Raw genomic sequence first — 60,948 nt, forward strand, 5'->3', positions numbered from 1 at the left:
TGTTGAATATTTCAACTGAGAGTGGGTCATACTGATCCAAACATTATATTTTGGGTACCTGCATTGTGCATGGGCTTAATCTAGGAATATATATATATATATATATATATATTGTTTTTTTTTTTTGCTAAAATGCACTCAAATCTGTCAGGACCAGAACGGAGAAAGGACCCACTTGCGTGCATTTCTCAGTTTTATTGGGAAGAAGGGAAAGGATAGTACACACGATCCGTAGATCGCTGGTCGCGGGGAGCAGGTTGCTCAGATGCGGAAGTGGTATTTGCGTGGTGAGCGATGGCGGTGTCGAGAGCGAAAAAAAACATATCAGCAGCCGGGACGGGGGAGCAAAAATCGTGGTCGAGAACAGAAAAGGAGTCGGAGCCGGGAAACAGACGAGAATCAGAACACGAGAGAGTCAGGGTCGAAAGGCTTGCCTAGTGTAAGCAGAGGTTTGCCAACGGACTGAGAACCGGTGACAGGAAGACGAGGGTATAAAAAGTGACAGGGAGCCAATCAGCCTCCGAGGAAGTTGGCGCCAAAGGACCAAACTCAGGTGCCTCGCATCAGTAATCATGACAAAATCTTGGAAATAATTAATTTAACAATTTAAATAATACGGTGGTACGACTTAAAGATTTTTGCATAGAATGACAGAACTGGGGATGTGAATATCCTAAAATTATTTTTTGAAAAAAAAAAACATGTTTTTAAAAAAGCTACACGTATTAGCACTGGCGGTGTAACATGATTTTGAATCTTAATATAAATCATGATTATCAAGACAAACTAATAAATGTTTAGTTTATATTTCCGATTCAAAGTTTGTCTAAAACCAGGGGTGGCGAACACATGGCTCTAGAGCCGCATGCCAATAGGAATGCGGCTCTTTGCCTCATCATATATACTGTGGCTCTTTGCCTTGTTTCATGTTTAGTTTTTTTTTTCTTGTGTCTTGAGGGTGAACACTTAAAACCTTAATTTGAGCATAGAAAATCTGATCTGAGAGTGGGAAATGCCAAATATTAAACTTATGGTCCTTGCATTGTAATCATATTATTTTCACGGATGTGAGAGGACCATGGTTGCGTATTATTATTGAACGTGATGGTCAAGTCAAGTCAAGTCAAATTTATTTATATAGCCCTTAATCACAAAAATGTCTCAAAGGACTGCACAGGATTACAGTTACAAAATTACACAATTACCTGATCTTAAACCAGCATGCGGGCAAGGAAAACTCAAAAACCTCAGTGTGAGGAGAAAAGAGAAACCTTGAGAAAGGACCTCACATGTGGTAATCCCCCTTCCAGGATTGACCAGGGTGAATTACAATTAGCATTACTGTACACATAATAGTAAACATAAGGTAAGATGTTGAAAATGTCCGTAAAGTGCATGACATCAACGACGCCCCCAGCCTGCAAACCAGTCCAGAAAGTCTATGACGGCCACAACGCTGCCTCCCGTCTCTGCCAGCTGGTAAATGCAGGGGTTGACATGCTGCAGGTCAGACGCCGGTCCGCTGACCCATCCCAAATCATCCTTCTCCTTCGTATCAGCCAGGCAGGCGTCGGAAAAAGACAGGACAAAACAGAATATGAGGTGGGCATCAATCATATGCTTTGGAATAGAAGTGCGTCTTAAGCCTCGATTTAAAAACTTCCGTTGAGGTTGCAGATCTTATCTCCAGAGGCAGGGCGTTCCATAACACCGGGGCCCGGATGGAGAACGCTCTCGAGCCCGCAGACTTCTTGGCTCTCGGAGTCACAAGTAGACCGGCATTTTCCGAGCGCAGACTCTGTGCAGGAACATAGGGGGAAATCAAATCGGAGATATAAGAGGGTGCAAACCCATGCAAACATTTATATGTTAATAAGAGAACCTTAAAGTCACATCTTAAGTGGACTGGGAGCCAGTGCAAGTTGGCCAATACAGGAGTAATATGCTCAAACTTTTTGGTCTTAGTCAAAAGTCTAGCTGCCGCATTCTGAACCAGCTGCAAACTTTTAATGCTAGACATCGGGAGACCAGAAAGCAATACATTACAGTAATCAAGCCGAGAAGTAATAAACGCATGAATGAATGAAATGATGGCTGCAAGACAACTTTGGTGAGCTTTATATGTTTCAGGTCTCTTGTGTCAAACTGATTGTAATGTTTCTGTGATGGGTATATTTTTAAATGGTCACGATAACTTAAAACCCAAGAGTTTAAGCTTTTCAATGACGGCATGACGTATTTCAGTGCCTAGAGTCATCAAACAGAGATTGTGTCTGTACGTGTCTGAGACACGTATTTGCCTGTGAACAGTCTGACGTGTTGGAACATTAGGGGTTGATAAATTTTGAATGACCTATCTGACTGCTTTGTTGACATTCCTACTGGAGCGCCCTATAGTCCAGTGCACCTTACGTATGGACAATATATGACAAAAGACTATTTTTTGGGGTTGTGCCTTATAATCTGGTGCATCTTTTAGTGCAGAAAAGACAGTATATTAAGAGAGTATTATTATAGAGAGGGATGTTAAAAAAATCCCATTAGTAAACACTTCAATAATTCATTAAAGTGTTCACCCTGTGTTTATTCAATTGATATTTAGGTATGGAAGCCATTCAAAGGGTCCCAAAACTGGCCTCAGTAGATAATCTTTTCGTATTCAAGATGAATGCAACAGCCCATCATTTCCTTTCCCTGAATGATGATGTTGCCGTGCACACCCAGATTACTTTCATCAGCTCTTCATTACTTCTGCCCTAATCACACATAATAGCGTCTGATGCACCTGGGAGTGAAAGCGACTTAATATGGTCGCTGGCAGAGATGAGCTCTCCAGCTGTTTGCAACCCTACAAAACTGTCAGCCCTCATTTCAGCCAATTGCCCTGCGGAACTCCGTAATCAAACCTGTAATAACAGCACACACCGTTCAGAGTGTCTGGCCACGCACACACACTCACACTATCTCTCTGGCCAACTTCGGCATCATCCAGACCGGTGTGTAAAATGGAAAAGCGGACACCATTTTTTCACGCCCACTTGCTTGAACTTGTAAACGTGTCAACCCGAGGAAAGGTTTTCCAGGTTGCAGCACATGACTGGACATGGGAGTCTGTCCATTTTTAAACTGCAAAGCTGGAGGATTGGGTACGAAAACGAAGTCACTGTATGCATTATATGCATATACAATACCCGCTGAATAGTAACCTGCATTGGTTGTTCAGTGGCAGAATTCTCACTTGCCATGTGGAAGGCCCGGGTTCGATTCCCGGCCAATGCATATACTATTCAGCCTTTAACGAGTTTAACGATTATTACATCAAACTATTTAAAGTAGTTTGTAATCATTTGGATTGGGGGCGGCTCAGGAGGTAGAGCGCTCGTCTTGGGATCGAGGGATCCCGGTTCAAATCCCGGCTCGTCCATGTTAGATGTCGAAGTGTCCTTGGGTAAGACACTGAACCCCTAATATCCCCAATAAGCAGGTTAGCGTCTTACATGGCTGCAATACAAGGCTGGGAAAATGTGGAGCACATTGGGAAGTCATTGACTTGAAAAGCGCTATATAAATGCAGATCATTTAACCCCCCCACCCCTTTTTAATCAGATTGCTATATTTCAGGTTTCATATGAAAGCTAAAAAATGTTTTTTCGAAACAAGAACCATGAGTAAACAACTGTGAATTAGAACCAATTTCTTTCTACATTTTACATTATACAGTGCCATAAAATGTATTTGCCCCTTTCCTGATTTCTTTAGCATATTTATCACTCACAAAGGCTATTAGAGGGCTTTCTAGCAGAAAATGCCCGTTTAATGTCACACCCCAGCATCTCAATCGAATTTAAATCTGGACTTTTACTTGCCTACTCCAAAACCTTTATTTCTTCATTTTTACTCATGAAGGGGTGGAATTGCTGGTCAAGTCAAGTCAATTCATTTTTATTTGTATAGCCCTTAATCACAAAGAGTCTCAAAGGGCTTCACAGGTTATTACACAGACGATTTTTTTCAGACTATTATTACACCGTCCCCTGATCTGGAACCAACATGAGGGCAAGGAAAAACTCAAAAAACCTCAACATGAGGAAAATGTAGAAACCTTGAGAAGGGATCACACATTTGGCATCCCCCTTTCAGGATTACCAGACAGCAAAGGATGTTGCAATCCCAAATAATACAGAGATATTGTCCAGGAAAAGTATAGGTTATTCATATGCTATAGAGTAGAAGTGTGTTTTAAGCTTAGATTTAAACATTTCCACTGAGGTTGCAGATCGGATCTCAGGGGGAAGAGCATTCCACAGCACTGGTGCTCGGATTGAGAGCGCTCTCGAACCAGCGGAACACTTCTTGGCTCTTGGGATCACCTGAAGACCAGCGCTCTCAGAACGAAGGCTTCAGACCGAAACAGAGGGAAATCAGATCTGAAAGATATGAGGGAGCAAGTCCATGTATGATTTTGTATAATACTAAGAGAGCCTTGAAATCACATCTTAGGCTAACAGGGAGCCAATGCAGGTTAGCCAAAATCGACGTGATGTGATCGGACTTTTTTGTCTTAGTTAAAAGCCTCGCTGCAGCATTTTGTACCAGCTGAAGACTCTTGATTCTGGACTTCGGGAGACCGGAGAGTAGTGCATTACAGTAATCGAGACGGGAGGTAACAAACGCGTGAATTATAATCTCCGCATCCGACTGAGACAGTATAGGACGAATTTTAGCAATGTTGCGAAGATGGAAGAACGCTGTTCTAAAAATTCTGGTGTGTTGTGTTTGGGTCATTGTTCTGCAGCTTGATCCAAGAACGCTTTAGTTTGAGGGCACAGACTGATGGACCGAACTCCTTCAGGTAAACACCAGAATTCAGTATTTTATCAACCACAGCAAGTTGTCCTGGTCCTGTGACAGCAAAGCAGCTTCAGACCCTCACACAGCCGCCACCGTGCTTCGCTGTTTACGTCATGTTCTTTTTGTCAAATGCTGTGCCATTTTTACACCACCTCCTGCTCACCTTCCAAACTGTCCAATTTCTTTACGCATCAGTTCACAGAACTTTCGTAGGGGCATGTCCACTGTGAGAGGGGTAAACTAAAAAGAAAAATCCAGAAATCACCATGCATGATTTTTTAATTATTCATGTGATAAAGCTAGAAATAACTCCTGAGAAAATGAAAATTAATATTTGGTACAGTAGCCTCTGTTTGCTATTACAGAGATCAAACATTTCCTGTAGTCTTTCACCAGGTTTGCACACATTGCAGTAGTGATCTTGGCCCACTCCTCCACACAGATCTTCTCTAAGTCAGTCAGGTTTCTGGGCTGTCGCTGAGAAACACAGGGTTTGAGCTCCCTCCAAAGATTAACCTTGCAAACAGTGGTCCCAGCTCTTTTCCAGTCATTGACCAACTCCTGTCGTGTAGTTCCGGGCTGGTTTCTCACCTTTCTTAGAATAATTAAGACCCCACGAGGTGATATCTTGCATGGTGCTTCACTACGATTTAGATTGACCGTCATGTTTAGCAGCTTCCATTTTCTAATGATTGCTCCAACAGTGGACCTTTTTTCACCAAGCTGCTTGGCAATTTCTCCGTAGACCTTTCCAGCATTGTGGAGGAGGTGTACACTTTTGTCTCTGGTGTTTTAGGACCGCTCTTTGGTCTTCACCGTGTTACAAGTTATAGTCTCACTTATTGTATGGGGTGGACAGGTGTCTTTATGCAGCTAACAACCTCAAACAGGTGCATCTGATTCAGTATGATACATGGAGTGCAGGTGGACTTCTAGTGAGTGGACTAACAGGTCTTTCAGGGTCAGAATTCTAGATGATTCACAGGTGTTCACATACCTATTTGCAGCTGTATCACTCAAATAAATTGTTAAAAAATCATGCATCATGATTTCTACATTTTTCTTTTTAGTTTATCTCTCTCACAGTGGACATGCACCTACGATGAAAATTTTAGACCCCTTCATGATTTCTAAGTAGGAGAAAGAGCAAAATAGCAGGTTTAAATACTCATTTTCTTTACTGTATTTGTGCAGTCGTTTAAGAGTTCTTATTGTTATGAGTTATTGTGAATGAAAAAGTACTTTGTGTGACCTTATGTATCAAAAGCAAAGTTCTGCAAGCCAAAAGAAATCTTCTAAATAATCCATCCAAATCATAACTCCAAAGTAAACCTTTAGACTACGGAGTCCAATTAAAAAGAAAAGTACACACTTTGGTATTTTTTTGGTTTAAAATAAAGCTGGAGTTGGAAATGCCTCTGAAGACAAAGAAATGCATAATTTACAACCCATTTAAAATATTTCCTTGGAAGCATCGGAAAAAAAAAGTTCTTTAACCAGTGCCTTGAAATTGCCAGCTAATGAGAAACCTAACAGACGACACCGTCCACCGAAGCACTAACCCAAAGGATAACTTTCCGGCAAATAAATATGAGCAAGAGGTAAAAAACAAGAGATGCGAAGGAGAAATTGATCATCTGTGCTTTGCAATTACAAAACCCTGAACAGAATGTTCCGTGAGTGAAGTGCTTGTTGAAGTTTTTATCAAACAGGAAGTGGACATCTTTGGAATAAATCAAACAGCTGAAGTTTGCTGTTCATCTTTAAGTCAGGCGGTAAGTACCAATCATTTATCTTAGACACCCTTCTGATTTTGTTGTATTTTATGTTTTTTTTTGCTAAAATATTTTCACAGATTTTCACCTAAAATACTTGTATTCCTGAGGTGCAGAAATCCCTGCACTTGAACATGCCGTACCTCTAAAATAGGACTTGAAGGGGTCGCTTCTGTTTCTTTAGACATGCGATATTCATTTAAAATAAGTTGTGTTTCTCTACTGTGATGATTGTCCTGCTCTTAAACATGCTGTGCCTTTAAGAGACAAGTTAATGAGGTCACTGTTGTTCCTTTAGACATGCGTATTGTTTCTTGACCAGTTCACCCTTGCAGATATTGACATGGGTAAATGAATCTCATTTTTCCTGTATATGTATATTAATTTATAATGTAGTTTCATCATTTATACAAATATGACCTATAAGACGTACTCCCTCTATACTATTTTCTTATTCTAAATTTCTTATTTGGGGTACTGGGGGTTCAGAAAGCATTAGGAAATTACCATAGGTTTCTATCTCTCGCTTTACAGTAATTTCACTTTACGACCTCCGTCTCAGAACAGACTAAAGACGTATCCCAATCTTCATTATTCATTTGAACAAAAACAGTATTAGTAGCAGTGTTCTCGTTTGCTCGCGTCCCTGCGTCCTGGACGCATCATTTTTGCTGGGGACGCATAGTCTCAAATCAACGTGCGTCCCCGGGACGCAACTTTTTGGACACAAAATTGTCATTATTACCCGATTACATCGTTTTTAAACAAAGATTTACCGCACTCCAAACTTTTTGTCAGGCAGATCCAGCAGATGTTGTTTTGGTCTCGCGGTTCGAGTTTTCATCTGCACGCCGATCTCGAGTTGTGTGGTGAAAAGTCTGTCTCTTTTTAGAGAACCGGCTTTTTCGGCTCAACTCATTCAAGAGAGCCGGCTCTCAAACGGCTCAGTGGCTTTGATGCATTATATTACCAATTATGATGTTGTATAAAGAAGTTAAGAAAAAAAGGAAGTATAAAAGGAGAAAATGAAAAAAAGACAGGTTTGTGGTTATCCCTTTAATCGGTATATTACCAACAATAATTTGATGCAAAAATGAATTAATAATTCGATGATTAAAACTGAATGAATTTATAGATTTTTATTATATATTTGTCGCCGATTTACAATTTCAACCTCGATAACACCAAATTTTAGGGACCCATAGATCTCTGTTGGGACCCATAGATTTTGGAGCATGCGAGTCCCCGGGACTCATCACTTTACACAGGTAAAATGAACACTGTAGTAGTAATCAAATCAATACAAAATGTAAATATAGCATTTAATACCAGTTTCATAGGCCTGACATACAGGTTTTAAATGTTTCCTGATTTTGGTGGAAAGGTCTTTCAAAATGCCAAATGGACATTGCTAATCAGTTTTGGACAATTGAGGTCTCTCCGTCACTTATTTAGTCCAATCTAATGCACTCCATGATCCTTCATATAGTTGACTTTATTCATTTATCTTTTGATCATATGACTTAAAATATTATTTCAATTGTTGTTTTTGGTTTGCATTTTGAAGTAAGCTTTGCGGTTTATCAGTACAATCCAAAAAGGTTCAGCAAAGAAAGGAGGAAGTTTGGGGTTTTTAATAGAGGAGCTGGCTGATTGTCAAATTGCAAACACCCGGGAAGGGGAAAATTAAAGATGATTGGAAAATGTGGCAATGCTGCCATCTGTTGGAGAAGAACCACCAGCGACAAACATGACATTGGATCTGATTTCTGCATTTTTTGCAGGATGCTGTTCGTGGATTTGTTCCACATTTTAGCCAGTGTTTGTATTTTTTGTTTTTTAGTCATGGGTAATAGAACAGCAACCTCCCATGATGCACCTGTCCTTTTGGTAGCTACACGAGGGACCAATGACGCTTCAGATGACATTCATTTTTCAGCAGACTTCTCATCTCATCAGCCGTACCGCTTATCCTCATTAGGGTCACGGGGGGGCTGGAGCCCATCCCAGCCATCTCCGGGCAGTGGGCAGGGGACACCCTGAACTGGTTGCCAGCCAATCGCAGGACACACAGAGACAGACAATTTATTCACACTTAGAGACAATTAACCTGACATACATGTTTTCGGAATGTGGGAGGAAACCGGAGTGCCCGGAAGGAAAACCCACGCAGGTGTAACAGAGTTTAAATTTGATTGGTTAGAGTTTTTTTGAATTCTCACAAAATCTGTGTTTTTGTTGCATGACTGTTAAAATTCTGGAACCGCATTCATTTGTCAAGCCATGGGCGTGTGCGACTGTCTTTATCATTTGGTACTTTATGGGCTTCTGCGCTTGCCGTACCTTCAGCTCTATCACCTCGTGCTGAAGATGATTGCAGTCGTGCACAGGCGCCCTGACTTTTGTATTGTTTTGTTAACAGAATGCAGGCAAAAAAACGAGTGACTGTGAACCCTTGTGTTGCGCGTGATTGAGGGTCGTTACACAAGCACGGGGAGAACAAGCAAACTCCGCAGAAGAAGGTTTGATCTCACGACCTCAGAACTGTGCCGCACACGCGCTAACTACTGCGACAACATGGCGTCAATGTCAAGCGTCTGCAAACAGCTCACCAAAAATTCGGACAGTTTTCAAACACTGAAAACCCAAGGTCAAAATTCAATTACCGTAAATTCCGGACTATAAGCCGCTACTTGTTTCCCAAACGTTCAACCCTGCGGCTTATTCAGTGATGCGGCCAATTTGTGTGATTTTTCTAACAGCCGCCAGCGACACTCGAGTTCAAGGCACATGACGCAGCTTACAAGCTAAACGCAACTGAACAGTCCGATAATGGAGGAAACAGAGCTACTGCACGCAAATTTTACCTTGCAAGCGTGTTGCTAGCGTGTTTTTGAATAAGGGAGCATGGGACGACGTGTATATGACAAAGTCTCTTTCCCACACTGGGGAAGACGACTTTGATAACGTCAATCATAAGTAGGAAGATGAGGACGGTTTACCGTGGTTTCTACAAGTGCGGTATGATTTTTTTAACAGACACTTCAACCGCATTGCAAGCGTGTTGTTAGTAGCGTTTTGCTACCCTTCACAGGCACGGTTTGGGATGAAAGTTATAATATTATTATTAAAGCTTTGAAAACTCTCTCGGTGTACCGTCTTTCTTTGTAAATATGTGTAACCATGTATAATATGTATTTGCAACTGTATATTTTTGTAATGTATTTATTTGTATTTATTTTGGACACTTATTCTGACAGGTCTTGCACTGACCAATTAAAAAGAAGGAGCGTAACAGACACGGCAGACAAAGGTCGATATATATTTTCCCACCCTTACCTTTGCAAATATACACTTTTTTTTCCTTTGATTTTTTTTAACGAGACCCGGACTGTGCAGGTCTGCATCAAATATTAAGTACCGATATCATTTTCTGTTCACTTTGCCGGCTGTGGTTTTAAACTGTGTACTTTATGTTCAGTTAAAATCACGGGACTCAAACTAGGGTTTGGGTTAATTTTGTGATTGTGTTACATGTTTTAATGTGAGCCCATGCGGCTTATATACAGGTGCGGCATGTGTAAGTATAAAAGCGGTTATCCTCTTAAAATGTGGTGGGTGCGGCTTATAATCAGGTGCGCTCTATAGTCCGGATTTTACAGTATTTTCAAGGATTCCAAGCACCGTAGGAACCCTGAATTTGAACATTCGACCACCACCTGCAATATGTTGCTCAGTCCAACATAAAAGAGCTCCTGGAAGTTTCGGGATGCCTCCCCTTTCTTCTCCTAACAAGGAGAGTACTGTAATCCATCGGACTCGGAAGCTTTCAGATGCTCTTTAGTCTCCATGGTGGGATATTGCATTGAGACATCTCGAGAGAAAAAACTCCGCAGAGTCTGTCGCCGTGCGAAGGATCAAAGCCGTTTGGTAAGAATGCACTCACATCAAACGCTTCTGTGCCCGTGTTACCTAGCAACTCCAGACCAGGTGTTGTTAGGAACAGGGAATATTAAAGCCCATATTCTCCCTTCCTCTTTTGAGCAAATACACATTTTAAAAGGAAAGCGATATGGCCGCCAATGTGTCCTGTGTTGCCGAGGAGTTATTTTGAGGGGGGAGGGAGAGGGATGGGCGCCACCAGGCTGTACTTGCCCAAGACACACCACAGGATATGGTGCCCCTACAACCCGAGTGCTTAAGGGATCCACCTACCCATCGTAAAGATTTGCACATTAGCGTGCCTTGTACAGTGCTGTTCAAAATAATAGCAGTGCAATATGACTAACTACCGTAAAATCTGGACTATAGAGCGGACCTGATTATAAGCCGCACGCACCACATTTTGCGGACGTTATTGGTTTTGTCCTTACTCAAGCCGCACCTGTATATAAGCCGCATGCGTCAACATTTAAACATGTACCACAGTCATAAGTTTATCCCAAACATGACTTTAGGTGCCGCGATTGTAATTGCAAACATAGTACTCAATCCATCCACCACAATCGGTATCATGAACGGAAAATGATACCGGTAGTTAGAATTAATGCAAACGTTTAAAGTCCAGGTCACGTTGAAAGTAATCCAACGAAAAAAATATATATTTCCAAAGTTAAGGGTGGAAAAAATATATATCCACTATTGTCCGCTGCAACAACAAAGAGATTTAACTCAGCTTTACCCCACTTCCCGTCAGCCCGCGTTTGCTCCGCCCCATCTTTTTGATTTGCTCATAGAAAACATATCACAATTAGTCTCTAAAATAAATACATTACAAAAATATACAGTTGCAAATACATATTATACATGGTTACACATATTTACAGGGAAAGACGGTACACCGAGAGAGTTTTCAAAGCTTTAATAATAATAATATTACTTTCATCCCAAACCGTGCCTGTGAAAGGTACCATCACGCTACTCCTAACACGCTCGCAACGCATAAAGCATAGCTGTTAAGAAAAGCCGTACCGCAATTGCGAAATTCACGGTAAACCGTCCTCGTCTTTCTCCTCATAATTTTCGCCATTAAGGGCGTCTTCCTCATAATCGGAACGAACCTCTGTCCTCTGTCATACGGACAATTCAAGCATAAACTGAAAGGATGCAGTCTACCTCGGCGCACAATTCCACCGGTCTAAATTTTACCTTTTGTACTCGAGTGCCCTTGGTGGCCGTTAGAGAAATTACATAAATTGGCCGCTTCACTGAATAAGCCGCAGGGCTGAACATTTGGGAAAAAAGTAGCGGCTTATAGTCCGTAATTACAGTAGAATATTCCTTTTTTTAGTATATTTTTATTGTTACATGCCAAACAAATTACCAGTAGGTGCAGTAGATTCTCAGAAAACAAACAAGGCCCAGTATTCATAATAGGCACGCTCCGAAGGCTGTGCAATTAGGAAAATAGTTCAAAGGGGTGTGTTCAGAATAATAGCAGTCTCTGCTGTTGACTGTACAAACTCAAAACTATTTTGAATTTCCCAAAAAATGGTAGGATTTAGAAATCGTAATATTTAGTTGCGTGACCACAGTTTTGTATAACTGCTTCACATCTGTGTGGCATAGGGTCAACCAACTTGTGGCACCTTTCAGTTGTTAATTAACTCCACGATTGCTTAACATTCCACAATTCATTTGGTGTTGCTTCACAAACAACATTTTTGATATTATTCCCACAAGTTCTCAATTGGATTGAGATCTGGGGATTGGGCGGACGACTCCAAAACATGAATTTTATTGGTTTGGAACCAAAACTTTGCTCGTCTGCTGGTGTTTGGGTGTATTGTCTTGTTGAAACAGGACCCAGTTGCGTAACGTTTACCACAAGTTTTATTGAAAGAAAGAGGAAGGGCTGCGCCCACGATCCGGTGTTCGCTGGACGCGGGAAGCAAGTGTTTCTTGCACTCGGATTGTGATCCGAACACAGAGGTGGATCTTCCGTAGTGAGCGATGGCGGTGTCAGGGGCGGAAAAACTGGTCGGTAGCCGGGACTGGGAGGGCAAAGCGTGGTCGGGGTCGGAAACGTGTTGATAGCCAGGACGGGAGAGTAGACGTAGTCTGGATCCAAAATCGGTAGTAATCTGGGACAGGAGGGCAGACGTGGTCGGGATCAAAACAGGTCATAGCCGGAGACAAACGTGAGCAAAAACGGCACAGACAATGTTCATGCATAAGTCTAGTGTTCTTGCAATAAAATTGTATTTTGCAAGCAAAGTGTCTTTGTGTTAAAAAAAAAGCACTGAAGGGAAAGTTCTGCTTGAAATACATACTTTCACGAGTATCTTCAAAAATTCTTCAAAATGATAAGAGCTAGAAACATACCTTTTGTTTTCAAATGAAAGTTGAAGCTGCTTTTTTATATGTGTCATGACCAGAACAGAGACAGGACCCACTTGCGTTGCGTTTCTCACAAGTTTTATTAGAAGAGAGGGAAAGGGTTGCGCCCACGATCTGGTGATTGCTGGATGCGGAACTTCCGTGGCAAGCGATGGTGGTGTCGGGAACGGAAAACGGGTCAGTAGCCGGGCCAGGAGAGCAAAAACGTGGTCTGGGTTCTCAAGCGAGTCGTAAGACAGGAAAGGAGAGTAGAAGTGGTCAGGGACTAAAAGAGGTCGAAAACTGGGACGGGAGAGTAGACGTGGTCAGGATCAAAAATGGGTCGAAGCCGGGGGACAGACGGAAGCAAAAAACAGGGTGGGTGTCAGGGTCGGAAAAGGCTTGTCTAGTGTTAACTGAGGTTTGCAGACGGACAACAGGTGACAGAAAGGAGTGGGTTTAAATAGGGACAGGGAGCCAATCAGAGTCCAAGGCAGTTGGTGCCAAAGGAGCGGGCACAGGTGCATCACATTGGTAATCATGACAATATGTCCAAGACCTCTATAGCTACGGAACTTTATTTTGTGTAGGCCTTCAAGAATCAGTCAAAATGGCTGATGTTTGAGAGAAACATCTGGCATTGAATGAGTTAAAGGAAGTGCAGTGGAACCTCGGTTTTCGAACGCCTCTCAGTTCGAACAAATCGGAGTCCAACCAAAAATGTCCAGAAATTCTTGCTTCGCTGTTCGGTCAAAAAATCGGAGTTCGAACGCCGGTAATGCGTGAGTGCGTACGCTCGGGTGCGATGCTGAGCAGCGTACGGGTGTTTTAGCCCCTTATTATGCCTTCGAAGAATGTTAGTGTAAGCAGCAAAGTTGCTACAGGTGAAAAAAGAAAAGTAGTGCGTACAACTATTGCATTCAAGAAAGAAATAATAGCAAAATATGAAGGAGGTGTGCGAGCGCCTTCTGCTGACCACCACAAAGGTAAGAAATCCTATGCATAATTCTTTTCATAATCCTTTTTTTTATTTTTACACGTTCCTGTTAGCGCAATCTTTCGTACGGAAGATACGATAACGCGGATGTACGATTAGCCTGGGTTAGCTTTATGTTTACGTTGAACATTCAAGGTAAACATTCAGGGTGTTGGAACGGATTAAAACGATTTACATTATTTTTAATGGGAAAAATGATTTCGGTAATCCAACAAATCGGTTTTCGAACAGGGTTCTGGAACGGATTATGGTCGAGAACCGAAGTTCCACTGTAAATGTAACTCGTTCATTTTTTCAGTAATGTGCCTGCAACTACACACAACCCAGCAGGGATGCTAGAAGAAAGGCGAGATGTTGAAATGACTCATACGCTCTCATCATCGGAATAATGTGACACGTGAACGGCCATTTTAAACACGAATTGATTGGGGGGGGTGCGCGAGTGGCCGTGGCGCAGTGCAGCTCTCCGATAAAACATGTTGCGCGGCGGAGACCAAGGTAAAGCTGCCGGCGGCTCTTTATCACGCTAACAACACCGCTGTCATATTAGAAGGAAATTAAGCGGCGCCATCCTTCGCTTTAACAAGGCTGAGCAGCTGGCTGCAACAACTCCATCAAATCCCTGGCAAAGTGCGAGGTCAGACCTCCCGCAGTGAAGGCGAGCATACGTTCGGCGCCTTAATGTTGTTTGACATGCGCCGCCGCCTCGGAGATGCGGGAAAATTGGTGATTGAAGACCGCTGGTGTATTTAATAGCGGTGGGCCGGCAGGGCCTGCTAGGGCTTCTCTTCTGGCCTGAGAAAAACATCTGATTCATGTGATCCTTATGATATTTTGTCCATAAATTCAATTCAAATTGTGTGTCAGAAGGACCAGAACAGAACAGGAAACCTCAGAGCGTTCGTTCCAGTTCTTTATTTAGGGAAGCGTACAGGGCTAGCGAGAGACGCAATGGCTGTCGGACGTCAGCAGCGGAGCCGGAAGGTAGTTTCGGAACACGTAGCCAATCGGAGTGCGGAAGTCTAGGCTGGAGAGAAGATCGTAGCGTGGGACGGAAGCAGGTCGGATCGGAGGCAGGCAGAATCAGGTAAACAGATCAAGACGGAACAGGTAATCAGGAGAGTCATACAGGGTACAAACGTAATCCTCAGACGAAGAGGTCTGGGCGTAGCGTGCTTAAGAAGGGAAAAGTTAGCCAATCGGAGGGCGTCCACGTGATTGCTCCAGGTGACTCGAGTTAGCAATCACGACATTTTTTTTCCCTGGTTGCTCTACTTCCAGATGTGAGAATGAATATTTAACTAAGTCAGTGCCGTAATGAATAAATACTTTTTCAGAAGCATTGTACCTGAGTGCCAAAACTTAAAAATATATTTTGGGGGCTGGTTTTAAAAGACTACAGACTGTCATGTCCTGCACAGTTGTCATGGCGCCCAGCTGGCCCCGCCCCTTGACACCGGCTGACCTGCATTTCCTGATTACTCCTATGGGTACTGAAACGTACCTTTTGGAACTGCCCTTGGCCAGATCGTTGTTTACCCTTGTTACATACTTGTTGATACCTGTTTATTCTTGTTTTGCTTGTTGGACTTTGTTGCACTCCGGTGTAACATTCTGAGAGATTCCCGCAAGTTCTGTTTGATTCTGAGAAATGCCTGGATTGTAATTTTGCCTGCATTTGAGCCTGCTTTGTTTTGTTTTTGGTCCGTTTGTGTGTTGGACAACTTATCTGTCTCAATTAAAGTGAGAGATCGTCTACACAAATGAGTTCTAACTTCCTGCTTCCCGACCCGCTTCGTGACACAGACGTTCCTCAACTTGGGAACAATTGTTCGTAAGTTGAATTTGTTTGTAAGTTGCTTCAGTGCTGTATATTGTGTGGAATTTAGGTTTTAAGGTTTATATAAATAAGTTTAAGGCTTGTATAAGTAACCTATATTGTTTTGTACTAAAAAAATAAACATTTAATAAAATAATATGCTCGATAAAGATAAATAAAGTTATTTTAACTTACTTTTGGAAGATGAGCTTCAAGAGTTAGGCGACTTCCTCCTCTGTGATAAAAAGTGGCCGAAAAAAGCAATCCAACCATTTTCTCGACCGCATCAAGCTTCCTTATTCCATTTTCTATTAAAATAAAATGGCGGCAACCAGCACTGTCACACCTAGAAAACAGGGCACTCTTCTCCTCCCAAGTCCTCAAATATGAAATAATAATAATAATACAGTGTACTTCGGAGCGCCTTTCAGGACACCCAATGTCGCTGTACATATAGTAGGACACAACAATAAAGCAAGAGTAAAACAAGCAAATAATAAATAGCCATTAAACACATTACAGTTAAAAGTGGCGGTATGTGAGGCAGTTGGTCAAGAAAAGCCAAGTCTGAAGGGATGAGTTTTGAGTCCGGATTTCAAAGTGGACAGGGTCGCAGAATTTTAGAGGTCAGGCGGCAATGAGTTCCAGAGCTCAGGGGCTGAGCGGCTGAAAGCTCTGCTCCCCATGGAGAGCAGGCAGAGCATATAGTGAGAAATATGAAATTTCAGGATTGCTTTGGATTTGGTCCTGCAAATCAAGGCAATTGGTCGGGCTGGGGATGGGTCAGGGTTTAATACCTTGGGTGGTTTGGATCTTACCTCTACGACAGAGTAATTTAAATTGTCTTGAGGAAAAAAAGATGGATTTTTGGTAGTAAAACATGGCTATATTCCTAAATAACGGTGCCATTTCTTGAGGTTATTATTGATGCTTTTTATATGTGTCACAGCTGTAGCAGCAGTAAATGATTTACAGACAAAAAAAGGTTAGTGAGGGTTGGATTGATTCAGACGTATCCCTACTAAAGGCCTAGGTGTGAATCCTGCTGCTTGCCACTGTATTTAACAATGGTGTCCTCATTTGCACACTCGCTTTATTTACCTGGAATGGAGGGGAAGTCCTGGCAGGGGGCTAATGCGGTGGCAATGGATGCCTGCGGGCCCCACAGGAAAACTAGCTGTGATCGTGCAGCTCTCGGTGGCCAATCCCGTCGTGTCTATCTTGGCCAGCGGTGGCAGGTGTAAGCTGTGAAAGTGTTTGATGAATGTTCTATTTAGTGCCGTTGACTGACTGCCCTTATTCAAGCAGCAGACAGCTCCTCTGGCTAAGTACTGTGCAACAGACACTGTACATGTCACTGTGAGTGAACCCTTGTTTATTACTTTGCATTCCAAAAGAGTAAAGAACGTTTTAGTGACTGTTATTAAAACATGAAAAGGTTTTAAAGAAACTTGAAATCCCGAGATAATTTGCCTGTACGAAACCTGACGATTTCCCTCAAAATGTTGCTACCGAACTGGGCAAGATTAGCCAAGATGGCCGCTTATCTCACTCGACCACACGTTAGGCTGATTTTCTTTGTTTGGTGTATTCGGGTTCAGACTATCATTTGAATCACGGTTCACGGATTCCCTTAACCCAGGGGTCAGGAACCTTTTTGACTGAGAGAGCCATAAAAGAACAATTTTTGGAAATTTGTTTCAGTGAGAGCCATATAATATATTTTAAGACTGAATTCAATTTAATGTGAGCGTAACAAGCGTCTTAATTTATTATTTTAAATAATGTTGTTAATAATACTCACCATTAATGCGACTTCTGGTGCTGCATGGATTTGCTGATGGTTTTGTAGTTTGGTTGGGACATGGTGAGTTTAAGCTTCATGCAGGCATTGAGGCATTCATCCGTTAACCGTGATGATAGGTTGGGCTTGGTGTATTTGAGGTGTGAAAATGACTGCTCAAATGAATACGTCGATCCAAACATTGTCAATACACCAATACTCACACGCCTCAGTGTGTGGTATGTGACTGGTAGCGCGTTCCAAGTTTTGAGGACCAACTCGTCTTCGGGTTGAAGTTTGTTCATTTCTGTCCACATGTGCTTGCTCGCCAACTCCGCTTTCTGTCGTGCAATTCTTTCCAACTCTTCATTCAGTGATTTGGACTTGTTCATCCACATCTTCAATGCAAAGGCAGCATGGCGTGTGTCGAAGTGCCGCTTTACATTCAACCGTTTCATCGATACAATTTTGTCATTGCAAATTAGGCATACCACTCCGTTTCGCCATCTTCTCTGTCGAAGGGTTAGCTTTGAGCTAATGACCAACAGCCAAGTGCCAAGGGACTCAAAAGGGGGCGTGTACCTGTGCCCCCAGCAACGGCCCAGTATTGGCCAACGTAGGGTATTATCATCCAATTAAAATAATAGACAATCGCTCATGCAACCGGAACTCTGCACAAGACACAAGCAGTAGAAAATCGATGGATGGATTTAAACAAAAGATAAAAAAATTTAAACCCCAACCTCAGATTTGCGAGCCATATATTATCATCAAAAGAGCCACATCTGGCTCGCGAGCCATAGGTTCCCGACCCCTGCCTTAACCGCTAGGTTAGTAGGGGCACCACTTCCTGTGGTGTGTCTTGGGAAAATACAGGCACCCATCGCTTTCTAAGCTGTTTTTTGGGATAGGGGTTTACTCCCCAACATAAAACAAATAGTACTGGTTTATGTAGATTCTGAGAGCAGGAGAAGTCCCCTGATCTGACCCAGTATTTAAAATTTGGTATACTGGTAAAAAAAAACTAAAAATATAACATTTTAAAACCACTTACTGTACCTTCAAGCAGCGATTCAATAGCAGACACAATTATCATATTTCGCAATTGTCTGTTTCTTTGGCTCAGTCGTTGATGTCACTGTTTTCCACTTTTCCCTTCGTTTGTCACGAAATTTCTTTTGGCCCATTTTTTTATGATCAGAAAAGGAAAATAAAACCGACAAAATCACAATAAAATGAGATGTGGTCCCTTTTAAATGTGGGGATGGACTGGGGGGACCATGCAGGGCATTATAGCCATGTACTGTTGAAAGGACAGTGTGTATAGTATTTAGCGCCTTCAAGTGCTACAAGAGAACTTTCATTCAGTTAAAAAAAACATTGATTCTGTCATGAACCGGAACAGGATCAGGACCCAAATGCGTGACGTTTCTCACACAAGCCTTATATTTTACGGGAAATCGGGAGTCATGCACATTAGGCAGCGGTCTGGCGTGAAATAATAGGAAGCCAGAGGTCGACAAGATCGATACGAATTGCCCGAGCAGATATCGGAAAAATGGGGTCGATACCGGACAGGACGGGACAGATATGAAAACAGATATCGAAAATAAACAGGACAAACTAGACGGGAACGAAACAGGAAACCGATATTAAACAGGAAAAACTAAACGGGAACAATACTGAACAGGAAATACCAACAGGAAACAGGACAGAGTCAAAACCCACGTCTTAAGGTGCAGAGGTTTGTTGACGGATTGACGAAGGAAGAGTGAGAGCATTGAGCTTAAATAGATGGGAAGCCAATCAGTTAACGAGCTGCAGCTGGCGCCACACGGGCGGGACCAATTGGGCGCCATGGCAACCGTGACAGATTTGAATATTAGGCCGTAAATACATTATCATACCAATGTTCATTCTAAAAAAAAATAATAGAAATTTGTATTTTTTTTACATAGTGGAATCCATACCAAGATGTCTGCAAATGTTTGAATCGCGTCTTTCTGCTTGAGGTGGGTTTCGTTTTTGTTTGCATTAGAAAACAGTGGCATGTAGTGATTAAATATTATACACCAGGGCTTTAAGGAGTGTAATTGATCAATTTTTTTCTTCTTGACATTATTTTGCAGAAGAAAAGGTTCAGGACCCACTGGAAACGACCCCCTTTTGGCTCCCGAACCATCAGTCTAGAAACCCTCGGAATATGATAACCAGTATAACTCAATATCAATAACAATATATGACTCTACTGTGCTTCTGTTGTGCAGTGGTTAGCACATTCGCCTAACACGCGAAAGGTCTCCAGTTCGAGACTGGGTGGAAACATTTATTATTCCAGAGAGGGATGGGCTGCTCAAGATACACCACGGGAAATGGTGCCCCTACGACCCTAGTGTTTAAGGGATACAACCACCCATCCCACCCCACTGTCGTTTATAAATGGTGCATTACGTTTATTAATGCCGATCGTGTATTACACTGCCCTTTAATCTATCACATTGTCATATACAACCCTCGATCCACCAGAAACATGATTAGAAGGGTAGGCGTGTTTATATTTACATACAAAGTACAACTGAATACAGCTACGGTGGCTCCCACTCAAGCACAGAGTATGAGGATGCTGATTTTTTTCACCATAGAGATATTCTAGGCATGTTAAACATTCATATGGATCCAAAAATCCTACTTCTGATCCCTATCGGACTATTTCCTTCATGTTACAGGCGCTGCCCTACCTACAAACGAGACGATCGTTCGTAAGTTGAATTTGTTCGTAAGTTGCTTCAGTGCTATATTTTGTAAGTTTAAGGTTTATCAAAGTATGTTAAAGCCTTGTATAAGTAGCCTATATTGTTTTGTACTAAAAAATAAACATTTCATAAAATAATATGCTATAACGTTACAAAGCAGGCTGAATGATAAAATATAGTACTGAAAGACAAAGCTACACCTTAGGTGTTGATATTTTGTGGTCTGTGAAGCTCTTTGAGACTTCTTGTGATCAAAGGCTCTACAAATAAACATGACCTGACTTGACAAAATCAGGGTAATGTGATCAAACTTTCTTGTCTTAGTTGAAAGCCTCGCTGCAGCATTTTGTACCAGCTGAAGGCTCTTGTTTTTGGACTTCAGGAGACCGGAGAGCAGTGCATTACAGTAATCGAGACGGGAAGTAACAAACGCGTGAATTATAATCCCCGCATCTGACTGAGACAGCATAGGACAAATTTTAGCAATGTTGCAAAGATGGAAGAAAGCTGTTCTAGTAATATTCTTCACGTGTGTTTGAAAGGACATATCGGGGTTAAATATGACACCTACATTTTTAACTGAGTCACTCTTGGTGATATTACATTTGTCAATGTCCAGAGCAGTTTTTGAGAACAAGTCACGGCATTTAGATGGACCAATTACCAACATTTCGGTCTTTTCAGAGTTAAGGCGCAAGAAGTTGAGTGACATCCACTCTTTTCAGTGAGGCAGGCCTCCAAATGTCCACAATTTAGTGTGGCAGATTCCTCGATCGAAAGATATAGTTGAGTGTCATCTGCGTAGCAATGGAAACTGAAATTATACTTGCGAAAAAGATCACCTAATAGAAGCATGTAAATGGTGAAAAGAAGGGGGCCAAGTACTGAACCCTGCGGAACACCACAGGTAACACTAAAGGGCTCAGATGTCATTTCACCATATTTAACACAGTGCGTCCTATCTGAGAGGTAGGATCTGAACCATAAGAGGACAGTTCCTGAGAGACCAATCCATTTTTTCAACCGTTCTAGTAAGATATTATGGTCCACAGTGTCAAAAGCAGCACCAAAGTCCAGCAGCAGCAAGAGTGATGAAGCGCCGGAGTCCACTGCCAGTAGAAGTTGAGTTTAACTTACTTTTAGGAACGTTAGGCGACTTCCTCCTCCATGGTAAAAAGTGGACAAATAAAAGCGATCGAACCATTTTCTCAACCGCATCAACCTTTTTTATTCCAATTCAATTTCAAAAGAAACGGCTCGCCTCTTCTTTACAATTTGCACCATTTATATCGAATGGATGCACGAGATATTGAACAATAAAAACGTAATGAAAAATAAAAAAGTTCTAAGCGCGCTAGAGATACAGTGCAGTGTGTATACACACGAACTAAGAAGTAGAAGCCGGATTTCCGGGTGACCTCTCACAGCGCCACGTGGCGAAAAGAAGCACTACAGGACTGTGCTCTATTCACCAAAGTTGACCATAAATTGAGTTTACCTTCTCCCCTGACACGGTTAATAAAGAACATAAGAACCTATAGCAAACGAACATGCTAACTAACATGAGTGTTTGTGTGTACGCGTCTGTATAAATAAATATGTCATATTTATCCAACTATTTTGACATTGATTTGTTCTAACAGGCCACAGGGACACGGCAACTCGATCACGACGCACAAGTACATTAAAAAAGGATTAAAGAGGATGTAGAAAAGATGACACGCAGCCCTCTTTTCATTTCCTATGAATAGAGTCGGAAACAAAAGGACAGGCGTGGATGGAAAGGGCTGCGTGATGGAGACAGACTGTTCCCCTCTGGGCTGAAGGGATGACTGACGGACTAACGGCCTAGCAATCTGACTCCCCCATCCCCGACAAAGGAAATTAAGGGTCACATTTAAATACAGAGATTGTGGGAAAAAAAACAGCTTTCATCTCTCTGGGCGCAAAAGTCAACGCTAGCGAAAAACATGCATTGGCGTAGACACCCAAGGCACAGGACAACACATCAGCATGCACCTGCTTTTAAAGATGTGCATCCTTTATTACTTTTTAGGTTATTGCTTTTTTTTTGTCTTGGCTGGCCTCTGCCTCCAGTTCTCCCTTCTGTTTCCTTTTGATCTCTTTTATGCTGAATGCAATTATACGAAATGGAAACGCTCAAAGAGAAAGTGCTCTGCTGTTTTCCCATGTGCAATAACCGCCAGGGCTCATTCCTCAAAGGATATTGATGAATAGATCAGTGTGAAGTGATGACGGAATGTTCTTCACAGTTGTGCTTGGTGTGTCACGGTCTGGAGAATGTCATGGCTGGTGGCCTAATATAACCTCTGCGTCGACGCCCTGCCAGATTTCCCAAAGAAACCAATTACCCTCATGTCTGAAGCTTCTCCCATGCTCTGTGCACAAACTTTAATCCTTTGGTCCAGGACAACAGTTATTCACTTTTTAACTAAGGCTTGCGTTCCCTGGTTGTTTTGGTATGGGGAGCTTTGGCCCAACATTGAAAGAGTTTGGAATGTATATGTATAGAGTACAAGTATGAACTATATGCAGTAATACCTTACTGTATTGCAGTTATTTTATCATGGTTTCGATACTGTTGGAATTATTACTTTATCAATACACACTTACATTAGTCATCTGACTCCAATTTCTGATCTTAACCAAACGCCACTCATCCAACAATACGCGCGTTCGTTCTGCAATAGAAAGGTATCAGGAAGCCGGCATTTCACACACAAGTGGATTTATTCCTAACACACAAATCTAATACAAACAACTGGTTCTCGGGGCCCTCTTAATACAATCTTGTGCGTCTCTGTTCCCATCAGCAGGCACATCCCCCATCCTAGTAGCCCAGCATTAATTTATACTATACAATATGCAAATAGCACAGCAAAAAACATCCTAGCATAATTCTATTGGCTATGTGTATACTGCAGTTATCCTTAGCTCGCTCTGATTGGTCTTTCTTCCCCTGCAAGATCATGTGTTGGCCCCTCCTGGTTGTGGTTTCCTGGCAGTTGTTTACCAACTGCCTCTGAGACATCACCCTGCTTGTGGTAGTTACCGTCTGTTCTAGAACATTCAATTCTTGCACTTTTCGCACCACATATCCTGTTCCACCCGTCACGCGCTCATGCAGATATCCTCATACTTTCATAAAATAAGCAGCATCATCTAACAAAACACTCTATGCTTATATTTCGATTTTCCTTTAATACTTAACGGATTTTCAGTGTGCATTGTGTTCTGCATTCTGATTTTTGCTTTGCCCCTTTGCCACGTGTCTGCCTGTGCGTCGATGACATTGGGATCTGAGTTGTACACATACGTAAAACAACTTGACGAACTATAATATGTACTCGGAATTTTTCAGGTTTCCCTAAAATTCTTCATGTCATCAAAAGACACCTGTGGCTGGACACAAAAGGAAGGAGAAAAATGCTTGATATAGTCAACAAATTGGACTTCTTCACCCGCTAAACTTGCTCTGGAGCCACATACAGGTCTTTGGCGCTCCCTAGTGGCTCCTTGACGCCTTTTCAAAAATGTTTTATAATGGGAAAATATATGGTTTCTGTAGGACAAAACAGGACATGTTCTCAACATTTTGCAATAAATGTAGATAGGCATTTCCTTTTGATAAAGCATTTTTTGGGACTCCAGACATTTTGTTTTTTGCTTTTTGGGGGGATCCAATATGGCTTTCACCACCTTGGAAACATACAGGCATTTCTCTGATGGTTAGAACATTCTGAGACTCTTCAAAAAAAGAATAATTTCTTCAATAAATTGCTGCTTTGCTCAACTTGGACAAATATGTGCAAACCCTTGTCACCAAATTCTTAGAGACAATGACTAAAGCAGCAAAATAAATGGTAGGAAAACCCGGCAAAAAGTTAAAACCGGGGGTCACAAACAAAATTCTCAAACAGTGCGACACGGGGTGAGAACTCAAAAAGAAAATAAATAGCCCTGAAAGGTTTAAGTATAGAGCAGCCAACAAGAAAATTTGAAAAAGCTTGAGAGAAGCAAAGAACAGGACCTCAGAGATTTGGTCAACTGCTTTGACAAAGCAACAACCCGGTATGGGATGGAAATCAGCACAGAAAACTCAAATCAAAGACCAACAACCCCCATGGTTTTACCAAAAGCATCACCATCAACAACAGAGAGTTAGAACCTGTCACCAAATTCAAATATCTTGGTACTGTTATATTATAAGAGGGGTAGGGAACCAAAAATTGTATTCATAATAGCTCAAAGTAGACTTAAACCCATCTGGAGGGACTAGGACATAGCAGTGACTCCTGCAAGTGCTGGTATCTTCCATCTTCCTCTAGCTTGCGAGACATTGACTTTCACAGCAAAAGTGGAAAAGAAAATCCAGTCCATGGAGATGCGATGCTAGAGTAAACTTTTAGACATCAGGGGCTTGGCCCATGTAACAAATGAAACGGTGTGCAACACAGTCACGGGAGACATTGGACCCTACGAAGAACTGTTGTCAAGTGTGTGCAGATGAAAACTGCTGTGATATGTTTAAGTCACAAGATCATCAGGACTAGCAAACGTGATCACACTCTCAATGAAGGAGTAGTAGAAGGTGGTGAGGATGTTACTACTGACCCCGAAAGATTTTAGTTTCCTGAGCAGATACAGTCTATGTTGGCAATTTTTGAGGAGTTCTTAGTTGCACACCGCCTTTGCAGGTTCAGGACCTCATACCTGGTTTATATAACTACAGAACTAAATTTTCTGTCGGCCTTCAAAAATGAATCAAACTGTTAAAAACTGACTGGCTCTCCCAATTTGAGAAAAACGTCTGGCTTTGAATGAGTTAAATCTTGGTTTTGACTTGCCTGTTCCTTGCATGTTTTTTAATCAGGGAGATCGTTGAAAAAAAAAAAAGAAGTTTGCTCTCAACTGCCTCTTAACTTAGATTACAGAGAGAAACTCCAAACGGCTGAATTTCAGTGAAGGCCACTTTAACCAAACAAATGCTTTAGCTGAGAACAAATCAAGAAGCAGGCACCCTCAATGACTCATGCAGAATGAAACATCAACATATTGTTGCTTGCTTGCAACCATCACTTTTCTTTTTCTTTTTCTTTTTTACTAGAATGTTCCGGTTATAGATGCTTGGACTTTAAAAGGGCAATTACGAAACGCTGATAAGTTTTGTCATGTGCGGCAATGTGAAAGTAATGTGACGTTATGTTTGAGGCAGTGATGCAAAGCGCAACAGCTAGCATCAAAACATAAAGCCTTTTCTCGGTCCACCGTGACAGCATCCGTATACTGGAAGACGTAAAACATGAGCCCGGATAACACGTTCGCCAGTCACGCTATGCCCCGACTCGCGAAAGCCTTAAAATGGTAAAACATGAATCACAGCCGTATCAATCACATAACCCCCCCCCAAAAAAAGGATTTTGTCCTCCAGCTTGGTGTAAAAATAGAATGAAAGTAATATTCTGGAGAAAATACCGAGCAGTGAAAACGACAAACTTCCGCTGCCCTGCAAAGCTTTTTGTACTCCACCCCGAAAACCCTTTAAGAAAACGTCTCTTCTTCATCTGCCGCAATGAAACGGAGCTTTTCGCTGGGGATAAACTTTCTAGGTGGATACTGTTAAATATAAACCAGCACGGTGGCTGACTGTGCGGAGAAAGATGTTTCTTAGACATCCTGTGGATTTCATCAGCACCCCTGGTTTGACAGGTTTCAATTGCTGGGACTTGGAGGAGGAATTTTATATTCCTAATAGATTGGTTGCTTTGCACTGTAGTAATACAGCATCGGAGTTTTATAAACTAGACTTGTGTTTTCATCATTTTTGCACAATCATTTGGCACAATAATGTTACAGAAGAGTGTTTCTCAACCTGCGGGTCGGGTCCAATAATTGGGCTGCAGACCGGTTTTCAGTTAGTCACGGGCTTTTCCCAAGCATAATAATGCTAAGAAGGAGAAGAAAAAAACATAGGGTCTATTATACACCTTAGTACACATGTGTCAAATATCTGGCCCGCCGTGTAATTGTATCCGGCCCGCAAGACCATTTTACATTATTGTTATTAATGGCCCATCAATATGAACAACGCCGTCTGATCCCTGGAAATCATAATCTGACGTTTTAGTCACTGTACCCTTTCCTTCATATATGACGTATACTATACTATATACCAGGGGTCGGGAACCTATGGCTCGCGAGCCATATATGGCTCTTTCTATGAGTACCTATGGCTCAGAGACAAATTGAATTGCATGCAAATTTTCTCCATCTCGTTCAAAACTTGAGCCATTGATCCTGTTCAGATACACGCAAAGCCAAACTCCAAAGCAATGCTTTTCAGAATATATAGGGCACGTTTTCACTACAATTAACAGTCAAGGTGTCACACAAAAAAAAAAACTTGTTTTGGCTGTACATTCCTTTATATAAAAGCTCACTATATAATCTGTGTTCAGTGTTCAGATACTTTTTGATGAATCTACGGAACAAATTGTAAATACACCAAAACACCGGAAGAGGACTTAAAGTTATTTGATTGGGTGAGTGGGAGGCACGGGTGGAGTTATGCAAAAAGTGCAAGCACGCCCTCCCATCTCCGTCTGCGCCAAAGGTAAGCACATCAGGCTCCCTGTTCTCAGAATGTTGTGACGTTTTTACAAAATAATTTGTGTAGCATTTTCATATTTCTACTTTTGACAGGAGATATATTAAGGAGAGCAAAATCTTTTGGGATATTTAAGTTTGTTTTAATATATACATTGACATAGGAGCAAAGGAATTTGAATGTTATTTTAATGTTAAGTTGTTTAAGTTAAGTTCTAAGTTGAATAATTTAACAAGATATTTTTATTTACAGCAAAATAATGAATACTGTATAAGTGATTTAAGGTTTAAATTTTATATTCTTGTCTGTTTTTATTCATATTTATGTCCCAAAAACATTCAGTTTAAGTGTGTTCAATAAATGTTTATCCTGGTTGGCCAGCGACCTTAAGTGTATTTTGAATTTTGGCCCCTTGTGCAATTGAGTTTGACATCCCTGCCTTAGTAGATGGTGATAATTCCCTGCTCGATCTCTTCTACCTTGTTCAGTTAATCAGCGCATTTGAGCGGACCACATCTCATTTTATTGTGATTTTGTTTGTTATAATTCCTTTTTTGGCCGTGTCATGAGCTCTCTCTCTACCGTTAATCAGGACCAGTCATCTCCCTGCTCTGTCAAGTCAAGTCAAGTCACAGTTATTTATATAGCCCTTAATCACAAAAATGTCTCAAAGGACTGCACAGGATTACAATTACACCATTATCTGATCTTAAACCAACACGCGGGCAAGGAAAAACTCAAAACCTCAGCGTGAGGAAGAAAGAAACCTTGAGAAGGGGCCTCAGAAGTGGTAATCCCCCTTCCAGAATGACCAGGGTGGAATAGATTTAGCATTGAGTTACAGTACACAAACATAGTAAACATCAATAAAAGAGAACAATAGGTAACATGTTGAAATTTGTCCGGAAAATGCATGAGAGCAGCGACGCCCCAGGCCTGTAAACTAGTCCAGAAAGTCCATAACAGCAACGACGGCAACGACGCAGCTTCCCATCTCTGCCAGCTGGTCAATGCAGGCATTGAAATGCTTCAGGTCAGATGCTGGTCCGCTGACTTATCTCAAATCGTCCTTATCCTTCTTATCAACACCTGCCAGACAATCGGAAAAACACAGGACAATACAAAATATGAGGTGGGCATCAATCATGAGCTTTTGAATGAAAGTGTGTCTTAAGTCTAGATTTAAAAACTCTGTCACTGCATCCTGATCCGTTCCAACTGTCTGTTCTCGTTTACCACAAGCTGTTATGAATTCCCTGCCAAGCTCTGTATTTAAAGCCTTGCCTTACAGCCTACCATTGTCAGATCGTCTGCAAAGCCTACACCCGGAACCTGTTTGTCTGCGCTTCTGGCTCTGAACCTGGATCTGGACCTGTTTGACCCTTCTGCCTTCTCTTCGGCCCCCGTCTTCCAGACTCGTGGTGAGTGAGCCCGGACGGATCTCCTCCTACTACCCCCAACACCACTCAGCCAGTGGGGAACACACACACAGACACGGACATTCTCTCCCGTTTCCCCTATCCCAAAATAAATGTTCTCAACGTGAAGCAAATGTGGTCCTCGTCTGTCTGATACATATGGGTCCCGAAAAAGTCAGTGAGAAGCAGACGGAAAACTTGAAAACTGTGACCACAACGATCGAGTCGAAGAAACAATTTCGAAATACAAAATGGTATAAGAGTGTCTGCCATTGAAGCGCTACTGGAAGGTACAGTAAATTGTTTTAAAAATGTTTTATTTCTAGATTTTTAATAGTATATGAATCTTTATCAACTACATATTTACATTATTAGCAATGTTTACGTACACGTTGTATTAAGATTGTGAATTTATTTTAGAATGTGGCAATTTTAAAACAGTTTTAGGGGGTTGCTTACATGCGACTTAGGCTCACATGTAAGTTTATTAGATATTTGACATTGTTTTGGTTTTGCTGGTCAGTTTGTTTTTGGTGAATCTATTCTACCACCACATTTTCATTGGATAAATTAGAAAAGTGAAAATGATTTCTTGATTTGGATCGCTGCTTATCATTAGGGTGGAATGGTGCGTCCTGAAGTCAGACCAGTTGAGAGCCAGCATTACAGAATATATTGCTGAATATTTCATGTAAAAAATAATTTGTGCTATATTGCACTTTATTGTCTTATCCGTCCAAATATTATTTTTTTTTTATCCTAACAACTTTTGGCTTATTTTTGTCTTTTAAATTGTTTTATTGTACGTTTTATCCTGGGGTCTCACGTCTAATCTCAGTGTAAACAATGTTTGCTATGTTGTTATCAATGACAATACAGACAATTCTATTCTATCTCAGGTATTCTCACAACAATGACATTCGAAGGAATAACAATTACTTTATTTGCTCTGGGTTTAAGCACAAAAAATGATGTGTCTAGACAAGGGTTTACCAACCGTTTTGAAACAGAGAGCTACGTTTTTCTTACTGATAAGAAAAAGGGGCTTCCCTATTTATATACATCTAAAAAACATGATTTGTTACTGTGGTGTTCTCATTTTGTTATCAGGTTGCAATCATAAGAAATTGGGTTAAAATAGGCTTAAATACTCAAACACATTATATGTATAAAGACACGGAGTGATTTAAACATTCTATAGACGAATTTTAGAAAATAATTTTGTATAAATTCATCATGTATTCAGACAACTTAACATGTCAATCATGGCATTAGAAATGTATTTGAAAATAACAATGACCAATTGGTGCGCGCTTTTCAGAAATGGTCTGCGAGTTACCCAGGTGTTTCTAGAGGGTTATCTGGTCACCATGTTTCACCATTCAAAACATAATAAGAGACAAATATATTAAAGGTACGTCAGAAAAACTAGGGAATGACCACTTTTAAGGCCCCTTTTCAGGATTTCTTCTAATTCTCATGCTGAGGTTTTTCCTTGCCCGCATGTTGTTTTAAAGGGATGGTGTCACTGTAACCTGCGCAGTCCGTTGAGACATTTTTTGATTAAGTGCTATACAAATAAATGGGACTTGTCTTGACTTGAATAAGAGATGCTAACAAAATATTTTGGGGCAAAATGTAATACCAATTTTTGTTCACACACCGAGGAGGCCCCACTTCTTCATGTTGCTTTGCTTCCTCTATTCAGTAATTGTGTGGGTGGCCCCCAAGTGACCAAAGCTCTTCCCATTTAAGTGAAATGTCTGACATTGAATATGTTGAAAATATTTATTTTTGAGGATGAACCTGATAAAGACCAAAGATTTGAATAGTCAAGTCAAGTCAAGTCATTTTTGTTTGTATAGCCCTAAATCACGAAGAGTCTCAAAGGGCTTCACAGATTATTACACTATATTACACAGACTATTTTTCAGCCGACGAGAAGAGTAGGTTATTCATATGCTATGGAGTAGAAGTGAGTTTTAAGTTTAGATTTAAACATTTCCACTGAGGTTGCAGATCGGATCTCAGGGGGAAGAGCATTCCACAGCACCGGTGCCCGGATGGAGAACGCTCTCGAACCAGCAGAACACTTCTTTGCTCTTGGGATCACCAGAAGACCGGCACTCTCAGATCGTAGGCTTCGGACCGGGACATAGGGTCAAATCAGATCTGAAAGATAAGAGGGAGCAAGTCCATGTATGATTTTGTATAATACTAAGAGAACCTTGAAATCACATCTAAGACTAACTGGGACCCAATGCAGGTTAGCCAAAATCGGTGTTATGTGATCGAACTTTTTTGTCCTAGTTAAAAGCCTCGCTGCGGCTTTTTGTACCAGCTGAAGAGACTTGATTCTAGACTTCGGGAGACCAGAGAGTAGTGCATTACAGTTATCGAGACGGGAGGTAACAAACGCATGAATTATAATTTCCGCATCCGACTGAGACAGTATTAAACGGATTTTAGCAATGTTACGAAGATGGAAGAAAGCGGTTCTAGTAATTTTCTTTACATGCATTTCAAAGGATAGATCAGGGTCAAATATGACACCTAAATTTTTAACTGAGTCACTCTGTGTGATGTGACATTTGTCAATGTTCACAGCAGTTTTTGAGAATATATCACGGCATTTAGATGGACCAATGACTAACATTTCGGTCTTTTCAGAGTTAAGACGGGTTTTTCTATGAGTACAGCATTAATAGGTAGTGCTTACAATAATAATGCAATTGCTGAATCTGTTTGTAAACTCCCTTAATTGGAGGTTAGCAAAACTAAAAAAGAAATAAAAGAATTTTTAAAAATCCATTAAAAAGTGGTGAAAAGGAAATCAAATGTTAGTAATTCAAAAGCCATTTGTGTTACTCTGTTATTGCCACACACATGGAATCCAATTCTCATGTTTGAACTACCATTCATAGGTATTTCCTATAGCAATCAGCAGAGACTAACAAGTGCTGTGTGACTCTGGCAGCAAGTACCACCATAATGTGCGTCCGTGCCAACAAACTAGTTTCGCTCTGGGTTTTAAAAGCGGTGGAAGCGACGTGAAAGCAAACTGTGATGTATCATGAATTCTCAGAGCACAGCTTGACAACAGCTTGACAATGGCGTTAGTCACACTCTTGGCTTCGATTGTCTCATTTCTTTTCTCTCCACAGAGCTCGACAAATTGATCTCAAAAGAAAACGCCACTTGGTATGAAGATGCCGTACGACTCAGTCAACCCCGTTGAGGATGTAGACTAGAGTTTTTGGGAATTGCGTGTTGACTGCTTTCAACACAACGTTGTTACCGAAAGTCTGCACTAGCATGCTACAGGTTCTAACATAAATGTTACTAGACTGAATAAAACTCATCTTTCGGTGATTCCTTCTGGTGCTGACTTTTACTGTTGTAACCCATGCCTGGGTTATTTTTCCAACTACAACGGACTCAGGTAAGTACATTTTATTTGTTTCTGTGTGCGACAGTTACAACACTCACTGTAGATGTTAGCAATGAGCAATGTTAGTAGTGTGTTGACGTATGCAGTAAGCTAACACAATTTTGTAGTAACTTCCTGTAGTATCTTTGATGACATGTTAAGTTCATTGTAACTTTGGTTCAAAACTTCGCGTTTCACAGATCTCTTAATCACAAGGGTCGTCGGTGCATCACTGAGGATGCAACTCTGGACAGCTTTCTCCACTGCTAACGGTTCATAGCCTGTTTTTGGGTTGCAGCAAAGTTAGCACCAGTCCATTCCTTGATGTTGATGGCCCAGTAATTTCTTTCCTCCTAACCTCCTTCCCCCCTTGGGCTGTGCCCTGCAAAATAATCTTGGCCAGTCCCAATAATCTTGTGACGTGACCATACCATTGCAGTTTATGTCTGCGCAGTTGACAATAGTTACTTTAGGGTCCTTTGTGTCCTTTGATGCGTTGCTCACAGTTCCGTTTGTCACGTAGGCTTCGTCGCTGATATCTAGAATTTACCTGTAGCATCACATCTCCATGGCCTGGATTATTCTTTTCAACTTTGCTGTGTGAGTCCATGTCTCGCAAGCATAGAGGAAGATGGAAGTAACCATTGCTTGCACGAGTCCGACATTTAATGTCACTGCTATGTTCTTGTCCCTCCAAAATGGGTTTAAGTCTGGCAAGTGCGGCTGTGGTTTGAGCTATCCTGGCCATGATGTCTGGTTCTGACCCCTGTTCTGATATGACAGCTTCAATATACTTAAAGTGGGGATAGGTTCAAGCTCTTGGTGGTTGATGGTGATTTTTGTGGTGATACCTTGGGGATATTTGGTCATTTGTTTTTTCTGTGCTGATTTCCATTTCATACTGGTTGATACTTTTTCCAGGTGATTGACCAGATCTCTGAGTTCCTGTTCTTCTCCTGCCAGGTCTGTAATATTATCTGTAAAACAGAGGTTAGAGACGTTTTGTACCCCAATGCTGTACCTTCATGTTGGTCCAGGGCTTTGGTCATGATCCTCTCCAGGAAGATTTTGTTTAAAGTTGGAGAAATAATTAATATCTTGTCACTGACTGTTGTTTGAAACCACGCCCTATTGGTACCATTGATCGGTAACGCACTGTTGGCATTGGCATACAGCTGTTCAATGGTCTGATTTAGTTCTTTCCCATGTTGTTCTTCTGCATGGTGGCCCACAAGGCTGCTTGCCACACTTGTAAAACACCTTCTTGAAATCAACAAAAAATGTTAGAAAGGTTTGTCTGGTGTTGAAACTTCTCACATAGGATGCGCCGATTGCCGTGGGACTCGTACAGCTAATTAGCTGAATGAGAACACAATCACATAGTATTTTTTGCAAATATTTCAGAAGTAACATTATTCATTGTGCAGTTGTAAAAGCTTTCACCCAGTCCCATGATGAAGACAGTCAATAAAACCTGGATTTAGAACAAGCAAGCATGAAAAATCAATGGGTCACTGCGGCTGAAGCACTGTTAATGATGTGCGCACCGTAGATTCAACACGCTTAATATGGCGTCAACAATCAATAAATCTCCTTTAGCTGGCTCTGCACGGTGTGATCTTTGCATGATCAGTTCATGGGTAAGTTGGTTTTGTCCACTTCTACACTTTCTGCCTACGCAGTTGATGTGCTCGGTTGAAATGGAGCACTAAGTGAGCCACGAGTTGATGCGAGTGTTAGTGTGAGTGTCATTGATTGCAAAGCAGGCTGTTGTATCACATCTCCTTCTCTACGCACAAAACAATGGGAAGACTATTTTCACTGGCACAATATTGATCGAAAAGCTTACATGCGGCTGGTAGATTCAGAGAAATATGTCCGGGGGTAAAAAACACAAAAAAAAAACGACAGTAAAACAAATAAAACTGACAGACACGCAGCAAATTTGTCTTTCTATTTCTTTAAATATTTGTTTCAAGGATTTTAATATATATATATCATGTATTTACTAAGTTAACATAAATTTTCTGTCGTGGGTATATAGTGTCGGCAATGGCCATTAATGTTGAAATGGTAAATTGTTCTTACTTCCTCTAAGCGCTTGTGTCACGACAGTTAAACAACAATGTACCTGTCAAAATATGAAAATATTCAGCCTCCCCTTACACAACTGCGAGAATGGATGCAAACTTTGTTTAAATGTAGTAGGAGCTGCAAAACAAAGAGAATGTAAGTGCAGTTGCTACTGTTCCCGCATGTGGTAATCAAACTTGAGTGTCTGTTGTCTTTGCTGTTCTGGATTGAACAAGCCCTATGAAAAAGGCTAGGCTGCTGACTTCTTCTGTAATTTACACGGTTTTGACCCAATTCCGCAGTTATAGCCTGAAAAATAGACGGGTTTATTCTTTCTGTGTATTATCAGCTGATTGGCAAGCTCTGTAAAAGCCTAACTATGATCCTGAAGCGCCTATGCAGGACAATTCAACTCCTGCAACACTCTGGCCCTTGAAGGGACAGTGTGTATTATTTGATCTCTAAATGTCACTGTATTGGGTCGTGTAACCGATAACAAGCAAGAATACAAACTACGAAGACTCTAAGTGACCAAACCGCACCAGGTATTTGTTTTTTTCAGGTACCCGTAGGAGCAAGGTGATGTACATTCATGTTCGCTCCTTCTTGGTTCATCATAAACTTAATCTTAATTTTTTTGACCTAGGAATGATAGTTCATGTGTTTCTGCAAATTTAAATCCATGTTGTAGTTTTTCAAATGAATGCAGTTTTTTATCACTAGTAAATAATACAGACTCAAACAAATTAACCTTTGGCACAAAAACCCAAAAGAGAATGGTTTCTATTAGTTTTACTATCATTGGATTTATTGTGATGATGGTAGAAACGAGAATTTATTTTCTTTTTGACTACACAGGATTATTTTCTTTAATTTATGTTGTAGTTTATCATTTTGGACTGTCGTTGAGTGATGCCATTAAATGCTATCATAATTTTATCATGACCTCCGATGATGTAACTTGATTTCTTTACATTTAGACACCACTACCTCTTCATTAAACAGTTGATTTTACAAGTACGGTAAACTGCAAATTGCCGAGCGATTAAGGCATAATTGGCAAAAACGGAAAGCTCATCAACAAAATAAACGCAAATGGCAAGTCGTGATCATAGAGAAGCTCTGTACAATGAGAGCGATCCTGTCTGTGTAATGTCAAAAGTTTAAAATAGCAAATCAAGAGGCATAAATAGGCTTACCAATTACTTGTATTCTGCTCTTGAAAAGCATAGAATTGAATCAGAAAGCAACAGAGAGAGCGAGAGAGCTATCTCAGAGAATGTACAGATTGGATAATATATTAGGTCGACGGAAAAGCGTCCCTTGTTTATTTTGGCAACACTCTAAAGACTCACTCGAGGCTAGGGTAGAATTTACATTTTAATAACGACTTAGATGATTGCTATTTCCGCAGTTTCTCACAAACTGCAGGAAAGAATATTTGTAGTACGTTATTTTTATATCCAAGCTTCTCTGCCTGAAATGTGACTTTTTTGAAATGTGCAACACCTACTACTCTATTTCCCTCACATTTATATTGATACAAAATAAAACGCCAGCATGGTATTGATCCTGTTCTCACCACACAATATTGACATGAACTTCAAATGCCGTGGCCTGTCTAGTTTTTGTGTGTGTTCCATTTAAAATGAATCTGTCATCACTGGTGTGAGGAAGTAACTTATTTTTGCATAGTGTGGTAAACCTTTTATTCATTTTTACATATTGGTGGGTGATATGTATATCAGAGTTGGGCCAACAGGGCCTGCAAGGACTTCTCTCCTGGCCTCAAAAATATCTAAATCTGTCATGATGACTGATTTGGATCACCTGTGCCCGCTCATTTGGCGCCAGCCGCTGCAGGCTACCTGGTTCTCTGTCCTTTCACTCACCTGTTGTCAGTCCGTCAGCGAACCTCTGTTTCTACAAGGCAGGCATTTTGACTCTGACTCCTGTCAGTCCCGCTTTTTGCACCCCTTTTTTTTCCTCCCGTAAGTTTCTGATCCCCCCGTTTGTCTCCGACTACGATCTGTTTTTGACCCCGACTACGTTTGATCTCCCGTCCCGGCTTACGACCCGTTTTTGATCTCGACCACGTTTTTGCTCTCTTGTCCCGGCTATCAAACCTGTTTTTTTCCGTCCTTGACACCGACATCTCCCGCTCCGGAAGATCCACTTCTGTATTCGGATCACGATGCGATTGTGTGTGCGGCTTGCTTCCCGCGTCCAGCGAGCACTGGATCGCGGGCACTGCCCTTCCTCTTTCTATCAATCAACTTGTGGTTAACGCTAAGCATTAAGGTCCTGATTCCGTTCTGGTAGTGACAGAATGAAGTGATGTTGATTATTTTTATCCATCAGTACTTACTGATGAAATACTTCAGAATTATCCGTCAGCTTCCTTTCATTCATTTTACCCTGGTTGCACTGCTTCAAGATGTGTGCTTCCACATTAAACATTTAACCACATTTCAGCCATTACTAATACCCACGGTCAGAAATCAACCCTGAGGCCTTCACAGTCAGTTCTGCAGGCCCTGAGGCATAAAATAAGTAACAGAAAAGCTGTTGGTTTTGTCAATGATATTTAGAGTTGGTGAGCCAGTGTCTTCTAGAAGGCCGACCGAAACGTCACCGGCTTGACAAAGTATGATTAGCTATGGGGCGGTAAAGGAAGCATCACTATGAGAAGGTGATCAAAAAGATTGCCATGTCAACTGCTTCTGTCTAATGGACATTTTAACCCCAAGTCAGATGACAACTTCTGCCAGAAATATGAGAGGACTGGCTTGACTTCCAGCATTAGTACTTGATGGAACTGAAACGCACAGATACTCTGTACTACAGAGCTTTTGAAATCTTCTTGAGGAAAAAAAGGAGGATTGATTTTGTGCATGAATGAAATAATACTGCAATTCCATGAAGTTAATATTCATGTTTTTTATGTGTCACAGCTGAAGCTGCATTAATTCTTTTATAGCCATAAAATTGTTATTGAAGGTTTGATTGTTTCAGACTAGAGGTAAGATCTTGTTAATCATCAGGTCGGGCCGGGCCAGGCTTTTCTCAATGATTATTTTCTTCCTTCGTAGATTTCTGCATGGCACACGTGCGGCCCCGAAGTTCAGCATTAGGTTTATTTTGGGCTGGATCCTTTCAAATTAAGTTAATCTGTCAGTCTCAGGCTTGTTCAGGCTTTTATACCCGTAGGCCCAGTCGGGTCAGGTTGGATTTTTTTTGCCTCTAATTCATACGTAGTGCTACTGAAGGCCCAGGTGTGAAATGCATGGCTTCCGCTGATGTATATGCATATTTGCCCTATATAAAGAGTTAAGAGAGTTAACAGATTTCTCATTTTGGGATCTGATTTCACAGGTGAAATGAATTTGCCCGTCTCCGGCGATATATCCTGAGCGACTGTTTAACAGCCCAAGATTTAACCCCCTTCTCAGTCAGCCGTAGCCTCCAATTCAATCCTTACCTGAGGGATGCCCAACGAGCAGCTGCCAGGCTGAAATCGCCATCCATAATTTTCCGTTCTTTCTATCTCCCGGGGTGAAAAGTCCTAAATTGTAGTAACAGTGATCCCGACTAGATGAAAGACATCGCTCAATGCAGACCAATCCAGACACCTATAATGCCAAGATTGTAGTTGTGCATCAGAGAATAGATCACACAGCCAGGCTTCTAGCCAAGACCTGCATTGGGTAAAAATTATTAAAACAAGGAAGCAGATTTTAGGTTCGCGCACTTTAAATACAAATATATCCGTTTTCCTATCATCCATTAAAAAATCAATTGCTCCAAATCCTTCTAAAGCAATCTACTGAAATGTTGATATGAGGTCTTTATTCGGATGTTTAAATCACTTCTGCATATCAACTACTATGGAGCACAAACTTGGTCCAAGATCTATTCTAATAAGCAAATCTAAAAATTACCTTTGATAAATCACTGGTAATAAATAGCAAACCAACATTTTTGAAATAACATTAGAGCATTTTCCCAATATTCATTAAATGAATAGGTGTGTTTGTGTTTAGTTTTAGCACAATGCCAACGTCATCATCATCCTCCAAACTTGGTGCAAAAGAGTTGAGGTCTTGATTTCTATCATGTTGAAATATAAACCACAGTCTTCCACTAGAGGGCGCCAACCGGGTGTGGAACAGGGCACAGGTGTGTCCAATCACCACAGACCTGTTCCTGATTACCCTGACTCTTTAAAATAACATTTTGGACAGCATACATGGTCGGGTCACAGTCAATGCTACATCAAATCTGTTCCTGGTTTGGTCATCTTGTTAGTTGTTTGCGCCAACTTGTTTTTGTTATTTACTTTGTTCATTGAATTTTCACTACCATGCTGGGTTTGGGTTTTCCTCGTTCTAGTGTCATATATGGACATTTTGATGGTAGTTAATTGCCCACTTTGTTCCTTGCATTTACGGTGTTTCTGTTTCTGGTTTGGATCATGTGATGTTCATTTTATCTTTGGACATTTCATTTTTTTGTGACCCCTTGTTTTTTGTTCCTTGTTAAGTTATCAAATGCCATCACTCTTTTTAAACCCCCTTGCCTCAGTTCCTGTTCTCCGCAAATGGGTCCAGCAACCCCAAAAAACACACTACAATCTACATGGCTCAATAATGGTATAAAAGAAAGAAATGAAAAAAAAATTCTGAAGTTTACAGTATTTTTCCTGAGTATGAATATGTCATAGATTCAATTTTCTAAATTCAGAGCAAAAATTGTTTGATAACAGACGAGTGAATTTCGGTATACAGTAATCCAATGTCAACATTTCATTGCACATAGGCCGCATAGCGCGACCATGCGGGCCTGCACTGCGGCCTTGAATTCAGCACGTGGGCCACACGTTGCGACCATTCGGAGCACGAGACCAAATCTCTCCACAACAAGTAAGATGAAGGCTTCAGATTTGGCTCCATATTTGCTGGTTCTTGGAAATAAGCATTTTTTTCTGTACAAGGGAATCTCCCTAAATCAACTAGTATTATAGCTAGTAACTTTCAGCATTGAAAACTCCCATAATCGTCAGTGCTTTCCCTCCCTTTTTTTCCTATCATTAAATCTCTGTGTTAATAAATTGTTTGTTCTATTTCAATTGGCCTGTTCATTGAATCCATTTTCTTGGGATTCGTAATTCATATCGGAACTCAAAGAACTCAAAGTAATAACATAATTTAATTTTTATGTCAGCAGGGCGCAGTGGGTAGCGCGTGTGCGGCACAGTTCTAAGGTCTTGGGAACCTCCTGTGTGGGTTCAAATCCAGTTACCGGACTTCCTGTGCGGAGTTTGTATGTCCTCCCCGTGCTTGCGTGGGTTTCCTCCCACATTCCAAAGACATGCATTTCAGGTGGATTGGCCGGTCCAAATTGTCCCTAGGTGTGAATGAGCGAGCGGGTTGTCTGTCCCTGTGTGCCCTGCGATTGGCTGGCAACCAGTTCAGGGTGTCCCCTGCCCACTGCCCGATGATTGCTGGGATGGGCTCCAGCACCCCCGCGACCCTACTGAGGATAAGCAGTGCAGCTAATGAGATGAGATGAGAATTTTTATATCAGTGGAAGACATTCTCGCATCCTTCAGAGAAAATACGATTTATAGTGGAGTACAAGCAACACCTAGAGGCAAATTAATTTACTGATTGCAGTAAAGAATAATCTGTTTCAATCCTAACGATTAATTAAAACTAGACAAATCCCTACAACATATACTGTATCTTGGTACTTTGTGAAAATTCACTTACTATAGGTTATTAAGGAGCGGATTAACTGCAAAAATCGAGGGAATACTGTATTAAAAATTATTCTAAACTTTTACCAAATAGAAGTTATAAAACCTCCACTCAAGCCGGCAGTTTCGAATCATGGGGGGAATGACTTTCGTTGTGACAGGTACAGTGACGAGTAGCGCAGAGTAACTGGTTGACAGGTGGCACGATGACGAGTATCACTGATGTATTTTGTTCAAACCAAGACGTATCACGTCAGGACTTGTCACTTCACTGTCATTTAGCAACTGCCTGCGTGGGAGTGAAGACCACACCACATACGTGTAACGTTATCTATGTGAGCCCTGACCAGTCCCATCATTTTGGTTTGGAAATCAAATAAAAGATGAGATGGCGTTAAAAGTACCTCCTGGTGGAATCAAATAAACTCCCGTTGTGAGGCTTGCTCAGGCGGTGTCATGCGTTCTGAATATGAACAGATTCTCCCTCGTAAAAAGGCATGGGCTCCCGGCACCTCCAGAATAGGCGACGTCTTATCTTCCGCTTCCTTTCTTATCAGCCAGCCCCAGTGGAAACTATTGCGAGAAGGCAGGTTGTCATATGACACACAGCGGCGTGACAAGGCGCAACCCGGCAGAGTTTGCCACGCCACCGGCGGCTCCTAAGTGATAATACATAACACAACAGTACCTGTGGGTTTCTAGATAGCGCCGAGGGGAAATATGAACCCCGTAGTGATCTGTATCTATCTTATTAAAGAGCTGACCTTGACCACTGGGGGGAAACTGGATTAGTCTGATTTCCAACAAAGAGGCGGGATGTTACGCTGTTGAAATGAAGAGCCTCTTCTTTTTTTATTTCCCGGCTTTTTTTTCCCCCACCACCCGCGCTCTCGATGTCTTTTTACTGGCAGCATACATTGTCCTATTAAACAAAGAGAAGGGTTGATGCACCAGGCTGTGGCCAGGCGTCTGCCGGCATAATATAAACACAGCAAACACTCGCACGGGACCCAAACGCACGCACATATTTAAATGCCACGCTACCAGCTTTATACATACATCTGAGTAAACTTTTGAGTAAAAAAACTCTTTTTATTCTCCATCTGTGACTCTTTCATTGTACAAAGTGCTTGAGGCAAGACTCTGAATGGTTGTGACCTTGAAGACAGTGACCTTTGCTCGCTTTAAATCCGTTTTGAACACCCGTAATTGCGGAATGAAAACCGATAGTCTCAAAAGGACGAAGGCCGGTTCTTGACTAAATGAATAGAAAGGTATTTACATCGCCGAATTGCCTGCGGGACATTGAATTGACCTTACATTAAAGGGTCACTTCACTTATTTCTCTTCACCCACGTGAGGTATTAGAGCCAGCTTCCCTCCTCGCCTGTGTCCTCCCTTCCCCTTTTCGCCAACTCTCTCTCCTCTGGTTCCTCTGCTTTCACCGTCAGACCTTATCTCAAAGACCAGATCACTATGGCAACAATTAGTCACATCATCGTCGCCCACACTCGCGTTTGAGGGCTGTTTTTTTTACTTTGGAGGGTTTGCTGAGGCGCTCGCACCTCAACGGCGGATGGCCGAATCCGATGACCAAAGAGCAATGTTGCCATCTGTGGGATCGGCGCGTTTCCGGACAGCCGGCGGCGCTGAAAAACATCCTGAGTTACCGTGATGACTAACGACCGGCAATCACATGTCAATTAAGACGTTCATTTCCGAGCTGGAACCACGCAGAGCTGTATATACCCCCTCCCTGTGCAAAGGTCAGCTTCCTTTCCTTTTGAAATCTGGAATAAAATGTCACCATTCGGAGGGAGAAAGACAAACAGAGGTTACTCAAGTAGTTAGCGGCAGTGAGAAGAATGGCAACTTGGAAAATTAAATATGGAAGGTTTGGGCTGACAACTGGGTTCCACATTAATTTACCGCTTGTCATTATCTTTATCTCTATCAAAAAGCCTGTGCTCATGCAGGCAATAGGGGTGAGCGATACAAGTATTTTGGTATCGATCCGATCCAAGTAAATGTAAATGGTCTGCATTTATTTAGCGCTTTTCAAGTCAATAAAGACCTCCCAAAGCGCTTTACAATCTGCTTCACACTTACCCATGAACACTCGCATACCGATAGCATCATCAGCCATGCAAGACAACTACAGTGGAACCTCGGTTCTCGACCATAATCCGTTCCAGAACCCTGTTCGAGAACCGATTTGTTCAATCACCGAAATCATTTTTCCCATTAATAATAATGTAAATCGTTTTAATCCGTTCCAACACCCTGAATGTTTACCGTGAATGTTTAACGTAAACATGAAGCTAACCCAGGCTAATCGTACGTTCGCGTTATCATAATCTTGTACGAAAGATTACGCTAACATGAACGTGTAAAAATAAAAAAATCAGGTCGTTTACAAGTCATTTAGCACCCGGGTCTCCACAACAAGTGGTGAGCGGGTCATTGGAAAGGGGGCTCCATTCCAACACCCTGAAAGTTGGGCTCCGTTCCAACACCCTGAATGTTTACCTCGAATGTTCAACGTAAACAAAGCTAACCCAGGCTAATCGTACGTTCGCGTTATCGTAATCTTCCGTACGAAAGATTTCGCTAACATGAACGTGTGAAAAATAAAAATAAAAGGATAAAGAAAATAATTATGAATAGGATTTCTTACCTTTGTGGTGGTCAGCAGAAGCCGTGCTGTATTCCCCAGCAAGATCGGAAACTCGCAAACCTCTTTCATATTTAGCTATTATGTCTTTCTTAAAGGCAATAGTTGTACGAACAACTTTTCTTTTTTCACCTGTCCTGCTTGCACCGACCTTCTTCAGAGGCATAGTTAAGGGCTAAAACACTCCGTTCACCGATATTAAAAGCGAAAGCAAAAAGAAGCAAGTGCGCACGTGATAACAGTTGGTCACGAGGGGTGGGGGCGATCTACACTATCTACACCCGTACGCCGCTCAGCATCGCACCCTATAGCATACGCACTCACGCATTACCGGCGTTCGAACTCCGAATTTTTGACCGAACAGCGAAGCAAGAATTTCTCGAAATTTTTGATCGAACTCCGATTTGTTCGAACTGAGAGGCGTTCGAAAACCGAGGTTCCACTGTACCTGCTTATCGGGGGCACGAGGGATTCAGTGTCTCGCCCAAGGACACTTCGACTTATAACACCGGAATCGGACTCGCGACCTCTCGATCCCAAGCTGAGCGCTTTACCTCCTGAGTTACTGCCACCCCATTTATATTTACATATTTCAGGGGTGTCAAACTCATTTTAGCTCGGGGGCCATATGGTAAAAAAAACATTCTCATAGGGGCCGGGCTAGTAAATTATAGGGATAAAAAGTATGCCTTTACCTGAAGGGCTGGAGGTCTTTTCAGAGGCTCACTATTAAATTCAAATTTAAAAATGATAAAGGTTTTATCAACTGCGCAATTGAAAAAAAAAAGACTAGACATCAATTAAATCTATTTCCACTTCAATTTATTTAAATCTAAGAAAGTCATGCAGACTGTCAGGTGACAAAAAAAATGTACAATCAGTAATCAGTAATTTGAACATTCAAAATGTAATTACAGGACAGTACAGAGACACCTCGCTACTTCACGCTTCGGTTAATGCTGGTTCACTGCCTCGCAGATTTTAATGGTGCATTGAGTTCTGCATCCTGATGAGTTAAACAGGGGGAATGTTTTCTATCACCAACAAAGTTGGACCTCTCCACCCGCTGAACCTACTCAGGAGCCACATGCGAGTCTTTGGTGCTCCCTAGTGGCTCCCTGGAGTTTTTTTCAAAAATGTTTTATAATGAAAAGATATTTGGTTTCTGTAGAACAGAAACAGAAGATAAATCCAACTTTCCATAAGGTCCACATGATGGCGGCAATGTATTTTGTCGTATGGTTTATTTTTTCTTTTCACTCATTTTGCAAAAAATGTCATATAACAAAATGAACTAATCACATGAAAAGAAAAAAGGCTGACAGGTTAAAGTCAAAGGCTTATAAGAGACCCGTCCCCAAAATAATTACGGACGCTTCTTCTATCAATCAGCTAAACAAAGTATCATATCTAATATATTAAATGGACTGCAAGTATATATTACTTTTCAAGTCACTGAAGACGAAGCACTTTCCAATGTATTTCACACTTACCCATTCACGCTCACTCTCACACACCGACAGCGGTGTTAGCCACGCCAGGCGCCTACCTGCTTATCGCGTGCATAAGAGTTCAGTGTATTGCCCAATAATAATAATAATAATTTCCTTTGTATTGTCATTCTTTGTAACAATGTACACAGAACGAAATGTTGATACACCTGACCCGTTGTAGCGAGCCGATGCAGCCGCAGCCAACAGAGGGCGCCGCCATTTTACCAATGTTATAAGTCTTAGGTATGACTCGGCCGAGGCGCGAACCAGCGACCTCCCAGTCTCAAAGCGGGCACACTACCATCTAGGCTACTGAGCAGGACAGTTCCACAATTATTTCTTATTGAACCTGCCACCTCTTGTTCTCAAAGCAAGTATTTTACTCCCTGAGGTACTGCCAGACCAGAAATCATTACAACAATCATTTGTTAGTCCATTCAGACATGATCACATTAAATCGATTGTATAGAATGCAAGTGTGAGAAGCGTCCTTTCTCGTGAGACTGTATCAGGTGAAGTGAAGTGGATCTGGTCCTTAATTCATAAAGTTGTGCAAAAAAAACAGCAAAATTGTTTATTTTTTAATTAGAATTTGACAGTACAGAAGTTATTTGTAAAAAAAAAAAGGGCATTTTCTCGTTTCGCAGGGGATTCTGCCCCCCATTAAACGAGATAACCGTGGTAATACTATATCTCATACCGATACTGTTACTTTTTGCTTAGAAATCAAATGATCATTGTATAATTGAACTCCTCCGCCTTGAGTTACTTTATAATTACGATAAGAACATTCTACAAATGGTCGTTTTTCTGAATGACCATAATGCAAATTTTAACCGTAAAAGATATACATAAATATTTGTATTATAATTGTCTCAGGACAAAAGTCAAGGTAGCCACACATGAAAAAGCTGCAATGAAACAAAAATACTGTTATGGTCTGGTATGCCTTCTTCCACATGGGGAGCCAACGGGGTTTACAGGTAGTTAGGTCATTTGCATTTTCATGGTCAGGTTGTTTTTTTTTTTGTTTGTTTCTGGTTTCCAGTTGGGGCATTTCTTAGTAGTTTAGTGACCCTTTGTTTGTTACTTTTTTATTTTATTTTTTATTTCCGGTTTCGGTCTTTGTTTCTAGTTTGGACTTTGTCAGGTTTGATTTTGTTGGAACATGTCATTTGTTATGTGCCCCCTTGTTCATTTCTTACTAAATTCCTGGTATTGTTGATAAACACTATCCTTATTTTGAGCACCCCTGCCACCGTTTGTTTTCCCCCTATATGGGTCCACCCTTAATCCGAATTATAGCAACGTCAACATAACGACTAATACCTTCCATGTCACAATATTTTGAAAATGAAGTCAATGTGACGTCCAGAACAAAGGGTAGACCCAATCGCGTAACATTTACTACAAGTTTTATTGAAAGAAAGAGGAAGGGCTGCGGCCACGATCCGGTGTTCGCTGGACGCGTGACGCAAGTCACTCTCGCACTCGGATTGTGATCCGAATACGGAAGTGGATCTTCCGTATTGAGCGATGGCGATGTCAGGGACGGAAAAACAGGTCGATAATCGGAACAGGGAGAGCAATACGTGGTCGGGGTCAGAAACGGGTCGTAAGCTGGGACGGGAGAGCAAACGTAGTCGGGATCAAAAACGGGTTGTAGCAGGAGACAAACGGGGAGATCAGAAACGAACAGGTGGAAAAACGAGTGCAAAAACGGGACAGGCGGGAGTTAGGGTCAGAAAAGGCTTGCCTTGTAACAACAGAGGTTCGCAGACAGACTGACAAAAGGAGAGTGACAGGACCGGTCTTAAAAAGGGACAGGGAGCCAATCAGGCGCCAAATGAGCGGGGACAGGTGATCCAAATTGGTAATCATGAAATAATGTATGTTTAATCTTACGACACACTGTGCAGAAGTCTGGGGCAATAATTACAAAACTTCACTACAGCCCCTTTTTATCCTCCAAAAACGTGCAATTAGAACCAAAAACAGGGTAGGATATCGAGTTCATACTAATATTTTATTACTGCAGTCCAAAATATTAAAATTAGATGATTTAGTAAAATTTTTCATTGCACAACTGCTATTTAAGGTCAACAAAAACAGTACCAGAAAACATCCATAAATTATTCATTCGGAAAGAAGGAAATTATAACTTAAGGGGCTGTAGTAAATTCATAATCCCAAAGGTGAGAACCACCAGGAAAAGTATGTGTGTGTCCGTGTGTGGAGTCAAACTTTGGAATAATTTACAAGACGAGATCAAACAATGTCCAACTATTCACTTGTTCAAATTTAAATACAAAAAAACATTCCTGGTGGAATACAGAGATGAAGAAAATCGGGTATGAGTGATACGAGAGATTGGGAATAGTGCGTCTAGAACTATGGTTAACTTTGTGTTATTGTTGCTATAGGTTATATCATAACTGTTATTATTAATATTATTACAATTGTTGTTATATAATTGGTGTATATAATAGGGAATATGAAGGGGTAGGGAATATAAGCATTTGCTTCTGACTACCCCTTTTCGAATATATTGTGTACTACTATTTTGTTGTCGTGTTATTGTTTTTGTTCTGTTTTTATTTTAATGTTCGAATAAAGTTTTCATTGATTCACACTGACAATATGATAGTGATCATTAAAATTAAAAAGACAATAGTATCAATCCGATTCGGGTATTCGCTCAGTATCGATAATATCGATCATTTTGATCCACCCACCCTTTGTAGGCATACAGATGTGACTCAGGTGGCAATCGGCAGTAAGAAGGATGACAGCTGGGCGAATTAAATCTGTGGAAGGTTTGAGCCCAAAACCAGGTTCCACATTTATTCACCGCTTGTCATTTTGTATATCTCTTAATGAAACCCGCGTGCTCATGCAAGTGTGAGTCTATTTAATGTAAGAGATAATCCGTTGGCAGAGTTTTGGGCTCTGTGTTACTATTATAACCCCGTCTGACTGTTCCCCGAGGCAATAATTACATTTTTTCTCATCTGTTCTCTTCTGTCCTATCGTTAACTGATTAAATGTTTCACAGTCAGAAATAATGTTTCATGTAGTGGGCAGATCATCACTCTTGTTTTTTATCCTGCTCGCTTTAATCTTCGCCCGGAACGGGCGTTACAATGTTTACCGACATTATCAGGCGTTCTCCGGTAGTGCTGCCTAGGAAGATTTTTCTCAGCACATTGACTGTGTGGTTGCAAGTGAATCACTGCAGAGTCTCCAGGTAAATAAACACTTCATATCTTATGGTGTTTGCTAACATTCAAGCCTTTGGCGACTTCTTATCTTGTTATGTGTGTTATTCTGATCTTTATCCATATTGTAAGCCACTGCCATGGTGTAAAATGAATGACGACGAAAAGAAAGTTTCTACAGTATTGATGTGTTTTAAAGGAATAGAAAACTTCAGAATTAAAAAAAAAGGTTCTTATTTGTTGGCAATCTTTGGAATATACATCAAACTGTCACGGTTGCCATGGCCTTCAATTGGCCCCGCCCGTGTGTCGCCAATTGCCGCTCGTTGACAGATTGGCTTCCCTGCTGTTTAAATCCAGTCCTGTCACTCTCCTTTTGTCAGTCCGTCAACGAACCTCTGCCCCGCAAGACGTGGGTTCTGACTCTGTCCTGTTTCCTGTTGGTATTTCCTGTCCGGTATTGTTCCCGTTTATTTTGTCCTGTTTTATATCGGTTTCCAGTTTTTGTTCCCGTCTATTTTTGTCCTGTTTATTATTCTCTCCAGGTTTCGTTCCTGTCTAGTTTGTCCTGTTTCATTTTGATATCCTGTTTCAATATCAATCCTGTCTGTCCCGTCCTGTCCGGTATCGACTCCATCTGTCCGACAATTGGTATCGATCTCGTCGGTTTCTGGCTTCCTGTTTTTCCACGCCAGACCGCTGCCTAACGTGCATGACTCCCCATTTCCCGTAAAATAAAGGCTTGTGTGAGAAACTTCCCGTGATTGGGTCCTGATCCAATTCCGGTTCCTGACATAAACATACAGGAATCCATCAATCTTTGTGGTTAATCCGTTCCATAACCACTCACATTAAGTGAAATTCTGCAAAGTAAAAACAATTTATTTTTGCATATATTTATATAAATGTTCTATAATGTAGCACAAGGAAATTGTTAACTTGTGTGCATTACTGTGCCTGTGCAGTTTTCCTCATCATATTTTGATGCCGCAAAGGACTGGGTTGATTTCTCCAGGACATTTTCGTTTGATTTTCAAATCAAAAATGCTCCAGTCCATATATAGTGGACGAAACTGTTGTATCCGTCTTTACATAGTGTAAGTCCATGCTTCTGGCATGTCACGTAGTACTAGACAAAGTCAAGTCAAGTCATTTTTATTTGTATAGCCCTAAATCACGAAGAGTCTCAAAGGGCTTCACAGATTATTACACTATATTACACAGACTATTTTTCAGAATATTATCATACATTCCCCTGCTCTGGAGCCGACGAGAAGAGTAGGTTATTCGTATGCTATAGAGTAGAAGTGAGTTTTAAGCTTAGATTTAAACATTTCCACTGAGGTTGCAGATCGGATCTCAGGGGGAAGAGCATTCCACAGCACCGGAGCCCGGATGGAGAACGCTCTCGAACCAGCAGAAGTAAACAAACACGACGAAGCAATGGAGTCCACTTTGGGGAGAGACCAAATAAGCAAAGTGAAACATTGATTTTGGTAAGTGACATGAATAAAATCATCCTTTAATTATTATAAAAATTAAATGAAGAAATTACATATTTTTGTGGAAAGTTGTCTCTTGCTGCTGCAACCCCTAATTAGATTGGTTGCAATCAGCAGCCAGGGAACATAAGGCAGAACTCCGATTGGTTTGCGAGTACAGTGGAACCTCGGTTCTCAACCACAATCCGTTCCATTTCTTTGTACGAAAACCAATTTGTACGATCACCGAAGTCGTTTTTTCCCATTAAAAGTAATGTAAAATTGTTTTAATCCGTTCCAACACCCTAAATGTTTACCACGAAAGTAAACATGAAGCTAACCCAGGCTAATCGTACGTTCGCGTTAGCGTAATCTTCCGTACGAAAGATTACGCTAACATGAACGTGTAAAAATAAAAAAATCAGGTCGTTTACACGTCATTTAGCACCCGGGTCTCCACAACAAGTGGTGAGCAGATAAAGGATAAAGAAAAGAATTATGAGTAGGATTTCTTACCTTGGCGGTTGTGTGCAGAAGCCATGCTGTATTCCTGAAAGAAGGGAAACTCGCACACCTTCTTCATATTTTGCTATTATTTCTTTCTTAAATGCAATAGTTGTACGCACTACTCCTCTTTTTTCACCTGTAGCAACTTTGCTGCTTGAAACCTTCTTCCGAGGCATAATTAGGAGTTAAAACACTCCCTTCACCGCTTTTGAATAAGGAAAGTAGAGAAGGAGTGCGCGTTGCCGTGACAACAGTTCTTCACGAGGGGTGGGGGCAATCTACACCCGTACGCCGCTCAGCATCGCCCCTAGCGTACCGGCGTTCGAACTCCGATTTTTTGAACGAAAAGCGAAGCAAGAATTTCTCGAAATTTTTGGTCGAGAACCGATTTGTTCGAACTGACAGGCGTTCGAAAACCGAGGTTCCACTGTACTGGCTTTCCTGAAGTTACACCAGAATTGCGCTATGAATGCAAGAATCCACAGAACGAATTAAAAAAAAAAAAATATATATATATATCCACGATGCACCTTGGACACAAAAGTCGAACCGGGATATGGTGAGGGAAAACCGCATGTTAAATGGGGAGTTAATTAATGGGAGTCATCTACAGTAGAATCCAAGATTGAGGAGGTAAAGAAAAAAAAAATTATTCTTCTGTCACGTATAAAATTCTCCCCAATCATCAGCCCAGCTCTTGAGGAACATTCTCAGAAGAAGACATAAGTGTCCTGGGTCTTATCTGTCCCTCCCAAAACCGTCCTCGGGATTGTGTTCGATTGAGTTAGAATCCAATCCCCGAGCCACCTCATCTAGCTCCTTACACTGCAGCAAAGTCTTTCTCGGATGACCAACCTTCTCACTTCATTCTCAAAAGAAGAGTGGCAGGACCCTGTAGAGAAACATCATTTGTATCCTAGATCCTGGATGAGGGTAGCAAATTGCAATGAAGATCAGCCATCCCTTTTGCGAAATAAATTCCAAGCCCGTATCAAATCAGACGTCACGCTAGTCCCACTGTCAATCTCCCGCTCCATTCTTCATCTGCTCATGAACAAGTCCCCAAGATACTTGAGCTCCTGCCCCTCATGTCAAGATCTCATCGCCGATATGAAAAGGGCACTTCACCCTTTCCCGACTGAGTGTGGTGGTCTCTGATTTTGAGGTGCTGATTTCCAACCCAGACATTTTACATTCAGCTCTACAACTCAAGTGAGGATTTCATATGATTATAATAATGAAGCCTATGTAATCACATTGTCTACAAAAGGCAGAACTAGATAAACTGGACACCATCAATTAGTCTGTTGCACGTTAAAGTTTTCTGTCTGTTTTAGTTTTAAAGAAAGACTGAGACAAAACACAACCTTAATTGGTCCCAATCCTCACAGGAAGGTTATCTGACTTTGTTCTGCCAATGCATACCAAAATTGGGCAACGGCTGTCATAGTCTTCTCACTGAAGTCGAGCTATGTTTATCTGCTTAAAGCAGCACTAGGCATTAGCATAAACAATACCTGATCTATGTTTAAAAAAATAACAGAAAATAAAGAAAAACATAAACATGAAGTATTTTTTCATTTGTGTACCTCTCTGAGTTTCATTTTTTATTCATTTGTTACATAAACTAAATGCTGCACAAGCTCGCTACTCCTCAGAGTACTGACATTGACAAACTTGAGTCATAATTTACATAGTGAACAAAAACTTTTAAAAAACACCCGTTTGCACTCTGTACAACCTTCGAGCAAGCAGCAGAGAAGAAATTCTTGACACTGAGATGAAAATGCTTGATTTGTCATTCATATGCTGCTGTTTTTTATGCTTCCCAATCCTCAATGAAGTTTATCAATTTTTTTGTAGCATCAAAATGTTGTGTTTTGCTCGTTGATTCCTTATTCGTATAAGGTATTTATAGACTAACTCATTGATTATGTAATTGTTCAAGATGAAACGGGTGTTTCAATTGGTATTGTGTTGGTAATGTTAAGATATGGGACACCATTTCCCCCCATAGGGCGCCAACCTGGAGGGAGTGGCTGGAGGCATCCACTGGCACCTAATTAATCTAAACACCTACACTTCACTATCATCCATTGAATTTACTTGACAGTAGAGGTTGTCAGGTAATTGTCCTTGTCATGATTACGGCACGGCACGGTTGGTTCGTTCCTTGTTTGGACACTTGTTCATTATTTTGAGAAGACGGGTTTGTTTGTGGCTGTGGGAATGTCATGTCTTACTAGATCAGCTGAAAAATATGGATCGGTCTCTCAGAAACTGTCCCCTCATGGTTCAGATCATACCTTTCGGATGGGAGGCCTTGTGTTACATACGATATGACCTCTGAGCCTTTTAGTGTTACCCTTGGCATTCCGCAGGGCTCACTACTTGATCCCCTTCTTTTCAGCATTTTTTCTTTCGTTATCTATCCTGCAAGTATGATTTTAGTTTCCATTGCTTTGAAGAACCGTCTGCCAATGGAGGAAAGCTTAAAACACACTTATATTCAATAGCTTATGAATGTTGTTGACCACATTCTCTTGTCTTCTTGTCTACGAGAGAGAAGGATGAGCCTTCTTGTTGCAAGGTGCATGCATTTTGAGCCATCGTACCAGCACTTGGACCTGGTGTACTGCTGTATCTGTCAATATTTTGAAACACGAAGCTGTAAATTATTTGGTTATTATCTATATTTCATGTTGAGGATGTCTGTGTATCGTCTGTTGATGCCCTTCCAACATCTATTGTAGTCTTTTTATCCTGAAAAGGGGAATTGCCTCATGTGCAGCCCTTTCTCAAGGTTGCTTCATTTTCCTCATACTGAGGTTTTTGGCTTTTTCCTTGATCTCATGCAGGTTTTAGAATAGAGGAGGGTGTAATCGTTACACTTTAATGGTAGTCTGTAGTCTGTAGTCTGTACAGCCCTTTGATACATCTTGTGATTAGGGCTATACAAATAAACGTGACTTGATATAGCGACCAGGAGAATACTGGGTACAAAAAGAGACAAAAAGCTGTGAAAGATGCCCTCATGTACTCTCAAAGACTCTTTGTGACATTAAATCTTTAGGACAAAGATTCCATAGGAAGCACCAAAGCACAGAACATGACAATACAGAAAGTATGACCAAAATATCTTTAGATACAAGAAGGACAGTTGTCTGCCAATGGGTTAATACTTGTTTGCAAGACTTCCATTTTCTTTGTAACATTTACTCAAAAAAAGAAGGCATGGCGTGTAACACACACAGAAAATCCACTGTCCTCACTGAATCGGTCAGGGAAAAGCAAAACCCATAAAACCACATCCAGAGATTAATATTGATGAGATGAACTTCATGCTATGCCATGTCTATCACTAAACAAAGATACTCCGATTAAGTATGGCCACTGCGGTTTTTTAGCCGCCGGCCCATTCAGTCTATCAGAGTGAGTCAGAGTTATTGATAAGGACACGCAGTGCCGTCGGGAAGCCAGGGCAAGCAAGTAGTGCGCCATTGAGCTGCAGTGTAATTAATGTACAAGCGGGGGCGCTTGTGGGTTTCACGCTGTCTTTCTCATTGACTTTCATCCAAGTGAGAGCAAGGTCACCAGCAAGGTGTTAGGAGCAATCTCCACAAATTGTTGGACTGTGTCTTTGATAATCTCCAAGCTTTTTAATGGATTTAAGATCTGTTTACCAAGTGAATGCACTTCACAAAGTCATTTGGCTATTGTTTTAACCTCCAACACGATAATAGAACTGGAATTGGTTTTTTGATCAATGACATCACCGGTTAGGTTGATATATTCAATAAGCACGACAACCTTGAGCCTCGTAGAATCACTGAGTGTTTATGTGTGATAGTGTGCCTGTGCGTATTTCAAGCGGTTTGCTTGTACTGTACAGAGTACAGCACAGCACAGGAATATAGTCTTGAAAGAGCATTGTTTTAGCTTCCTTCAAGTCAAGTCAAGTCATTTTTATTTGTATAGCCCTTAATCACAAAGAGTCTCAAAGGGCTTCACAGGTTATTACACAGACTATTTTTTTCAGACTATTGTTACACCATCCCCTGATCTGGAACCAACATGAGGGCAAGGAAAAACTCAAAAACCTCAACATGAGGAAAATGAAGAAACCTTGAGAAGGGACAGCACATGTGGCATCCCCCTTTCAGGATTACCAGACAGCAAACTAGGGCTTTTTGACTATCAAATGGAAACACTTGTTATATGAATGGGAGTCCAATTCTTTTCTTTCTTTTTTTTTTAATATTGAAAAACATGCTACTGCATGTTGTCATAATTGTGTGGGTTATCCAGTTATATAATTATTCTTTTAAATCATCACACCAAAATTGTAATCAATCATTTAGTGGTTAAATAATGCACCTTATGATTGATTATTCATATATTCAAATTGACCTATTTACTTCTGTTTCATCATACAGTTTCCACATTGTTCTAAGTGGTTGCCTGATTTTTGGCCTTGAGTCTTATCAAAACACCAGCAGGCTTCAGTCTGGACGAAAGACTGGTGTGGAGACGGTGCCTTGGGAATTTTCTGTGAACTTCTATGTTTCGCCCCTTTGATGATCCAAGATAAATTTGAGATGTTCAAAATTTTTCTTGGGATGAGCGAGTACCAAAAATGTACTGGTGCTGATACGAGCCTTGTTGAGGTAGCAGTAGTGTGATCTAAATTAAGTGTTGGTCGACCTTCCATGGCTGTGTTATACTTTTAAAACACTCAGGTAAAACCCAAAATTTGACAGGACCAGAACGGAAACAGGACCCACTCGCGTAACGTTTCTCACAAGTTTTATTAGAAGAAAGGGTTGGGGTTGCGCCCACGATCCAGGGATAGGTGGACGCGGGAAGCAGGTCGCTCTGAATGCGGAAGTGGGACAGCCGTGGCGAGCGATGACGGTGTCTGGAACGGATAAAATGGGTCGGGATCGAAAAATTCTCGAAAGCCAGGAGAGCAGACGTGGTCGAGATCAAAACAGATCGTAGCGGGAGACAAAGAGGAGCAGAAAACAGGACAGGCGAAAAAGGGCTTGCCGTGTAAAAACAGAGATTCGCAGATGGACTAACAAAAGGGGACTGACAGGACAGTTTAAATACTGACAGGCAGCCAATCAGTCAACAAGCTGCAGCTAGCGCCACACGGGCGGGGCCATTTGGGCACCATGGCAACCATGACAATATTTGGGTCGATTTGACACAATATCCTGTTTTGTTTTGTAGGATTAACACCCAAAAACATGTGTAATTTTTTAGTTTAAGATCATTTTGACAAAAGTGGTATTTTTGTTTCAAATATCATTCACCAAAATTGATTAATTTTATTCTAAAAAGTCTGGGTCATTCCCAAATAATGGCGTCATTCTGTGTAAAACGTCCTATTAAAAAAATGGATCAAATTGATCCAAGTAATGGGTTGGTCCATTCTTATCAAATGTCTTTAGAGTTGAGGCTAGCCTGCATGACCAAAAGGTAAAATTTTGTTCCAGGATTTTAAAAAAAATTATCAAGCACAACAGATTTCGAGAACACAATGAGGTCAATGCTTCAGAGTCATGTTTGGTTTTTATGTACTGGGTATAAAACAAATACACACACATTTAGTGAAGTCCCTACCGTTTTGAGAAAAAAAAATGGAGAAATTCTACTGGGATGTCGTACTCCACTGTACTGTCTTGTCATGTGTAAGAATGTAAAGCAAGGCCTGGCAAAAGAATCGAGTGTGCAGGATGAGAGGAACCCTGTCCTCTCTCAGGGCTTTACCGTTCCTCTCTTCTACTCTCAGGCATTAATGGTTGAATGAATCGGATTGGACGTGCCTGAAGACACAACCGGCCTCTAGATTTGCTCCCAGCAAATCTCAACAGCCAGCATCTTAAGCTCAAATAAGCGCTGCGGTCACTGCCCTGCCAATAATTTGAATAACTCCCCAGTGTAAAGTCTCTCTTTGTTTAGATAACGACGTTCTCACATTCCCCTCGCAGTGGGCCAAGCAAGGCACAGGGTTGAGGAGGAGAGGAGCATTAGACAAGGGAAGAAAACGATTTTGTTTTCTCCAAGGCCACCTTTCATGATCTCTGTGCGAGTCAGTAGTCACATTTGTAAAAATGTCATTTAATACATTACACACCTTATTTAAGGAAGCAAAACCTAATTGGTGGTCATGTTGTGGAAAGAGGGGATGGAGCATGTAAGAGTACAGCTTCATAAGTCTTTAACAAGTGCTGCAACTTGTGTCATCCATCAAGTCTTTTCATGCAGTATTATTGCTTTACCCAATGCCATTTCAATTTCATGTTGGATTCCCTGGAAATATATTCCTTATTCAGATCTGTTCTTGGCCTAATTGTTGAACTCTTGAGGGAATGTTGATGTGTGTATGGATCTGTTATACAGCACTTAAGAGTTGCAAAGTGTCCAACTCAATTAAAGAGAATACATTCAGATTTTCCAACTAATAAACACTTGTTTTTTTGTCACTTTTAAATTATTAACATTTATGCAAATTCCAGAAGAAATACACAAGAATTTGGGAGGGATTTGGATGTTCTTGCTTTATGTAAGTACCTTTTTAAATTGTTTTTTTTAATTCAAGCAATTTTAAAGACTTTAAAATCAAATTTTACAAATGTCTCCAGTCCGAATTAAAATAGAAAATTTGGTGTTAATCATGTACTTTGGAGAGCCACAAATAAATCTGCGATTTATATATACTATTCTTAATATTGCGTGGGCATTTACCAAACCATATGATTTTTAGATCTTGGGTAAATGTCAAATAGTTTTTTTTAGACAAATCAATTCCCATATAGGTTTTGGGTAAAATGTCAGTAATATGTAGCTTACATTTTCAGTTGCAGGAAGTTCTTCTCATTACAATTTACCACTGGGAAACACTTTTTTTGCATGGCCCATATTAAATGTCCATATTGACATGTAATTATTGCACTAATTCCCAATTCATAGTGCCCTTTTTAGGTTTAGCATGCACTAGTCCCAGGAGTGCGACCCGTAGGGAGAAATGATGCTTCATAGAAAAATGCTGTACAAACTTATGCCAGCTGCAGTTAATTACGAGAGAAGACAAAAAGTAATGGCTGGGAGAAGCCACTAGTGAGAAGTGCTGGCGTCATTTTTAAGCAGACTTGTTTAGAAACATGGCAGCAATTTAAATCATTAACAAGTACTTCACCCAAAATGCAAGCACTTTTCAATCCTTGAAAACACAACATTAAAACTGAAGAATTTTCAAGGATTTTAAGCACACATGCCTTCCTGTAAATACAAAAACATTATACAAATACGACAAGTGATATTTCCAATTGATATGGATTTGTTATCATGCACAAAATTAGTAATGTCACTTTTAAATGCTCAGTTATTCCTCAACATAATTCTCCTCAACATATTTTCCTCCAAATGTTGATGTGACTGGACAATTGCAAAATAAAAGTATCACGGTTTCAGGATTTTTTCTGAATCAGGGTGCATTTATTGTCTAAGACCATGAGTTTGAAAAGTGAATATTGCAGGGATAGCTTTTTAAACTGGAGCCCTCTTGTTTTGTTTGAGATACAGAATTTGAAGGCACGAAACCATGCTGTATGCAAATTGACATGATCTATTCCTAAATCACAAAAAGATTTTCCAAAAGGAAAAAAAAATATTATAGCAGCAAACTGTATTTCCAATATGTGTATTAGTACAATTTTTACTTAATAAGTACCTTAGATCCAAAGATAGTGTGTTGAAGTCTTCAAGAGGTTAGATGACCATTTCATCAACTCAAGGATTCCTTTAGATAGATAGAGATAGATAGATAGATAGATAGATAGATAGATAGATAGATAGATAGATAGATAGATAGATAGATAGATAGATAGATAGATAGATAGATAGATAGATAGATAGATAGATAGATAGATAGATAGATAGATAGATAGATAGATAGATAGATAGATAGATAGATAGATAGATAGATAGATAGATAGATAGATAGATAGATAGATAGATAGATAGATAGATAGATAGATAGATAGATAGATAGATAGATAGATAGATAGATAGATAGATACTTTATTCATCCCCGAAGGGAAATTCACATTTCCAGCAGCATCCCTTCGCTGAGAACAATACAATAATAAAACAAAAAGAATACAATATACAAATACCCAGTGTGACGTGCAAATGCCCACTGTAGCGTGTTGTAGACTTCACAATATCCTTATACTGCTTTGAATTTTAGCATTATATTCCATATTTGCTGAGTGTCACAGTCTGCGGTCAGATCGTTTTTGTGTGAGTCTAAGGGTTTGTTGCTGCACAAAACTCAAGCTAAGAAATTTGTTCAGAAAATATGTGACGAGATTCCATGCCTCTCTGTGGTGAGATTGAAAATGCATCACTAATACGTAACTGCCTGTGCTTTTTCATGTTGGTGCATGAGCAAAGAGAATGCCGCTTTGTTATGTAAAGCCACTTCATGTTCTCATCTTTTTTTCCTTTTAGCTTTGCTGTGACAAACTCCCTTGCTCTCAATTATCTTCAACAATACTGAAGATTGTGGCAACATATGTCCCAGTCTAATATACTGCAGCTATAAGGCAGAGTATTTCCAAAAAGGCACACAGTTCAGTCTAGAATTAATAATTTACTTTGTGTCCAAAACACCAAGTGGCAATAGAGATAGAGATCTTTCATTTTGAAATCCACGTGATTGAATGTTTTCGCATTTATAAATAGCTTAATATTGAATGACAGAACTTCAGATCGATAATCATGGGAAGCGTCTACGTTGCATCAACAAATGTCTTCATTTTTTTCTGCCAGACAGGTTAATGAAAAGTATACAGGATTAGGCCAGGGGAAATGAGAAATGTCTCTCTCCTTCTCTTGTTCTCCTCCATCTCATTCGCGCTCATTCTCTTTTTCTCTCTCACCTCATTTTTTTATTATTTTTCTCTTTATCACTTCTCTCTCGCTTTCACTGTCTTTCTCTCTCTCACACACTCTTTCCTTTGCTCCTCTCCATCTCTCCTTATCTCTCTGCCTCAGTCTTTCTTTTCTTGCTTTGTCATTCTCTCTCGCTCTATTCCTTTTTTCTGTCCCTCTCTTCTCCTCCCTCCTTTTCTCTCTCTCACTTTCTCCTCTTCTGTTTTTCTCGCCGTGGTTCTTTTTCTATCCTATTTACTTTCTTCCCCTTCTCTCATTCTCTCTCTCTCCCTCCTTTCCTTTCTTTCTTACATTTCTCCTCTTTCTCCTAGTCTCTGCTTTTGCTTCTTTTTCTCCCTTCTTTCTGTCTATCTTTTTTCTCTCTTTTTCTCCTTTTCCCTCTTGGTCATTCTTTCTCCTACTCTCCTTTGCCCACTTCTTCTCATCTTAATTTCCTCTTTTCCTTGTCCATCCCTCATCCTGTCATTCCACTCTCTTCTTCTCTCCCCTCTGATCCACCAATTATATGTAGACCAATTTGCTTTCTGTCTAATATGCAGTGAAGTTATCACCCAAAAACTTCTGTTCCTAAAATTGCCAATGATGGCAACTTAAGTACTTTAATAACATTTCATACCCTAATAAGATGCATGAGGACCCTTAAACGGTAACATCTGTGGGCTTTTACCACCTGCTGTGAGGTAGCATATGCATTAGATTTCTCCGAGCCAACAGAATTAGTCAGAAGATCATTAAAATAAAAAGCAATGCATTTAAATATAATTTGCACCATAATGCTAGGGGGTTAAAGCTATAACATAAATTTGCATTACAATCCTATGAGGCTGTATTCATTTTAAACCTGATTTTAAAAGATTGAGCTGGTGTACCTAATAAAACGGCCGGTGAGTATACATAGAACAGCATTCCAAAAACACAAGCTGCTGCTTAGGCTTGTAAAGACTTTTAGTTTTCTGAACTCCCACAAGAAATCCACGAGCTGCTCTGTATAAGACTGCAGTTGGAATTTTAAACTTAACACATTCTTGATTTCCCACCCGCATATATTTTCTGTCAGGATGCAACTGGCAGCCCGATGATGCTGCTGCTGATGATGATGGTGATTCCTTTTGGTGCTGGATTTACTGTCATGAATGACTGGATTCCTAGGTGCAGCCGTACGCAGAGACATACAAGTCGGCGTGGCCCACTTTGATTCATCCCCTTGGGTTCACCATATGGGTGATGTTGAAAGATATTGTGATTCTGTCTTTTGGTTGGGGGAAAAATGTGCTCCTTTGTACAATAATGGAAGAGGTAAGAGATGAGCCTATTATCCCATTAAGGTGGTCACGTCAGAATGTGCAGCCTTCATTTTCCAGACGCCTCATCCCCTTGCACAATTTTCTGGCGTTGAGGAAAAAAGCTCCACAACGATGCTGCACTACCATCTGGTGGGGGGTGCCAAGGGCAGACTCACTCATGGCAAACATTCAACCCACCTCCTCCTCCCTTCTTCATTCTCTTGCTCTCCCAGACTGATTTATCTGTCTGTCACTGATGACATTGTATAACTGCTGAGTTTAAATTAGCAGCAGTCTGATAAAAACCCTATAAATGAATCAAATCTCCTTGGGCTTAAAGTCTTCTAATTAGTTGACCAAATGCATTCGGAGTGCAGCAGCAGTAACAGAGGCAGCGTTATTAATGCGGTACCGAGTTGACAGATACCTGGGTCGGCTTTATTTATGATGGGGTGTTTGTTTACTTGGATACAAGAGACTGCTTTTAAGTCTGCTGCAGATGTTTGACTTCTCCAAAAGAAAGGACAACATATTATGTAATGCAATTAAACATTAGCCTTAACAGCCAGCGATTGTGCCGGCAAGATGCCAGATGGGATAGCTTTATATAACTGCCAAAATTTGACAAATTGAAGAATCATGGTACCCGTTTGTACACACTCAAGAGCACACAAAAAACATAACTCATGATTGTGTTTCTGCACCCGGCCTAGAAACAGCTTAACAAATTGCAATGACATAATTGCGAGATTGCTTACCTTATGTCACATTGTTCATCTGTGTAGCTTGTTTCACACTCCTCTGCTCCACGTGGAGGTCAATCATTTGGGAAAGTGCTCTCGCACAGATTCATTGAATTAAGCCTGCATGCATAAAGAAGATGGAGAATAGCTGTGAGCACTTTGTGTGGACTATTTGCATAATTCCCTTCATTTGGGTTCATCTTTTGATTATGCCCAAAGGATATTTTGATCTACACACTATTGACAAGCCACGCGAGAAGTATAAAAGATTCAGTGGATTACTAAAACAAATATGTTAACGACATACGTTACATAAATTAACACCTATTATCTTCAGCGTGTGGGTTCTTAAGAAACGCACTCTGCATCCCCAAGGACAAGAGCAGACATGATAAACAAAACAGATAATTCCATGCGGCGTTTCATGTTTTGTGTATGCTGTATTCGTCATGCATCCATTATTGTGTTGAATGTGCTCGTCATAAGAAGCTTCTTAAGGCGATGATGAGTTCTCTGTGTGAAACTCAAAGAATACAGAGAAGAGATACGGTGCAAGTAAATATTTCAATCCATGAAGCTGTGCGTATGTGTATGTGTGTGCGTGCGTGTTAGACTGTGCGTTAATTCCAATCGATGCATGGGTGTCCTGGGTATAGCAGTATATGGAGCATGGTTAGCGTGTGAGGTGAATAGCAATGGGCTCTGTAAAATATTTAGTCTCTGCTGCCATCTATAGGTAGTGAATCCACACTTTAAATTTGATGCAGTATCTTTCTCGTTTCAAATATGCAACGATTTTGTTTAGTATTGACATAATATTTAAGTGTGACACCGCAAAAGATTCCAGGATTCAGATTATATTCATTTGAAGGCACATAAATGACTTGCAGTTTGGGTAAATTAAAGCAATAATGGGTCCATGTCCAGGTTTTTCAACTAGAGTTTGATTGGGATTATATCATGACTGGCTGACTCCTCTCAA

At 40.9% G+C, this 60,948-nt stretch overlaps 1 long non-coding RNA gene across 5 annotated transcripts; it reads right to left on the minus strand.

The window, feature by feature from the left end:
- Positions 1-27,762: 27,762 nt before the first annotated feature.
- On the minus strand, positions 27,763-60,415 carry LOC148360053 (uncharacterized). 5 transcript variants are annotated; one of them, XR_015851276.1, is made up of 4 exons: positions 60,291-60,415; positions 59,982-60,086; positions 37,327-37,543; positions 27,763-28,013 (listed from the first exon to the last, which is right to left on the minus strand). It is a non-coding gene; the product is annotated as an uncharacterized LOC148360053 (long non-coding RNA). The 5 variants fall into 5 exon arrangements; XR_015851277.1 differs by lacking the exon at positions 27,763-28,013 and adding an exon at positions 30,117-30,514; XR_015851279.1 differs by lacking the exon at positions 27,763-28,013 and adding an exon at positions 30,527-32,749.
- Positions 60,416-60,948: the final 533 nt, after the last annotated feature.

Source organism: Urocampus carinirostris, chromosome 9 (assembly GCF_059441175.1).
Source record: "Urocampus carinirostris isolate Australia breed hairy pipefish chromosome 9, RoL_Ucar_1.0, whole genome shotgun sequence".
In the NCBI taxonomy this organism is placed as follows: Eukaryota; Metazoa; Chordata; class Actinopteri; order Syngnathiformes; family Syngnathidae; genus Urocampus; species Urocampus carinirostris.